Source organism: Plenodomus lingam (assembly GCF_022343315.1).
Source record: "Plenodomus lingam strain CAN1 chromosome Unknown contig_1, whole genome shotgun sequence".
In the NCBI taxonomy this organism is placed as follows: Eukaryota; Fungi; Ascomycota; class Dothideomycetes; order Pleosporales; family Leptosphaeriaceae; genus Plenodomus; species Plenodomus lingam.
The window spans coordinates 1,980,260-2,052,348 of NW_027093927.1; the positions used below are offsets into that span (position 1 = coordinate 1,980,260).

General features: G+C 39.1%; 9 protein-coding genes across 9 annotated transcripts; 6 read left to right on the plus strand and 3 right to left on the minus strand.

The window, feature by feature from the left end:
• Positions 1-22,407: 22,407 nt before the first annotated feature.
• On the minus strand, positions 22,408-31,022 carry IAQ61_000473 (uncharacterized protein; the record flags this gene model as incomplete). Its single annotated transcript, XM_003842865.2, has 4 exons — positions 22,408-23,764; positions 23,932-30,059; positions 30,141-30,880; positions 30,977-31,022. The coding sequence occupies 4 exons, from the start codon at positions 31,020-31,022 to the stop codon at positions 22,408-22,410; spliced, it is 8,271 nt and encodes a 2,756-aa protein (XP_003842913.2).
• A 167-nt stretch (positions 31,023-31,189) lies between these two features.
• On the plus strand, positions 31,190-32,286 carry IAQ61_000474 (uncharacterized protein; the record flags this gene model as incomplete). The annotated part of the gene is made up of 2 exons (XM_066094689.1): positions 31,190-31,208; positions 31,814-32,286. 2 exons carry the CDS (start codon positions 31,190-31,192, stop codon positions 32,284-32,286), a joined length of 492 nt encoding a protein of 163 aa, XP_065955542.1.
• A 21-nt stretch (positions 32,287-32,307) lies between these two features.
• On the plus strand, positions 32,308-33,368 carry IAQ61_000475 (uncharacterized protein; the record flags this gene model as incomplete). Its single annotated transcript, XM_003842862.2, has 2 exons — positions 32,308-32,691; positions 32,770-33,368. The coding sequence occupies 2 exons, from the start codon at positions 32,308-32,310 to the stop codon at positions 33,112-33,114; spliced, it is 729 nt and encodes a 242-aa protein (XP_003842910.2). The 3' UTR covers positions 33,115-33,368.
• An 816-nt stretch (positions 33,369-34,184) lies between these two features.
• IAQ61_000476 (uncharacterized protein) lies at positions 34,185-35,126 on the plus strand (the record flags this gene model as incomplete). The annotated part of the gene is made up of 1 exon (XM_066094690.1): positions 34,185-35,126. One exon carries the CDS (start codon positions 34,185-34,187, stop codon positions 35,124-35,126), a length of 942 nt encoding a protein of 313 aa, XP_065955543.1.
• A 1,697-nt stretch (positions 35,127-36,823) lies between these two features.
• Positions 36,824-37,713, plus strand: IAQ61_000477 (uncharacterized protein; the record flags this gene model as incomplete). The annotated part of the gene is made up of 2 exons (XM_003842857.2): positions 36,824-37,094; positions 37,157-37,713. Coding segments are annotated over 2 exons (828 nt in total), but the record flags the coding sequence as incomplete, so codon positions are not given.
• Positions 37,714-39,069: 1,356 nt separating this feature from the next.
• IAQ61_000478 (uncharacterized protein) lies at positions 39,070-39,675 on the minus strand (the record flags this gene model as incomplete). Its single annotated transcript, XM_066094691.1, has 1 exon — positions 39,070-39,675. One exon carries the CDS (start codon positions 39,673-39,675, stop codon positions 39,070-39,072), a length of 606 nt encoding a protein of 201 aa, XP_065955544.1.
• IAQ61_000479 (uncharacterized protein) lies at positions 39,672-40,899 on the minus strand (the record flags this gene model as incomplete). Its single annotated transcript, XM_003842854.2, has 3 exons — positions 39,672-40,124; positions 40,176-40,686; positions 40,859-40,899. 3 exons carry the CDS (start codon positions 40,897-40,899, stop codon positions 39,672-39,674), a joined length of 1,005 nt encoding a protein of 334 aa, XP_003842902.2.
• A 775-nt stretch (positions 40,900-41,674) lies between these two features.
• Positions 41,675-43,185, plus strand: IAQ61_000480 (uncharacterized protein; the record flags this gene model as incomplete). Its single annotated transcript, XM_003842852.2, has 3 exons — positions 41,675-41,840; positions 41,899-42,585; positions 42,641-43,185. 3 exons carry the CDS (start codon positions 41,675-41,677, stop codon positions 43,183-43,185), a joined length of 1,398 nt encoding a protein of 465 aa, XP_003842900.2.
• Positions 43,186-43,751: 566 nt separating this feature from the next.
• On the plus strand, positions 43,752-44,672 carry IAQ61_000481 (uncharacterized protein; the record flags this gene model as incomplete). The annotated part of the gene is made up of 1 exon (XM_003842849.1): positions 43,752-44,672. The coding sequence occupies one exon, from the start codon at positions 43,752-43,754 to the stop codon at positions 44,670-44,672; it is 921 nt and encodes a 306-aa protein (XP_003842897.1).
• Between the last annotated feature and the right edge of the window lie 27,417 nt (positions 44,673-72,089).

A 72,089-nucleotide genomic window follows, 5' to 3' on the forward strand; every position in this document is an offset into this window, starting at 1 on the left:
GGATCACTAAGGTTAGGAATGATTTGGGAGATGGATCATTGGATTGTATCTACTACGATCGGACTTATATATATAGAGCTTTAGCTACCCTTACTAGAAGGTAAATAATTGGTAAACCTTCCTTACTAGAGCTCCTGCTTTTTGTTAGGCACTTGGTAGTAAGCTAGCAGTTGATTAGATAGTGGGTCATATAGGGGTATTAACTAGGATTAATTAGGATTAATTAGGATCAAGATGCTCTGTAATCTAGTTAATATCCCTCCTATAACACACCCCCTAGGTGTAGGTAGATCTTTTGTTATTGTAGTTGCGCTTGTGGTTAGTAGGTAGTATAGCTAATTAGAGTGTTGTATATCTAAAGGGTTAAATTAGCTTACCCTTTAGATACTAACTAGCGTGCCTTCCTTATTTAGCCTGCGCTTACGCGCGTAGATATTATCTAGATAGAGCTCTGTAACTCTATCTACCTAACTATAATCTTTACTATAGCTTAAGTTATAAGATTATATAACCCTAAAGATCTAAACTATACCTATATCCCTACTAACCTATATCTTAGTTAAAGTTAAAACCTACTACTTACGCTCGCTCTACCTGCGCTGCCCTTATTGCCTCCTACGCAGCTAAAGCTATAGTTACTAAAGCTGCTACTACTAAAGAAGAGCGCGCTACTACTAAGCATAAGGCTATTATAGAGTGTGTAGTAGCTAAGCGTACAGCTACTACTACTATAGCTAAGATCGCGAAGCTAAGGAAAGGCGCTCCTGCTCTAGCTCCTACCACTCTAGCTCTAACTCTAGCTCCTACTCCTCCCTAGACCCTACCCTCTATCCCCGCTCCTGCTCCTGCTCCCTCTCTAGCTCCTAAGGAGACCCTAAGATCCTCCTGTTATAGAGAGCCTAGTATTTGTTATGCTAAAACTTGTCTAAATTATCTACGCTTAGCGCTCTTTAATAAGTCTAATAGCAAGTGCTATAACTCTTCTAGTAGGGGGACTTAGTGCTAGTAGTACTTCTCTAGGTATAGCTATATCCTAATATATATAATCTATACAAGAATTTTTCCTTTATAATACTTTTAGCAAGATCTTATACTAATAAACTAATAGCCCTAAGCTTACCTAACGCTCTGCGCTGTCCTTCCTAGTAAGGAAGCAGGCAGGTAAGAGCTAAGACCTTCTTAAGGATAAGAAGCAAAGGGTCTTAGTGCTCCTTAAGGAGAGCAAGGCTAAACAGCAGGAGCTAGTAAAAGCTGCTGCTGCTACCGCCAAGCTTGCGCGCAAGGCTGCTTCTATAGCTAAGGGCGCCTAGAGCTCCTTATTAGAAGATAAGGACTCTAGCTCCTCTAAGGTTCCCCCTATAGATCCTAGGATAGGGTAACCTAGGCAGCCCCCTATAGACTCTAAGGCACGCTTCGCGCGCGTAATAGAGCTCCTTAGGGAAGCTACCTAGTTAATAATAGAGAGGTAGGCTATAGTTAGTTATTTTTATATTATATATTAATAGATCTTATATACTACCTTACTTTAATTAATGCTATATAATATATACTCTACTATTATATAACTTTAGGTGCTCCCTAAACCTTATAAATTGTTATATAGTTAGGTTTTTAGTAAGCCTATTAGCTAGCATATTACTAGTAGGTAGGTAGGTAATGTAGAAAGATCCCTTTATATGCTCTTGCCTAAGCCACATGTTTTAAATATCTATATAGCGCAGCTTAGTAGTAATCCTTTTATTATTGCCTACTACTAACCTAATAGTTTGTTAATTATCACAATTAATTATCTAGGTAGTATCTAAAGTAAGGTGTATTTTGGTTAAAAAGTGTTTTAACGCTATTGCTTCTTTGCTTACTTGCTTAAGCGTAAGGAGCTCTACCTTAGTAGTTAAAGTGGTGATAGTTAATTGTTAAGCTACCTTCTAAATAATAGGTCCTCTAAAGAGCGTGATTAGGTATCTATATAATAATTGCTAAGTATTAATATTATTAGCAAATAACGCATTACTACATATTATAAGCTTATTAGGATCCCTATTCCTATATTAGATTAATTAGTATTAAGTTTAGTATAGATAGACGATTACTTGATTAACTGTATTAAAGTGTTGTTTAGATAGGTTAGTAAGGTATTAGGAGAGCTAGGAAGCTGCATAGGTAATATTAGGGCGCACTATAATTAAGGTGTAAAGGATTAATCTAACGCGCTCCTGATAGTCCTTGATCTCCTTTTTAGTAGCTTCTCTAGTGCTCTTTTTAATGTCTTTACTTAATAGTAGTGTAGTAGGGAATTTTCCTGTCTCTGCTAGATTAAATTTCTTTGTACTCTTATTAATGTATTTATTATAAACAAGCGTTATTATCTGTCTCTTTCTATCCTAGATTACTCTTACCCCTAGAAACTAGCTCACAGGTCCCTTCTCTTCTATAGTATATCTTTGCTTTAGAGCTTAGATAACCTTGTAAGCTTAGCTTGCGTAGTTTTAGTAATAGAGTGATAGGATATCGTCTATATAGAATATTAATAAGATACTGCAATCTCTGTTAAAGAATAGGCATGGCTCCTCTTTAGAAGCAATAAGCTTATTTTCTTAGAGTGTAGTTAAGAGCTTGTTATACTATAATAATAGTGAGTCTTTTAATCTATATAGAGCTCGTTTAAGCTTAACGCACTTCCTAGGTATTTAATATCCTTTAGGTAGCTTATAGATAACTATAGGGTGTTAATCCCTTAAGGCGTTAAGGAAAGCTCTAACAACATTATATTAATATATCTTAAGGTTAAACTTAGCTCTAATAGCTATTGTAGTCCTAAAGGTTTAAGCTGCTAGGGTAGCTGCGTAGGTTAAATAAATTGAGTTAGTAAGCTGTAGATCTCCTCTTACTACTATCCTTGCTTTGCACTTAATTAGGTAACTATCCTAATTAAGCTTGTATGTAAACACCTATTTAAGTAGGAGTAGATGCACTCCTTTAGTTAGCCTATTAATTTCCTCCTAGGTACTAGCTTTTAGTAGAGTATTAATTTCTTTATATACTGTGTCTCTAAATTGCTGTCCTATTTAGTGGTTATAGAGATCCTTCTATTATTTTAGCTCTTTTTGTAGAGCGTCCTAGTGCGTATTCCTTTTAGAGTTTTTAGGAGATTTGCTCCCTATTGCTGCTGCGATTATAGCGTAGATTATAGCGTTTAGTTTAGGATATACTAAAAGATTGTGCAAGGGATTTCTAATTAGATCTATATCTAATAGATCTATTACTATGTATATCCCTGCACTTATAGAGCCTCCTAGTGGTTTATTAGGGTCCTGTCCCTAAGCTTGCTTACTAACACGCGTTAGTGGCAGTCCTTTAACTCGCGGTTTTCTACTTCTTCTAGGAGCTCTAGGTGCCGCTTATAAGGGATCTGCAGGAGATATAGAATCTAGTCCTAAAGCGGGTAGGTAGGAGCTCTACTTACCACCCCTATAAGAGCTAGATAGGGTGCCCTTACTTATCTCCGTGCTCTTATAGAGTGACCTACTAATAGCACTCTCCCCTCTAGGTCTTTCCTAGGAGCTACCTATTGTGGCGTTAAAGTGAGTTAGATTACTACTATCTTAGGTAGTATAACCCTAATCTATAACCTGCATAGATCCTTTATCTCCTATACTAAAGTTTAGTTCTAGTGTTAGTTTAGGAGTTTAGAGCCCTGTTAGCTTAGGGGACTTTGCATAGATCCTTTGTGCCAAGCTAGCTGTGCTTAGTACCTACGCTAGAGGTGTCTGCTTAGGGGGTTGTAAATCACTAGGCTAGCTAGCCTAATTATCTACCTCCTCTAGCTCTACCCTACCCCCTAGCTCCTGCGCTAGGTTTAGTCCTCCTTGCTTACTAGACTCCTTATATTACTCTGCTGCAATACAAAGCTAATTAAAGATATTAAGCTCTTTATATGCTTCTCCTATATTATAGATCTTATCTTTACTAATAATGTTAACTATCTTTTAAGCCTCTAAGTATTAAAGCTGCTCTAGATCTTTCTCTTTGTAGAAAAGATCCTTATTAAAGGTAACGTTCTGCGTTATAATAATCTAATTAAGCAAGGGGATCTATATCCTGTATATGTTAGATGCTCTATATCCTACTAGATATCTAATATAACCCTAAGGGTTCACCTTAAAAACCCTCTTGTGACGCCTAGCTGCTTAATCTCTATTAAGGGGGTAAGCTTGACAGCTATAGGCGTATATTCCGCTCTAATTAGGGCGGAGATTAGAAGTTACCTCCCTTATCTGCTCTGGTTGCCACTACCTAAAGTATCTAGTAAACTAACAATCTAGCACTTTGTTAGGTAATATTATATCGTGAGTATAGGACAGGCTTATATTGTAGAGCTAAGTCGCTGCTTTAATAATTTTAGGCTAGAGCTTTGTTAGTAGGTTAGCACTAATCCTTATTTTAATTAATTTCGTTATAATCTCCTGCCCTACTCTTTCTGCTCCTCTATTAGGTTTATAGGTATATACAGGTAAGCTCTTAATTTTAATACTATTATTAGCTACCTAGATCTAAAAGCGAGATTTGCTACGCTAGGGGAGCGTTACAATGTTGTTGTCTTGCATAATCTTAACTATGCTAAGCTTGTATTAGTTAAGTATTAAGCTCTTGAAATTTTTAAACACCTATATAATCTTATTAAGGTTTTTAGCTTATAGTAGATAGGTATAAAGCTTTTCTAAGTAGTCGCACTTTAATACTAAGATCTATTACTTGTAAGCTATACCTGTTAGTATGTTAAATAGATCCTATAATACCTAGTAGTATAGACGTAGTAATCTTTCCCTTAGTTATATTAATATAACCTATTAGGCATGTGTAATAGCGCAGTGCTCGCATTTACTCCTAGGAGTTCCTTTAATCCTAACATTTATAGCTAACTTAACTAGAGCTTTAAGCGCCTTAGGTCCTAAATAGCCTAATTATTAGTGCTAAAGCTCCTCACTATCGTGTCTTAGGTGAGTCGTCTAGGATTGCTAGGGTTGTTTAGGCACTATGCTTTAGATTATTTAATAAGGGGTAGAGGGCTTGTATTCTAGGAAAGTTAAGTTAAACTTACGCAGTAACTTGGCTAATACAACGCTCTTTTCTAATAATCTAAACTGCAAGGTGGTATCTAGCCTAAGGAACCAAACTCCTGCTTTAAGCAATTAAGCTTCTAATATAATATTCACATAAAAACCTTCTACTAACACCACGTTAGTGAGCACTAAATCTTCTGTTTTTGGACCTCTTGGTCTATTAAGAGTATTAGGGATTACTCTTGTCCCTCTGCCTAAGATTAGAAAAGCTTAAGTTCCTGCTTTAACCGTCTTATATTTAACTAATCTAAATAAGCTTTCTTCTAGGTAGCTTATATTATTAACTAGGTGCACTGCACCCCTATTGTTAAAGATAGTGCTCTTTAATAGAGCGTAAGCTTTAAAGTCTATAGTTAAATAGATCCTGTTCGTTTTCTCCGCTATTAACATAAGGTTAATTAGTGCCGCCTGGATACTGCCTAGATAGGTAATCATGCTTGCCTTACTACTATAATCTTAATTAATAGGATAGGACTTAATTAGAGCTTTTCTTAACTCTTTAAATTTTAGATTCCTATTAATCTTTTTCTTAATCTCTAATTATTAAGTAGTAGTAAGCTTATTACCTATATTAGTCTAAGCTTTAATAACGTTTTTGCATTTAGGAGGTTTCTATAGGTAGGATCTACTATATAGGTAAGAAGACTCCTTCTTAGGTTAATTAGAAGGTGGAGCTCCTATTATTGCAAATACTCTAGGACCTTTAGAGCTTAATCTTATGTTGTTTTCTTAGAGAAGTAATAAATAGATTTTAGCAACCTGCAGGAGGTTATAAGTTAGCTCTCCTATCACTAACTTTTTAATAATCCTTTAAAACATGTTTTAACCCTAATCTAGTAAGATCCTAGCAGATAGAGCTTTAAGATAATCCTGTACTACAAGCTATCCTTTAATATTAGGAACATTGTATACCTTAGCTCACGTATATAGGATTGTCTACTCCTTCTGCTAGTAATTAGCGTCTTAGCTACTTATCTTCGCCTTAGCAAGATAAGCTTTGTACTGTAATCTCGCCAGTGTTACAGCGCTTAAGTTAGTTAGCGCTAGGTTATTGCGGAGCACTTAGATAAGTGCTTAGAGGGTTACTCTTCCTTAATTAACAAGCTCTATATAGGCTAGGGTAAGGATCCCTTAATCTACTATATTATTAACCTATATAAAGAGGTTCTAGATTACTAATAACTTTAATACCTAATCTAATAAGCAGGCTTGGTACTAAGCTATTTAGAGTTTGTACTGCTTACTTGTTATGTTAGATAGCGCGATATCTGTTAGCATGTTAGGCTTAATAGGTTTATTCTTAAAGTGGTTTTCAGCATCTAGAGCCTTAGGGTCTACCTCTGCCTAGATCCCTTTAGTTAGGGCATAGTATCTAAATTAAATGTACTAGGTGGGCCAGTTAGTTAATCTAGTAAGTAGGATATCCCCCTTTAGGATTTAGTTGCTTATAGTAGAAGAGTAATAAGTAAGCTTCTACTTAAGAAATAGTATAAAGAGTAAAGCTTGCTAGCTTAGTGTCTAAGTTAAACAATACGCTTAAATAGATAGGACGATCTTTAATAAGGTAAAGCGCGAACTAGGCTTATAACTATTAAATTTTGGATTACTAAGGTTAGGAATGATTTAGGAGATAGATTATTAGATTGTATCTACTACGATCGGACTTATATATATAGAGCTTCAGCTACCCTTACTAGAAGGTGAATAATTAGTAAACCTTCCTTACTAGAGCTCCTGCTTTTTGTTAGGCACTTGGCAGTAAGCTGGCAGTCGATCAGATAGTGGGTTATACAGGGGTATTAACCAGGATTGATCGGGATTGATCGGGATTAAGATGCTCCGTGATCTAGTTAATATCCCTCCTGCAACAGTAGTAATATAGACTAGGTAGTTATATAGAGAGGATTATACGCACAATATATAGTTACCTATCTTGCCTACCCCTCCTACCTCCCTAAATAAAGCTAATTAAGTAGTCTAGTAGCCTAAACTAAAGGACCGCGCAAATATTTAGTATATAGACTCTAACTAGGAAAGTAGTAGTTATAATAAGGATCCTATTAGGCGCTATAGAGAATAAATCTTAGCTAGCTTACTGCTCCCCTAGGGGTATTTTGCTATAAAACTTGCTATATTAGATTTAGCTACTTAGTGCTTCTACAAGCGTAGTTATGTTACAATAAACTAACACCTTACTATATTGCTAGTGCTAAGCCCTAACGTACTTAGCTATATTAGGTATATTTTCTTTGCTAGACAGGTTAATAGTTTATACCTGCTAGGCAAGATTAGGTTATAAAGTAGAGATACAAAAGGGGATTGTGTTAGTTAGCACGCCTAGTAGTTAAAAGGTATCTACTTGCTACTAGGCTAGTATAGTAGCTAAGAGGAGGGTAAGCCTTACCCTAAACTAAGTTACCTTTCTTAAATCTAGCAGGTAGGGTTAGTATATGTAGTTAGGAAGCAGTATATAGTAGAACTTATTAATAATAATCTACTCTAGGCTACTAGTGCTACTAAGGCGCTGTGCTATCTTTATAAAGCTAGGTTAAGCAATATATTTAGGCGTAGCTAGGATAATTAATATACTTTAATTATAATATCTATCTACCTATACACTAACCCTAATACTATGCTACTTATATTACTCTATAATATTATATTAAAGGGCAGCTAGGGGCATAATAATAATAGTTTAACTATAGCTAGGAAAATATGCTAGAAGGAGAAAGGTTAAGCTTTTACCACTACTAGTCCTAGTAATAAAGGTAACTACAGTTTCCCTACTTATAATAGCCCTAATTACCTTCTCTTATAGGGGCTAGAAGACTACTTACTTCCTAAAGTTTTCCTGTAGTAGCTATTTATAGTTGTATTAGATGCAGTCTGCTATATCCTTTATTCTAGGTTTAGGCTTTAGCAAGTCTAAGGACTTATCTAGCTTAGTTGCTAGTTAAAATCTAAGGGCAGCGTGCCACTCTTTTAATACCTAGTACTATCTATAGGCCTAATTAAACTGCCTAGTAAATATATGCTAGATATCTAGGGCGTAAATTGTGCGTGCTATTAGTATAGTATATCCTACTTATAACTTGCGTTCTTTATCTTCTACTATATCTACTATTTTATCTACTTCCTCTTTAGATAATTCGCCTAGTATTTAATTAGCGCTGCTAATCCTTTATCCTATAGTAATTAGCAAGTGTTGTATTATACTAAGATTAATCTTCTAGCCTATCTATTATTTAGTTGCCTGTTTAATGCTCTACCTTAGCTATTTAGAAGAAGTGTGTTAGGTGCTACTAGCTTTAGACTAGAGTAGGGAGCTAATAGCACGCGCTAAATAGCTTTCTTAGATACTTAGGTAGGCGTTATATTAAATTAGTATATAGAAAGGGCGTATAAGCTACAAGTACTATATAAAGAGACTACTAATACTTTAAGGTAAAAAGTAGTAGACTACCTTAAGTAATTTATCTCTATTATACCTCTTATAGTACTATAGAACTATAGTAACAAGTCCTTAGTATAAGAAGATATTACGCAGTATACTATTGCTAGGATTCTTATAGTAGATACTAAGCAGTTCTGTGCCTCTAGCTAGTTAACTACTACTATAGTAGAAAAGTCTAGCTAGATATTAAAGAAATTCTTACACTTTCTTATAATACTTAAGCACCTAGCGTAAACTCTATAGGTCTTGTAGTAGTATAGGGAGTCCCTGCTTATATATAGAAAGGAGCTGCTCTAAGATAAACTTTAACTACTTAGTAAGAAGTAGGTTATCTAGTAAGAAGATACTAAATCCTAGGGCCTTAGTATTTAGGTCTTTAATAAGATTATCCTAAAGAATATTAGGTAGTGTACTATACTATGCTACAAAAGCAAGCTTATATAGTAAAGCAGATGCCCTTTTATACTTATTATAGACTATAGATATAAACTTAGAGAGTGTAGTGCGCGTGCCACGTATAGTTATAGTATTGCTACTCTAGTAGACAAAGGTATCTAGGTTCTTACTATAGTAAAAGTAGCTAAGGTACTAGGCTATATTAATTAACTAGTTTATTAGAGTAGGGTACTCTATTATTAGGTAGTTATATACCTATATCTTAAATATGTCTGCAAGAGATTAATGTGCTACCTCTTATAGGTCCTATAAAGGTAACTTTTAGTCCTTGTGTGCTTATAGTTATTCCTAGAATAATAGTATAGCCTCTTTGTGGCTAATAGCGCTATCTATACTAGTAGCTTATAATACTTTTAGGTTACTAGTAAACTACTCTCTAAACTTTTAGATACTAGCTAGGCAAATTATCTTCTTTAGAGTAGTAATATTAGTCGCAAAGTTATATCCTTCCTAGAAACGCTTAGCTTATAGAGAGATTATTATAAAAGCTATAGCTACTATAAGGGCAAGCTTAAAGTTGTCCTCTATGCTAGTCTACTTAATAAGGGAGAGAAAGAAGGTGTAGCAAAGCTATTTAAGTGGCTCTAGGTAGGTCTAGTTATAGAATACGTTTACCTCTAAGGGATAGGTGTCCTAATCTAAGTAATACACAACTTGATTCTAAGTATCTTATTAGGGTAGGGATAGTTATAGTTAGGTAGGTGCCTCTAGTTTCTACATATACACCTAGTAGAAGAAGATAAAGATCTTTTATAATAGTAGTGCATCCTAAAGGGAGAGGGCTTAATAGGTCTTAAGAGGATATAATAGGATATTATATATATCCTCTTATATTACCTAGATCTAGGTATATTAAGAAGTTTTTATAGTTAAATTTTGCTATATATATACTATACTTTTAATAGTAGAGTAGAGATAGTATAGGGTAAGGTCTTATAGTGCTATTAGGGTTTATATATATTAGAGACCTTTATTCTAAGTTATAGGTAAAACCTCTAGGAACTAGGTGTAGGTAAGCTATAGGTTAGTCTATATAGCATCCCCTTAAGGTATAGTATTAATACAATCCTTCTACTCCTTTTAGGCCTAATAGGTTGCGCTTTCTAGTTGCGCTTAGAGCTACTCTAATAGGCCTAGAGATGTATTTCTAGATATATAGGCAGTGTCTTCCTCTAGGGTGTCTTATAGCTAGTGCGTAGTAGGTAATAGTTATATTTACTTATTAGTAGGTGTAGAGGGAGCTAGGGTGCTAGTTATCTAAGAAGGGATTACTTTAAAAAAGTAGTTTGTATTTAGGCCACTAGCCTTACCTAAAGTCCTAGTAAAGTATTGCTAGCTAAAACCTAACTACACAAGGTTAGTAATATCCTCTAGAGTATTAGAATACTTAGCTTTAGGTAGATTGTGTGCTTTGCGTATATACTCCCTTATAGTCTTATAGGCACTTTTCTTAGTATAGATATACCTATAAGATTTATAGATTATATATGCATATAATTTAAGAAAGGCAATTTTATTAAGAGGGCTACTATCTAGTTTAGAGAACTAGAAGTTAGCATAGGCTAACTTAAGTTAGGTAGTCTTGTATAGCTTGTCTACTTCTACTTAAAGCTAGATATAGTCCTTAGGTGTAATATCTTAACTATAATATTTGTTAAAGTATTTTTTAATATAGCTAGGTAGGATAATAGTTCTATATAAAGTGTAGATAAGGATCTTATAGACTTTATTTAGGTTAAGATAGTAGGAGAGCAAGGATATAGTAGAGGATATTTTAGAATATAGAAATAATAGAGATATAATAGGTGGTATTAAGGGAGATAATACTGCAAAACTGTAGCTAGAATAAGGAGTGTGTGGTGTAAGGATTCCCCTTACTAGGTAGATTTCTACATACCTGCGTTAGCAAATTGTTAGCACTAACTAACCTTAGTATAATAATTTAGCCACGCGTCACGCTAGTAACCCTACTAGCTACTCCTAACTACTTAACCTATATATAAGACAGCTTTATAGCACTTTTCCTAGACACTACTACCTATACTATAACCTAAGGGACTCTAGGATTGTCTCTAGTAGAGATTAAGGGCAACACTAACCTTTCTTACCTAGTCTATAGTGTGTTTAACAAGGTAGACTAGGATAAACTAAAATTCTACTTTATTACCTATATAGTAGAGCCTATCTAAGCATTTATTATATATAACCTAGACGCTGCACTAAAATAGATATATTAATATATTAGTAAGGACTAGCTTTTATAACTTGTTAATAATATCTATAAGGAAGCTATTAGTGTAGTACTAGATTCCTTTAATAAAAACGCCGTAAAACGCACCTATACCTATAAAGAACCTATAGCTTGCTAAGTTAATAAGTAACTTAAGGAGAAGTTTAACATTACTATATTAGAGGCTATTATAAATATATAGGACTTTATTAAAGCTAAGTAAGAATATATTATATATAATTCTACTAAGTAATAATACTAAGTGTTTGCAAAGTTATTACGTGGTATTAGTATAAAGGAAGTTGCTAAAATAATACACTAGGCAAGTATAGTAGCTATAGTTAACTATTTGTAGAATTAGCGCGTTATCTTAGATACCTAGCAAGAACTTTATTAAGAGGGCAAGAGGCTCTTTGCAAATATAGGGGTGCAGGTGCTAAGGCTAATAGATGCTAGTATAATAGAATGTGCCATAGGCAATAAAAGTATGCTAGTAACCTAGCTTACCTAGACATGTGGCGCAGGGTAGGGAATAAGCCTTGCACTTATAGGAATTAAGGTTGCGAGCTTTTATTAGCTATTAGCTATAGTAAAGTAGAGTAAAATAGCTAATATCTTAGGAGATATATAGCACTAGTAGGTAATAGTAGCACTATATAAGGAGTATAAACGTTTAGAAGGCCTCTTATAGTAGAGAGTAAAGTTAATAGGTTAGTAAGGGAGGGGCCTTGCTATAGTAGCAAGAGAGTAGTTATTTAGTAAGGTCTATTAGGACAAGAATAGCAACACTATATTAGTGCAGGATAATCTAACAAGCTATTAATCCTAGTCCTAGTACCTAGAATATAGCAAATAATAGAAAATGTTAAAGGATAGGTTTAGGGTTAGGATTTTTGCCCTTCTACTAAGAGGTAGCGTACTAAACTCTTTTGTAGAAAGAAGACCCCTATAGGTCTTGCAAGAATAGATTAAAATAATTACGTAATATAACAAGAGGGTTAAAGATATAGCTAAGGCAATTAAACTATTATTACTAAGCTATCTGCAAGAAGAATAGCTACTAGGGGAGCTATTATTAGAAATAGTAGATAGTAGAGAACTTAGAGAGTATAACTTGCTAGATTTGCTTCTACCTATAGTAGACATGTAGAGAAACTTTAAGGTAGTATTAGATAATATAGACGTTCCTAACTCTTAGTTAGTAGCCTCCTAGCTATTAATATAACATAGGGACATAGCAAGGTACCTATTAGTAAACTATACTAATCTATATAACTAATACTTAATTTTATTGTAAAGTAAGCTTAGCTAGCTAATAGCAGGAAATTACTTAGCTAGAAAGTCCCTAGTTTACCTAATATAATAGCGCAAGTAGCAAATGCCCTATAGCTAACTAGTCTATTCTAGGTTACCTTAGAGCGTAGAAATGCCTAGTAGGTTATTGTTATGGACTAGCCTTAAGGGAGAATGCAATGAGCGTTAATAATAGTATTTAGTATCTTAAAGGAGAGGTAAGCCCTTAGCGCCTTTTTATAGGTGTGCAATATGTTCACTTAGTAGTAGTGTTAGACTTAGTCCGTCTTGTATTAGACTTAGGCTTAGGCATAAGCCTAAGTCCTTTACATACCCCTAACCTCCCCTATAAACCATTATAAAATCATCTTTCTAGGGGTCTAGGGTCATGTCTTTATACCCTATAATCTATTTTAGGCTTTATTTCTATATATTCTTAGGTTTTGTTGTTATATCTTTGTGTTCCTTCCTAATCTATAACAGGCCCGTATATTAAGTAGTACGCGCGCGTGGCGTCTATACGCTTATTTTAGCACCCTACTATAAAAGTTCTAATATAGCTATCCTACCCTACTATAAATTTCCTAAACTTACTTTGTTATATAACAGATTTTCCCCACTAATTAGCCCTTTCTCTAATCTTTTTCTATTAATCCTGCCTATCTAGTTCCTATTATATCTTTGTCTGCAGCTGCTAGTGCTAGTAGTAGGGATCTACTATAAGGTAGTTAGACCCTACGCTAGGCCTACTAAGATAAGGTGCGTACTTCTAGTGTTCTCCCTATATTTCCTGCACTAACTTTTGCTTAGCACACGCCTCCCTAAACACGGCTACTTAGCGGCTTTATTATTTCTAGTAACTTAGATAATAAGGAGTATAATAGTAGCTTTGTAAAGCCACTTCCCTATAATTAGTGTATTAACTAGCTTTATCTCTTTAGCAAGTGTAACTATTAGAAAGGTAGTAGTAAGTTCCCCTTAATTTTTATTTTCTCTATAGCAAGTTCTAACTGTGTCTAGGGCGCTTATACAAGTCCTACTATTGTAGCTATAAGACCTGTACTTAATTAGAAGCTATCCTTACTAATAATCCTAATATTTGCTAAGCCCTTTATAACTAGCTTTAGTTTTATTATAGTTACTAGGAGGATTGCCTCTATATTATAAAGAAGGGGACCCTTAGTACCTTTATAGGGAAACCTACTAAAGGCACCTATTCCTAGTTTATACTATAGTTCTACTAGCTCTACTATTATTTTAAGGATCTTATGTTAAGGGCTTAAACTAATAACGCTATTACTCTACTTACCCCTACTGCCCACTTGCGCGCCTATAATTAGTATTAGCTTAGTGCTATTATTCTATCTACTACTAGTGCTCTAGTATTTCTACTTTAGTCTACTATTACGCCTTTATATAGTAGTTATAGCAATAATAATATTATATAGCTTGCTACCACTACTAGTGTTACCTTCTAGCGTATTAACTAGCGTATAAACAAGACCTAGGCCTAAACTAACCTTTATATTAATAAGCTTAAGAGCGCTGCTAAGCGCACTACCTGCGGTATTAAGACCCTTATTATTAGTATTAATTTTCCCTTGTTCCCTTTGTATCTATTCTAATATTTGCTTCCTTTAGGCCTAGGGTGCTACGCGTTAGCTAGCTATTAAAGCACTACCCTCCTCCTGCCGCTGCTACTACTACTATTTATACTTGTTAACTAAGTTATCCTCTACCCGCGCCACGCGCAAGCGCCACCGCTATTACTAAGAGACGTAGAGGCGTTAGAATAATATAAACAATAGTTTAGGGGGGGCTAGAGGGGGGTTAGTTATAGATAGTAATAGTATAGACACTGCTACCTAATTATTAGCTATATTATAAAACTTTAGTAGTAGGGCACTTACTTAGAGTGTTGTTAGGATAAATAAAAAGATATCTCTAATACCTTTCTACTTCTTAATTATAACAAAGGTCTAAGTTATTATTCTAGTTTCCTTTTGCCCTTACCTCCTAGCTTTTATACGTATTAGGCTATTATTATGCGTAGCATCCCTATACTATTCCTTAAACCTATCTAGAGCCTTAGTATCCTACACTACCTCTAGCAGGTGCTATATTAGATTAATATACCCCTTCTATTTTACTAGGACTTAATACTTTCCTTTTCCTCTTGTATTCTTTATATAAAGGATCTCTTCTACTTCCTATTTATCTAGCGTTATATCTTTATTTTCTAGAGTAACTATTAGACCTAGTTATAAGTCCTAAAGCCTCTAGCTTAGTAGCGGGTTATTAGTAGCTCTCTCTAGCAGATCTACATGTATAGTCTTATACAAGTTCCCTAGTAAATCTAATACTACTATAAGTAGAGTAGGGACTTCTATTACTCTATACTTTACCTATAGCTAGTTAAACTTTTTGCTTAGTTAGTTTATCTTTATATTACGTATTATAAACTAAACTATATTACCTTTTAGGAACTTTTTAGCTAGGCGTTAGGACTAGTTTATTGCTTCCTGTTATTATTGCTATTAGAATGCGATAGTAGCTTGCGCTAGCTCTACACCCCTCTATAGGTATAACAAGAACGCTACAGCCTCTCTATAAGGATTTATAGGCTTTACTAGTAGTAATATTATCTTTTATAGCGTGTCTATAGTATACCTATTTAAAAGTAGATTTAGGCTAATACTAGTTATGCTAGAGTCCCTATTATTAAGTGCAAGTTAGCAGGCTAGCAGGTAGTTAGGCTAGTTAGTCTACTTAAAGCATACTATTATACGCAGCACCACCTGCACCTCTTAGTTTGCCCGCTCTATCCTGCCGTCTATCTAGGGGTGATATGCAGTGGACAGTAACTAGTTTATCTTTATTATCTAGCATAACGTTATCTAGAAGGATCCTAACTAGTTAGAGCCTTAGTTAGTAATAATAGAGGATAGGAAGCCCTAGAACTGCTACTAGTTGTCCTAGAAGATCCTTGCACAATAATTAGCTACTATAGAGACTGTTACTTTAAGCTAAACATATTTAGATAATCTATTAGTAATAACTAATAGGAACTAAGGTTTGCTATTATCTTTTATAGGTAGGTTAACTATAAAATCTATAGATATTTAGGACTAGTATTATAACGTAACTAGTATAGGTTATAATAGACCTTATTAGCGCTTCTAGGAGATATAAGCACTATAATAATAGTAGTTCTAAATATACTATATAATGTCTCCTAATATTCTATCCTAATAATAGTCGCGGTATAGTATTTAAAATATTATATTCTTTCCTAGATATCCTACTAAACCTAATTTATGTGCTTACTATATAATAGTAGTTATAAGGGGTTCCTATATTAGTAACTAAATAACGCCCCTCTAAAGCAAAGTGCCGTGTACGCTAATTATATAGTCCCTAATCTGTTGCTTTGTGTTAGCAGAAACTAGGAAAGACCTAGCGCCTTTCTAAACCGTATTAAGACGCACTTAGTATGTCTTATCTTCTAATACTGCTTTGTCCTATAGTATCTATATATACAAGTTAGCAAAAGGGCTAGCGCCCTTTAGTAACTTAGACACCTCCTCTACTTCTAACACTGTAACCTAAATTAATTTAGGGCGTATTACTAACTATAGTATTGCTTTAGAGGAGTTTAAGTCTTATAGTTACCTACTTAAGGTATTAGGTTATCCTATAAGATAGCTAGGTCTATACTATAGGATGTACTAATATTTTAAAAGTTCCTCTACCTAGCAGCACTATTACTTGCTTAAGCTTTAAAGGCTAGTAAAGTACTCTAGGTTTTTATAGTCTATAAATATTGTAAATAGTTTGTAAACGCTCTATAACTCTACTAACTAGCTTTTAAGACACTTAATAATAGCTAGCAATTCCTTATTATATATAGTGTAGTTTTATCTCTCTAGCGTTAGTACTACAGAGTAGTAAGCAACTAGGCGCTAGACGCCCCTAACTTTTTGCAACAAGCAACCCCTAAGAGCGCATCCTAAATAGTCTGCTTCTAATAATATTTCTTTAGCTAGGTCCTATTACGTTAGTACTAGTCTAGATATAAATGCCTTTTTTAGTGCATTAAATACACTCTATTCTTCCTCTCCCTATTAGAATAGGGTGTCCTTCCTAGTTAGTTAGTTTTAAGGCGCTGCTACTTTAGAAAACTTTGTAATAAAATTATAGTAGAAGTTAGCAAAACCTAGAAAACTCCTTACCTCTCTTATATTCCTAGGGGGTTCCTATTCCTATACTGCCCTAAGCTTTTTAGGGTTAGGTCTAAGTAATTTGCCCGCCTTAACAATATAGCCTAGGTAGCGTACCTCCTTAATACTAAACGCACACTTCTCTAAGTCTAGGTATAGTCCTACTTCTTTTAATAGTGTAAGTACACGCTTTACTTTTTCTATATAGTTAAACTAGTCTCCTCCTAAATAAATTAGGATATTATTAAGGTAGGCTATTATATACAATCTAAGTAACTCTATAAGCGTAGTATTAATATATTATTAGAAAGTAGATAGTGCACTACTAAGACTAAACAGATATACTAACTATTTATACAACCTAAACTAGGTATAGAAAGCTATTAAGGACTTATAACCTTCTACTATTCTAACTTTATAAAAGGCGGCGCGAATATCTACTTTTATAAACTAATTTACGCTAGATAGTGTGCGCAAAGTTTCCTTAATAAGTAGTAGTAGGTATTAGTCTAATATTATTATACTATTAAGCATCTAGTAATCTACACAAAGGCGCTAACTGCCTAATAGCTTCTTTACTAGTAATACTAGAGCTCTAGCTATAGAAGAGCTTGCTTAGATCTAGCCCTTGTCTATTAATCTAGTAAGTTATGTTCTTAGTTCTAGCAATTAATTACAAGATATAGGGTACAGGGGACCCTATAGGGGGTTAGGCTAGGTTCTATCTAGGAGAGTTATTAACTAAACATAGTAATCTATACTACCCTAATAGGGTAGCAAACTACTTGCTAACTTTTTATTTAACAGGTCCCTAAACTCTTATAGTTCTAGTAGTAACTTTGTCTTTCTAGTTTTATACTTAGGCTTATAGGGAACTATGCTATTAGTAATATAGATAGTATATATATTAATAGGACTTCCCTTATTAACACTTCCTAGATATTTTATTAGGCGCAAGTTATATATTACCTATAAAATATCTAGTATATTTATTGCAAAAATTTATACCTATATATCTTTCTATTAGGGTCCTTAATTTAGCAACCCTGCTATAACTAAACCTAAGATAATAGAGATATAGGTAGGATATAGGCGTCTCCTGCTCTCCTATACTACTATATTTCCCGCCTTCCTAATTATTAATTTACCTTGTAGAATATCTATAACAACGCCCTCTCTACATAGCTATAGTCTGCCTAGTATTAGTTAATAGGAGAGACTAGGTACTACATAGGCTAAAAGCTAAGACTACTAACTATCTAAATTATAGTCTAATGCCACTAACTATAAAATTCTTATACCCTTAGTAATTCCCTAGGTATGTTATAAGGGTTGCGGGGGAATATCTATAAAGTTCCTACTAATCTATCTTACTAACTTTTCCTTAACTACACTAAAACACTAGCACCCTAAATTAACTATTGCTTGCACGTTCTCTACTCTACCTAGGAGGAGGGGAATAAAGAAAGGAGGATTATTTAACCTAGCCTTAATATCTAGGGGACACTTAATAGCCTCTGCTATTAATAATTCCTCTATTACAGTGTCCTCCTTATACCCCTAACTTAGCCTAAAGTTAGGGGCGGCTAGTTTCCTAAATTAGAGCCGCTTGCTAATACTGTAACTATCTTAACACCTACTAGTTGCAGTAATAGGGTATTAGGGCATACACGCACAAAATAACCGCCCTATCTACACTAGGTGCAGACCTTTGCTAGTTTCTATATATTAAACAGGTCCTGTAGGATCTAGTTAGGACGTAATATTAGTAGTTTAGTAGGTGCACTTAATAAGGCTACTACTTCTACTATATTTATATTGCTATCCTAATCTAAGTTAAACTTCTACTAGGGTTCCTTAGACTTACTAGCCTAAAGAAAACCTAGTTCTAGAGAGGCTATTTTAATATCTACTATAATTATCTTGTATTCCTCTATAGCTGCGTTATAGTTTATCCTAGAGACTCCCCTATTAAGGGAAACTAAGCGTATATAACTATTAAGAGATTGCTAAAGTTATAAAAGCTTCTATTTATTATCCTAGTATAAACCTCCTAACTATATAAGGAGCTATATAAAATTTATAAAGAACTCTATAAAAGGCTAATTTTAGCCCTAATATAAGTGTTCTAACGTGACTTAGGCGTGCTCCTGCCTATAATAGTTGCTATAATAGAACGCTAGGTAGTTAAGAAACCTGCTTATATCCTAACGCTTGCGTGCACTATCCTTAAAGTATAGTGCTATAGCGCGCTAGACTATAGGCAATAACTAGGACTAAATATATATAAACCTTGCCTCCTTATCCCTAATAAAGACCTTGTCTACACGTAGTTTAAACTCTATAGTTATTTACTAGGAGGAGAAGTTTGCCTTAGTGCTATTATATAGCAAGCTAACTAGGAAGGGTTTATAATATAAGGCAGGAGAGGGCGGAGGTAGCATGTTATTAAACCTAGCGGGCTTAAAGGAGGGTTAGGATAGGATCTAATTACGTATTTCTTTATTCTGTTAACGTAGTATAGCTATTATAGCAGAGTCTTAAGCCTATTATTCTATTAATCTATAGACCTATTATATTAGCCTTTCTACTATATTAGGTTACACCTAGTTATTCTAAATATCTAGCGCGTCTATCTCTTATTACTATTATAGTATATTTAGAAGAAGATACTAAAATATTATAGACTAGCCTTAAGGGAGAATGTAATAAGCGTTAATAATAGTATTTAGTATCTTAAAGGAGAGGTAAGCCCTTAGCGCCTTTTTATAGGTGTGTAATGTGTTCGCTTAGTAGTGGTGTTAGACTTAGTCCGTCTTGTGTTAGACCTAGGCTTAGGCATAAGCCTAAGTCCTTCACAGTTATTAGTCCTCTTATACCTAGTATTTTAGGCGTAGTATAGGTAGAAAATTCCTAAGGATCCCTATAATTGCTAGCTTTACCTATTATAGTTGCTAGCACTTACTATACTACTATTGTCCCCTATTAACACTATTATAGTATTTGTATATCTACAATTTTGCGCCTCTTCTATAATTTCTAGCTACTTAAGGGATTAAATAGACGTTACTAAATTACTATAAGTATAGGAAACTATAGTGTTAATAGCTACTATATAGCTTTCCCTAGTTTTAATAACTAAGTTTGCGTCTAGGTTTTAGTATTCCTTGCTAAGCTAGCTTTTGCTATCTAGCGTACTTTTACTATCTAGCGTCCTTTTACTAGTTTTAGCAGCAAAGTTTGTTTAAAAGTTTTAATATTCCTTACTAAGCTAGCTTTTGCTATCTAGCATACTTTTGCTATCTAGCGTCCTTTTACTAGTTTTAGTAGCAAAGTTTATGTAAAAGTTTTAATATTCCTTGCTAAGCTAGCTTTTGCTGTCTAGCGTACTTTTGCTATCTAGCGTCCTTTTGCTAGTTTTGGCAGCAAAGTTTGTGCAAAAGTTTTAATGTTCCTTGCTAAGCTAGCTTTTGCTGTCTAGCGTCCTAACGCACAAGCTAATTTTTTCGTACTTTAATAGCAAAAGTTCGCAAACTAATATCGTTAGGCGTCTCCCGCTCTCTTACACTACTATATTTCCTACCTCCCTAATTATTAATTTGCCTTATAGAATGTCTATAATAACGCCCTCTTTATATAGCTATAGTCCGCTAAGTATTAATTAATAGGAAAGACTAGGTACTATATAAGCTAAAAGCTAGGACCACTAACTATCTAAATTATAGTTTAAGGCTACTAACTATAAAATCCTTATACTCTTAGTAATTCCCTAGGCATATTGCAAGGGTTGCAGGGGAATATTAATAAAGTTCCTACTAATCTATCTTACTAACTTTTCCTTAACTACACTAAAACACTAGCACCCTAAATTAACTATTACCTGCACGTTCTCTACTCTACCTAGGAAGAGGGGAATAAAGAAAGAAGGATTATTTAACCCTACCTTAATATCTAGGGGATACTTAATAGCCTCTACTATTAATAATTCCTCTACTATAGTGTCCTTCTTATACCCCTAACTTAGCCTAAGGTTAGGGGCACCTAGTTTCCTAAATTAGGGCTACTTATTAATACTATAACTATCTTAACACCTACTAGTTATAATAATAGGGTATTAGGATATACCTATATAAATAACTGCCCTATCTATACTAGGTATAGACCTTTACTAGTTTTTGTGTATTAAATAGGTTCTATAGAATCTAGTTAGGACGTAATATTAGTAGTTTAGTAGGTGCACTTAATAAGGCTGCTACTTCTACTATAATTATATTACTATCCTAATCTAGGGTAGACTTCTACTAGGGCTCCTTAGACTTACTAGCCTAGAGAAAGCCTAGTTCTAGGGAGGCTATTTTAATATCTACTACAATTATCTTATATTCTTCTATAGCTATATTATAGTTTATCCTAGAGACTCCCCTATTAAGGGAAACTAAGTATATATAGCTATTAAGTAATTAGCGTAGTAATAATAGCTTTTATTTATTATTCTAGTATAGACCTCCTAACTATATAAAAAGCTATATAAAGTTTATAAAGAACTCTATAAAAGGCTAATTTTAGCCCTAATATAGGTGTTCTAATATAACTTAGGCGCGCTTCTACCTATAATAGTTACTATAATAGAATACTAAGTAATTAAGAAACCTGCTTATATCCTAATACTTATATATACTATCCTTAAAGTATAGTGCTATAGCACGCTAAACTATAGGTAATAACTAGGACTAAATATATATAAACCTTACCTCCTTATCCCTAATAAAGGCCTTATCTACACGTAGTTTAAATTCTATAGTTATTTATAAGGAGGAGAAGTTTAACTTTATACTATTATATAGTAAGCTAATTAGAAAGGGTTTATAATATAAGGTAGAGGGGGGTAGAGATAGTAGGTTATTAAATCTAGCAGGCTTAGAGGGGGGTTAGGATAGAATCTAACTGCGTATTTCCTTATTTTACTAGCGTAGTATAGCTATTATAGCAGAGTCTTAAGCCTATTATTCTATTAATCCTTAGACCTACTATATTAGCCTTTCTACTATATTAGGTTACACCTAATTATTCTAAATATCTAGCGCGTCTATCTCTATTACTATTATAGTATATTTAGAAGAAGATACTAAAATATTATAGACTAGCCTTAAGGGAGAATATAATAAGCGTTAATAATAGTATTTAGTATCTTAAAGGAGAGGTAAGCCCTCTACGCCTTTTTATAGGTGTGTAGCGTGTTCGCTTAGTAGTAGTGTTAGACTCTGTCTATCTTTATGTTAGGCCTAGGCTTAGGCATAAGCCCAAGCCCTTTACATATAAAAGGATAAGAAGAATATGCCTATCCTAATTATAGGCGAGCTGCTCTCTATATACATTAGTGAGTCAGGCCTTTGTTAGGGCTAACTTGGCATGGAACAATAGGCGCACAATTCTGCCCTATTGTTACAAGTCTATAACATATATCACATTCATTCTCATGAATGACCTAGATGAAGAATTCTCCAACCCAGCAATTAATGACTTTTCATTACGAGAGAACTTCACAAGGGAACATGAAAACTAGATGCAAAGACACAAGTATACCACCTTCTGTATCACCGACCCCACCACCCAAAATAAACCGCGTTTCGATACCTAATCAAGAAATCCCATTCCCCTCCATCCTTCTACAAACCTCCTAATCAACGCATCCTCCACACCCAAAACCCCACTTAACGTCGCGGAATGGCCTCTCGCGCCCCTCGTCCCCATCAACAACCCCCCACAACTCATTCTCACAAAATGCTCCTCCAGAAAATCCACCAGCAAGTACGCGGGATTCCTCCCCTCGGCCCGATTATCCTCGACAATCTTCCAATCCCTCACCCGTCCCACCCACTCCTCAAACGGGATAATCCCGCTCCCATCCCCCGCAATGCCCAAAGCATCCGCCAGCACGGACAACATGTGCGACCAGGGTTGGCGCACGGGATTCTCCACATGGTAGATTGGACGTAGTTTAACGTCCCCATGTTGCATGCAGATATCCAGCACCGTGCCCGCGACATCATCGGCGGTCGTCCAGCCCGCCGTGCCGGGGAGATTCGGCAGTGCGCCCAGCGTCTGCGATGACTTGACAAGAAAGGAAACATGTTCCATGGGATTCCAGTGACCGTTGCGCGCACTACCTGCTATTTGGCCGAGGCGCAGGGCCGCGGCTCGGAAACGGGTTGGGTGAAGATGGAGCGTGGCGTCAAGCATGCGCTCGCAGATGTATTTTGCCTCACCATAGCCTGTGGGAAGGACACTGGCAATGGGCACGCGGGATTCGGGGACGATAGGAGAGTGAGTGTGAAGTGGATGGTAGCCGATAGTTGCAATGGAGGAGATGAAGAGGAAGGTTAGTGGAGGGGATGGGGGAGGGCGCTGCAGCGAGATGGCACGTGCGAAATGTAGGAGGTGCGACATTATTTGGAGTTGCGGATTGAATCGCTTCAGGGTCCATTTAGAGTGCATCAACCAGGCGTTGTGGATGATGTGGGTTCCGTGGTTGAGGAGGGAGGCGTAGATGTTGGTGGGAAGGCCAAGCGTAGAGGGCTCCGAGAGGTCGGCTGCGTACACTTGTAGTTTTACCAGAGACGTTGGAGATAACTCGATTCCCTTTTTACGGAGGGCATTCAGCTGTCGTTCAAACGCGTCTTGTTTGCTTCGACGGTTGAGACATATGACGCGTTCCACCTCTGGTTGAATTGCTGCTTCTGCGACCAAGTGCGCGCCTAGACCACCAGTGCCGCCTGTGATTATGATCCATTTACCTCGTGATCTGTCATTTGGTGATTCTGTACTCCAGGAGACGTGCTTCTGAGAGAAGTCTCCAAAATCTTTTGTCAAGTCGTGGACATATTTTGTGACGACTTCTTCTCGCTCTGCACAGCTTGTCGAGTTGCCTGTCTTGAATCGGTAGTCTATGGCAGTCGGATTTTGAACTGAATGGCCAAAATTAAAGCCTGACCTAGAAAATAGTCAAAATTTGAAGAAATAGAGACGGCAGGGGAGTTGTATCCCGAGACAATTGTGCAGCGACGGCTTTTTGTACATATGACTGGTCCAGTGTATTCTCAAAGATGAGGTGTACTGCAATGAGATCTATTTTAACCTGTGAGACTTAAGTGCACCTACAAATTCGTCGAATCAGCTGCAGCCAATATCAACTTCTCAATCTCAGTCTCTGGCCTCATGCCCTCGGTCCAATCCACGCGACCGTATCCCACGGCTTGCAAGTCCGTCTCCCATCTTGACTCGTGCGTCAAAGCATGCCGACGACCATCATCAAACAACCACCAGCCTTCAAAGAGACCAAAGATTATATCAACCCAATAGGGAGTCCTAGTCATCTCGCACATGAGAAGAAATCCGTCAGAACGGAGAAATTTGCGTACATTCTTTGTACTCTCGCGGATAGAAGACGTCGCATGAATGGCATTACTTGCAAGCACAAAGTGTTGGGAGTTGACCAAATCCTCTTCCGGTGCTTTATTAATGTTGTGGACTCGGAATCTCATCCAGGGATACAATTTTCCCCACTTCTTGCGCGCTGCGCCTACGAAAGATGGCGCCAAGTCGGTGAAGGTATATTCGATCGGCATCTGCAACTGCGCTAGTAAAGGTACGACTTTTTTGGTAGTTCCCCCGGTGCCAGCTCCCATCTCCAAGATACGTAGGGGTCTATTGCCTTGGATAGCTCGAAGCTTTTGGGCCATTCGTGTGAAGAAGTCCTCCATTTGTGTGTAGAGCACCCGATTCAACGGCCACTCGCCGTAGAAAGTACTGACGAGCTTGCGACCCTCAGCGGTACCAAAGATAAGCTTCACGCCCGACGTCTCACCCGACAGCACTTGTTGTAAGTGTTTGCCCGCATAATACGTTAACTCATCGGCAGAATGCTGATCTGGGAACCGTTGGCGAAGATCTTCATAAACGTTTGCACTGCTTCTTTGCCACAATGGAATCGCAGTACGGGTGATGATATCGCCATCTATCTTGATGATCTGTGTTTCCGACTCCAGCATATCATATAGATAGTCCACAAAGGATGCGTGGTCCTTGTCATGGGCTATGCGTGAGAGTCGTTCGCCCGGCCGAGCATGTCGAAGGCCAGCTCCCAGTCCGTCAAATGCCTCGAGTGTCAAGGACACTGCAAGTTCATTCTGTAGAGGTAAGGCGTCAGAGACGTAATGTTCTTGACCCATGTTCAGCACGTGCTCATCTGTGAGCTCCTTCATCTCGTTAAAGGCTTCTAGGACAATGCTTTGTGGCATTTTAAGCTCGTGTGGATCAATGGCTTGATATTCGTCCGTATCCACATCTGACCGAGGTGCCGGCGTTGTTACATTGGTAGGGACTCTAGCCATATTGGAAGAAGACGCGATGCTGGGCACATCATTATCTAAGGAGGAGCTGTCGTTCGCATCGAAATCCGTTCCTATTACTCCAGTCACGACTTTCATCAGGTCACGCATGGTGACTACGACTAGAACCTCGTGCTCCGGGAGTGTCACCTGTAGAGCTGCTTCAATCTCATGCACCATCTGCATGCCGGCTAGCGAATCGATACCCAGGTCTGCGAGTTCGCAATTGTCGTCAATCTTAGTGACTTCCACCCCCGACAGATCTGCGATGACGGCTTTTACTCTCTCTCTAAGGTCATCTTGAAGAGTATGGTCGGCTAGCTGGGGTGGTTGGCTTTCATCAGAGGGTCTAGGTTCCCGCGGCGATAGCACTGGGATCTGCGCGTGGGCGGAGGGCAGGTTGAGGCTCTTTGGAACACTGGGAGGAATCGGTGCATGGATAGGGCTAAGTACAGCTGAATTTGCAGCTGGACCTTTCAGCCATCCAGGCTCAGTCAAGCGGGTGAGCATCTTTTGCATGGATTGCTTGGGTATTTTGACGTATGTGATGCCGAGAATGACCTCTACCAAGGCACCGACTTTAGCATCAAAAACAAAGACATCAGTTACAGAGAGCTTGTCGGACGGACGATGATGTGTTGCAAAGACGTGATACTCCGTAGACGCTTCGGTCATTGATCCTGGTGTACGTGTTGGACGGGGTGAGCGGATCCATTGATCGATACTGTTCGCAAGATATACGTCGCTCTGAGATCGATCCGTCATGCAGTTTACCCACAGACCGCCTAGCTGGCAGAATGTATCAGCGAGGTGGGCGTCAAACCAAGCTGTCCGTTCACGTGTTGGCTTCTTACGGACAACATGACCTGCTGAGTCATGCCCTTTTGCGACCATCTTTTGCAGTCCGCGGTACTCTTCGCCATATTCAACAATCTCGGAGAAGATGCGGTATATGTTTCGGTTGGTGAGTATCTCGTCGACTTCGGCGCTCTGCAGAAGATTGACCGCACGATGGTGACCAAAAAGCCGCTCGAAATGAACGATCTGACGACGTATTGTCGCATCGCTTCCATGGCCGAACACAATTTTTCCAGTCGTATGTATGGTGCGCGACTGATGATGACTCTCGGTACTGAAAACCTCGAACTGCCACTCAAGTGATCCTGCTGTGTCATTGTCGATCTCAATCCATGTCTTGCGCGACGAGTTCGCGCAAACGGGAGATCGGTACTGGACGTCTTGCATCTGCGGCTCATGCTGGTCCCGGAGTTGAGGTCGGATTGTACCAATAGCTTCAATCACAAAAGATATTTGTATGGTAGCAGGACATATGGGCGCCGTCTGTATGGTCAGGTGTCCGGAGAGAAGAGAGTTGTATTCCTCACTTGTCGTGTTGATGAGAAATTGGGCCCGCTTCTGGGCTGAACCATCTAGGAAGCCAAAGAATATCAACAGTCCTTCCGGTTGCTTGTCATTGTCATTTTTGGAGTCGAGGTCTTTTGATTCCGCAAGTTCTTTAGGGAAGGACTTTAAATCCATCCAGTGTCGCGCGTTTGGGTCAAACTGGTATGGTGGTAGAAGTAGAGGCTCCATAAGTGTATGGTATCGCCGCTGTCTTGCGTTGTGCGCCCAGTGCTGGACGGTCATACCAGCCTTCCAGAGGGACATTGTGGTCTCAGTCAACTTATTCCAACCATCATAAGTATTGGCTATATTGAGTCCATGAAATGTGCTGGATCCCTTTGTAATTGAACCGTCCAACGCCCGTGAAGCCATGGCCGTGATGGTAGAGTTTGTGCCTGCTTCGAGAAAGAGGTGATGAGAAAGGGGATTACGGTGTATTATACGTTCTAGAGCGTGGTGAAAGTAGACAGGTTCGCGCATGTGATGTGCAATTGATTTTGTTGACCAATTTGGCTCAGCCGTGCTTAGAGCTCGTTCCAGAGGGATCACAGGCTTGCGAAAAACCAAGTCTTCGCAACTGTTTTCAAGGAGGGGAAGAATTGGCTCTACGAGCACAGAGTGGAATGCGTTTGTTACGTTCAGTCTTCGACTTTTGATGGTTCTGCTGGGTTGGGCATGAAGCCGAACATCGACCGCATCGATAGCATGGGTGGGACCAGCAATGGTAAAGCTTCGCGGTCCATTAAAGCACGCAATACTCACAGGTGCGCCCGAAAGGTTGCTGTTGACTTCAGACAGAAGTGTCTGCACGACACCAAGATCGCCTTGGACGGCCATCATGGCTCCTTGGTCAGGACCCCAGGAATCTCGTACGATGGCAGCTCGACGGGCAATCATCTTGACAGTATCCTCCAGAGACAGTACGCCTGCTGTACAGAGTGCAGTGAGCTCGCCAAAGCTATGACCGACCAATACTGTTGGGCGGATGCCCGAATCCATCCAGGCTTGGGCACAGGCGTACTGCAGAGCAAAGAGCATCGTCTGAAGTTGGACAGTATCAGCTACACGGTCACGTTGGAATATGGCCGGGAATATAGACTCGTATCCTAGCGAGCGGATGACAGTGTCAACATGGTCGAGGTGTCTACGCACTAGGCCAACGCTGTTGTAGACATCGGGGTCAAGGCCAATGTGAGTCGATAGTTGACCGCCAAAACAGAGGACAATCGTCTGGTCCAACGCAGCGCTTTTGACAGAGGTAGCAGGCGTGATGCCATGGCCCTTGTCGCACGCGGCCAATTGCTGATCCAGCTCGGTGAGATTGGCAGCGGTGAAGGTGATGCATTGTTCCAAAGTACGGTCACTCTGACGGGCAAGATGGTAAGATAGGCTGGCAAGGGAGGGAGAGGAAGAGACAGAAGGAGAAGCAGATGGGTTGGTGAAGCGTGCAAGGAAGCGTCTCAAGGCCTGGGCGCGACGACCAAGGCTGCTTGCGTCCAACCCACTGAGCCAAAACGGGTACCGCCTCCGGTGAGGGTCTGATGGAGGCGCCGTAGCCGTAGCCGTAGCCGTAGCCGTAGCCGTAGCCGTAGCCGTAGCCGTAGCCGGCACAGGAGCGCGGCCAACGGTGTCCAAGGCCGGTGCCTGCATCACAACCAGAGACGCATTGGATCCCGAGGCGCCGTAATTGTTGACGAGGGCGACGCGAAAGTCGGCCGCCCATGGCTGTGCACGGCGCGGCACGAACATGTGGTCACTGGGCTGTGCATGGAGCGCCGGATGGAGGGTGTCGAAGCTCGCCTGTGGCGGCAGGACGCGCTTGTTGAGCATGAGCAGCACCTTGACCAGGCTGATGATGCCAGACGTGCACTCGAGATGGCCGACGAGCCCCTTGGTGGAGCTCACCATGAGCGGAGGCTCGGGCGGGCGGTTCGGCCCGGCCAAGACCTGCCGGATGCTGGCCCACTCGGCCGGATCGCCGACCGCGGTGCCGGTGCCGTGTGCTTCGACGACGGAGATGCAGGCCGGCGTGACGTGTGCTTTGGCGGCGACGGTGGCGAAGAGGGCCGACAGCGAAGGTGTGTTGGGCACGAAGAGCGGCGTGCCGTTCTGGTTCTGCTGCACGGCCGTGGCCCCGATGACGCCCAGCACCGGGTCCCCGTCCGCCATCGCCTGGCTCAGCTTCTTCAACAGGACCGCCCCGACGCCCTCGCCGCGACAGTAGCCATCCGCGGCGGCATCGAAGGGCCTGCACTGCCCCGTCCGGCTGAGGAAGGAGCCGGCGGCCAAGTTTTGGAACCAGGCGGCCGTCGTCATGACGTGCGTGCCGCCCGCCAGCGCCGCGTTGCATTCACCCGCCAGGAGTGCGTTGCATGCCTGATGCACGGCCACCAGCGAGGAGCTGCACGCCGTGTCGATGGTGAGTGCTGGCCCCGTCCAGGCCAGGAAATGGGCCAGCCTGCCGGCCACAAAGCCCTGCAGGTTGCCGGTCGCCGTGAAGGCGTTGGCAGCGTGGCAGGCGGCATTGGACGCGTAGTCTCCCACGCACACGCCCACAAAGCAGCCAATGTTGGCGTCGCGCTCGCTGGGCGGGCGTGCAAAGTAGCCTGCCTGCTCGGCGGCTTGGTAGGCCACTTGCAGCAGCTGTCGCTGTTGGGGATCCATGGCCGCGCTCTCCCGCGCGCTCTTCTTGAAGAAGCGGTGGTCGAATTGGTCATGGCCCTGCAAGAGGTTGGCAAACCATTTGCGTTGCCCGTGGCTGCCCTGTCCGCCTGTCGTGCGAAAGGGGGTGTCGTCAAAGGAAAAGCGGGCGGACGTGGTGATGTCGCGGTGCTGCGACTGGCCCTTGACCAGAAGCTCCCAGAACTCGTCCACGTCGTCCGCCCCGGCTGTCTTGCAGGCCATGCCCACCACCGCGATGTCCGTCTCCCTCCACATTCGCTCTGGCCGGGAGGCCTTGGCTCGGGACGGCCGTCGTTGGGCTTGGTCACGTGCTTGGTCACGTGCTTGGTCACGTGCTTGGCCACGCCGCATGTGCCCATCCACCGCCTGTACCACCCGCACACGCGGCTGTGTCGCCACCGACAAGGGCACACTGCGCTCAGACCCAAAGGAGAGAATGCGGGTGATGGAGTCGCAGTCGTCGTCGTCGTCGACATGGCCAAGCGCGGCCGTCACTCTATCGAACCAAGGCGCAGGCTCGACGAGGATCTGTTGGAGAGCGTCGACGTGGGACCTTGCTACCCACTGTACCCGTCCCGGTCGCGCGCCCTGGCCACGGCCTTCCTTCACTCCCTCCTCGCCCGCTTCCCCTCTGAACTGGAATTCGGCGTGGGCTTCACAAAACGCCACGAGCTCGTCCAGAACGGCCGAGTGGCGGGCGGCCGAGTGGAAAGCCCCGTAGAGGCCGATGACGGTCGCACTCAGGCCTGCGGCTGCGAGTCTAGGGACCAGACTGGGCAGCGAAGCAACTGGCGTCGTGATTGTCCGCCGACACTCGTCATAGTATACCGACACGTACGTCTGTTGGCAATGGTCAGCATAGAACCGTCAGCAAGGGTGGAGGGGAGAGCTTACCTCTTCATAGTCCACCAAGATGCCTTGCAGCTCTTCCTCTCCCTGCTTCCCGCTCCAGGCAACACTGAGAGATCGCCATCGTCCCCCTCCAAGTGCTGCGTCCTGGCTGTCGACGACAAGGCCAATCAGCAACCCCAATCGTACGGCCGCTGCACCATTTTGCTGGAATTCAGCCCAGCTACGCGCAGTGGAGACGGCGATTGCACTCAGGATCCCAGTGCAGAGACCCAGACTTTGTGTGTCCCTGTTGCTTCTTGGCCAGTCATCCCGCCTGCTACCTCTTTGCACGCCTATCTCACGGGCGAAACTGGCGTATTGGCTGAGCTGATCGATGACGACAAGAGGTATCAAGACGCTATTGGGAAGTGGCAAGGCCATGTCCAGAGGCCGGCCACCCATAACGGCTCCATGAAGGTCCGCTAGCTGCTCGCGGGCCACATGGCTAGACTCATGAAGCGAGGCTACTTCCAAGAGGATAGATTCTAGAGTTTGGGGGAGCTGGCGAACCACGTCGACAAGCCAGGCATGTTTGTCATCTTCGAGGACGGCGCTGCGTACCTGCGCGAATGCTGCGGCATCAAACGAGAGGGAGAGGGAGCCGAAAAGGTGGATACATCGTTCTGGCCGCCTCCGAGGTAGGTTGCTATCGTCTTCTGCCATTTCTAGCTCGTGGCATGCATGTTCGGGATGGTTGGCAATCGCTTCAGATGAACGTGACTCGACGGTACCGTACAAGTATCCTGTTGCAGCTCAGCGGACACAAATCGCAATGTAACGTTTGCGACTTTTGTTTGCACCACAGCCGGCCTTTGAATAGTAAATGCTCCGTCAAAGACCACGTAGGTCTGGGTGCCTGATCTCGCTGTTAACTTGCTCTAACATTCTCGGCAGACTTGCGGTCAACCCACTCAAAGCAAATCGAATAATTCGCGCTTGCAATTTTCACTTTTCTTTTTCTTTACTTTTTTCTTAAACACGGTTATTATTACATGCTTTAAAATCTCATTTGCCAAGAGCAGATGGCAAGCAATATGCAGTGCAACCAGCTCATGGTGAAGATGTTGGATGGTAGTACATCCACGTGAATTATCGTCGAGAAATATCCCGGCTGACATATTCAACCAGTGCTGTCACGTCGTTGCCACGATGATTACTCTCACCACTTATCATATAGCAGCCCCATTATTTATTGGGCTCTAGTTCACTATCACGATCGAACATTGGCGTCAAGACATTTGTGGACTTCGAATTTCGAACCTAACACTAGGTACTGTGACCGATAATCAGATCCTGGTTCTCCACATCTGATTCCCCTTGGCTATCCATGCCTTTCCCCACTCATCTGGTCCACAAATTGCTATCGTTGCTGGTGGCATCGTTGGAGTGATGCTTACCCTCGGCTTACTTCGCCAGATCATCTCGGTGCGCTTGTTCGAGCAATCGTCTGGGTTTCGCGAGGTTGGCGCAGGGATCGCCTTCTCGGCATGCGCACGTCAATGCAGTGCGTACTCTGCTTTCCTAATACCTATCATTGTACAAACAACTCATCATATCCTCCTCCTCCTCCCTCAGACTTGTCCGTTTTTAAGATTTTTCACTAGCCTCGAACGATTTCGCGTTGCTGACATGAATAAGAGCTGATACGATCAAGCAGTGGAGTTGATAGACCCGAGCATTATTGAAGCCCTTAAACGCTGTGGAGCCGTGTCCGTATCTGATAGTTAAGGCGGCTGATGAAGATGATCACCTGCGCTGGATAGATGGGTACAACCAGCACTGCGCTGGAGATCCTACCTACCAAAAGCCGCTAGCTGAGATTGGTGGTAGTGGTGTTCATGGTTGCCGACGCGATCAACTTCTGGAGGAACTCGCAAAATATATTCCACCGGGGTTGATCGCGTTCAACAAGCGCTTGGACGAGTTACAGCAGGAGAGCGACGGGAAAGTATTCCTCGGCTTTGTCGACGGCTCAACATTCGAGTTCGATGCCGGTATGACACTGAAAGATATCCACATGCTGGTTCGCCTAGTTGTTGGAGCTGACAAGATACAGTCATCGGTTGCGACGGCAGCAAATCGCACGTTCGTCAATGCCTCTTGGGTGCCAGCCACCCCGCCTCATTCCCACAGTACACACATAAAGTAGCATACCAGAGGCCTGATACCCATGGATCGTGCCATTGAAGTCCTTGGCAGATGGAAGGCGAACAATTTCCACCACCATGTTGGCCCCGGAGCACATCTAACACATTATCCAGTCGCCAACCACACCGCCCTTAACGTTGTCGTCTTTCTTTCTGATCCCAGCCCCTGGCCTGACGCTAGGACAATGGTTGCCAAGGGCACACGTCTTGAAGTAGAAAAGGCGCTGCAAGGATGGCATCCCACTGTTCTCGGCGTCGTTAGTCTTCTGCCCGACGAGCTTTCCAAATGGGCGCTTTTTGACCAGGGAGAATATCCGCTGCCATGCTACAATAAAGGAAGCGTGTGTCTGGCTGGCGATGCTGCTCATGCAAGTAGTCCGCATCACGGAGCTGGTGCATGCCTTGGCGTAAGTACCCTATCTCCCATCTGCCCAACTACCGCGAGGTGGGCCAATCTGGTCGCTGAATCAATGTGCCAACTATAGGTCGAAGATGCGCTCTGTCTCACCACCCTGCTCTCGCAGATCCGCACCACTCTCGAGCGCCCTGATTACGCCACCAAAGCCAAAGGACCGTCCATGAGGCAGCTTCTCGCAACCGCATTTGAGTCTTTTGACTCAATCCGGCGCACACGCACACAATGGCTTGTAAATCGCAGCAATCGCGTTTGCGACCTCTATCACCAACAGGAGTGGGGTGGTCCGATGCGTCAAGTCAAAGCGGAGACTTGTTTTGAAGGAATCCGGGATCGGTCGTACAAGATTTGGCATTTTGATGTCGAGGATATGGTCGGCCAGAGTAAGAGGGCGTTTGAAATGAAGGTTTTTTGAAGCTTGTTAGTAGATGAAGGTTTATTGGATTGTGATTTTTTTTATTGTAGGTTGGGTGGCTATGGTTTAGGATGAATGGATACTCGATATGTTATACCCGAAATGGGGTGGCATTATATGTGCTTTCACATGGGATTTAGATACGAATGAGATACCGAGGTACGTTGAAGTTGAATGAATACCCGGGGCTTCTACTTTAGATAGTCTTGTCTATATGCAAATACCTAACGGATGCGCATAGCATTCACTCAGATTCCAACCACTTTGTGCCTGACATGGAGCGAAGCCAACTTCACAACCTTTCACTCAGCTTTGATCGACATCAGTGTCGCACGTGGCATTGCAGGGAAGCCCTTTTAGGCTTAGTGAAGGTGATTTCATCAAGTGGTCACGGACTCACGGTGATTAAATGGCCAAACAGCAGGGATAGAGGAACAAGTCCCCGGTTATGCTCGATGTAGTGCGGTTAGCTAAGGCAATATCCGAAAGCGATGTACTTTTAGCGTCCAAGGTTATAATGAATGGAAAAGAGATTTCTCACTTGATCTACATTAATCAATGCGAGACTTTGTGACTAGAAAACGGAACCATGGGAATGATGATGGGCTTACAGGTATGCGCCGCAGTGGTTCAGGCACCATGCTCGCATAGTACTTGAGTGAGCAATGAGAAGCGGAATCTTACCTAAGCTTCGGTCTGTTTTAAGAAGAAATAATCGCAATGGAGTTATGGTAAGTAAGCCCTGCTGCCAGTACATGTAGGCTACTAATCATGACCAGGCCCGTGCCTACTGTGGCCAACACGCAAAAACAGATTCAAGAGGTCTGATTGATGCATACATACATTTGCATCTTGTTTTTTTATTGACTACCACATGTACCGGTATTTGTCAGAGTCTTTTCCACCCAGATCGTTTCTTCAAGGTGATTCTTGCATTTCTTAGTAGTCATCAGCCTGTTCATCACTGAATACGCGTATTGCATCAATTATTCACATTACTTCCAACACGAAGGCAAGCATCTCACATTATATTTTTCTCGACGCCCATCCCCACAAATCCTCGAATCAATATGTCACACAAAATGCCGCGTCCCTCATCAGCCGACGTCCACGAACACCATACCGCTCACCAAACCACCCACATCCCCATCTACCCCTTCCCGTCCCCCTCTCTCGACCACGACCCATCCCCATCGCCCCCAAGCGCCCATACCGACCAGCCCGATGGTGGCTCAACGGCCTGGCTCCAAGTCCTTGGCGCATGGATACTCTTCTTCCACACCTGGGGCGCCATGAACACCTTCGGCGTCTTCCAAGCCTACTACGAAAGTGGCATTCTCTTCCAGCGCTCATCGTCGGACATTGCATGGATTGGCTCGATCCAGACATTCTGCCTGCAGAGCATGGGGCTGGTCGCGGGCCCGATTTACGATCGCGGCGGGTTCAGGGCGTTGATTGGGGTGGGGAGTCTGGGGATTGTGGTGAGGTACGTGGTGTTGAGTTTTGTGAGTCAAACTGGACTTTTGTGGAGGAAATATCTTTTGCTGATACGATTCTTTGATGATTTACTGTCGGGAGTTTTGGCAGGTCTTGTTGGCGCAGGGCTTCCTTATTGGTGTGGCAGAGGGATGTTTGTTCACGCCCATGATATCGATTTTACCGACGTATTCCAACACAAGACTGGGACTGGCTACTGGAATTGCGTCTTCGGGATCTTCGATGGGGGTCGTGGTGTATCCTATTGTGATAAAGGCGCTCATGTACAAGATTGGGTTTTCCTGGACGACGCGGGTGTTGGGCTTGATGGCGATGAGCATGCTTATAATTCCAGTAGTGGTGATGAGGGAGCGGCGCAAACCTGCAGCCAGATTACGTCGGGATCTGATCGACAGATCTGCGTTTACAGACGTACCGTTTGTTATTTTCGTACTTGCGACGATGATTGGGTTTATTGGTTTGACGGTCGCCCTATTCTATCTTTCGCTGTCTGTGCTGGTGAATCACCTCGCTGATGAGGATCTGAGCTTTAATGTACTCTCGCTGTACAATGCTGCGTCTGTTTTTAGTCGCATTGCACCGAACATCCTGTCGGACAGGGTGGGACAATTCAATGTTATCACGCCGTGTGCGCTCGTCACCGGGATACTCTTGTTCTGTTTGGCGTCTCTTCGTCCCGGGAATGTTGGCGCAGTGATAAGTCTCACTATCTTGTGGGGTTTCTTTGGCGGCGTGTTTGTGGCTATTCCTGGTGCCTGCTTTCCGCGTCTAACCAAGGGTAAGAGTAGGCTTGGTACGCGTGTTGGGATGGGATTCAGTGTGATCGGCTTTGGTATGCTCATTGGAGGTCCTGGTGCTGGGCGGATACTGGATCCCAGTGCGAACTCGGACGCAGAGCTGGATTTTGTGAGCCTATGGATGTTTGGAGGTGTGGTGACTGTAGTTTCTGGGTTTTTGTATCTTCTTGTTCGACTTCTATTGACTGGGCGGAAACTTATGGTCAAGGCATGATTGCAGGCTTCTCTGGGACACGATCTTTCGCAAAAAAAGCATTTCTTTAATCAAGTTCCTTCGCAGTGGATTCATAACTCTTGCATTTTCAAAGCAACACAATTTCCACGGCCTTTTACTCTCCATGGTACATCGGGAAATCTATTGAAATCTAAAGAAACATATCAACATTGCAATGAATTGCTAGCATCATTGTCCATATCCATATGATCCAAAAACACCTGGGCCTATCCTACTTTCACAACCCCATCCTCACTGCGCACAAGAACGGGATAAGAGTAGCATGTTCCATATCCCAAACCCCAAAAGCGACAAACGGGTCTTCGCTCAAGTACCGGTAAGTGCGGAGTTCAACTTCATTTTCGACTTTCCACACCATAATGCTACCCTTTTGAACCAAGACGTTGGAACCAGCATCTTTCGATTGCGCAATCATTGGTCATGATAAGACTATTCGAGCTGCTATTATATGCGTCTTGTTGTGAGCAGTGTGTGCTGATGCGTTGCCTTGGCGAGCGAGCACAGCTTCACGAGTGTCGAGGTCGGGGATCTGAACTAGCCAGTTATGTTCGAAGGCCATTGGGAGGACGACTGTGTGAAAAAATTGTGGAATTAAATGAAGATGAATCGTGGGAGGCGCGATGAGGCTGAGATGGTGTCTTGGGATTTCAAAGTTCTGAACAGCATGGGCTGGTGCGACAGATGCAATGTGAGCGCAGATAACGATACGAGATGCCGGTGAATGAGATGGTGGCCATACCTGTACACCAGTTGGGCAGATCTGCATCTCAATGCTGTTTCTGAGGACAATAAACCGAACCATATTTATCATAATAGGTATGGTAGCGCTGTCCTTCGTTAACGGAACATTTACGGAGCATTTCCAGCTATCATCAAATGGGAAATGTGACTTCAGGCTAGATTTCCGGTACGCATTTTGACTACTTGGTATGCACTAGGTTATATGTCTTGTACAGTAATGTTGCATATTCCATTACTTTGTATCCACACAAATGCTTCCCTTTATGGCCAAGAGGCCTTTGATACCGTTATAAATAGATAAAACCATCTAAACCAACTATCCACAACTTTTTCAGCGCCCAAATCTCCACCATGAGCCTCGTTGAACATAAATGCGTTGTCCTGATCACGGGCGCCAACACCGGTCTGGGTAAGAAGGCTGTTCGTAAAGACGTCAAGGAACCTGGCTCAGCATTGTAATCCATCGATAGGCTTCGAGACTGCCAAAGCCCTCTTTGCACGCCCTGAATCATACCACATTCTCATCGGCTATCGTGGTCGAATCAGCCGCGCAGAGGATGCAATAGCAAAACTGCGAAAACTCTCTCCCGAAAGTGGCAGCAGTGCGCAGCCACTGCTGATCGATATCTCATCGGATGAATCTCTCGCTGCGGCTCACGCGCAGGTGCAAGAAGAAATTGGGTTTATTGATGTCTTGGTAGACAATGCTGGTGCGTCTACTTTTGTTTCAGGCATGTTTCAGTCTTTCTTGTCGAGTAGTTGCTCTGACGAGGGCTCACTGCCACACCAGGCGCCGATTTAGACACGGCTGTGTCCGCTGGACGTTTAACAAAGCGCGAGGCTTGGAATCAGACCTGGGATGTTAATGTTACGGGCACACAGCTCTTCACTGAGACATTTGTCCCGCTTTTGCTGGCCTCGAAGATCATGTCACCGCGCCTACTCTTCTTCACTAGCGGTTTGTCCTCTATTACTGAGCACGCAAGCGGTTCCAGTCCGCGGTATGCACTTGCACCGGCCGGGTGGCCCAAGTCGGAGACATTTTTTCTGGCCTATCGCTCGAGCAAGTGTGGGCTCAATATGGTTGCAGCAGAATGGGCGCGGGTCTTGCGCAACGATGGAGTCAAGGTTTTCGACATCTCGCCGGGATTTTTGAACACCGGATTGGGCGATGATAGGAACTCAGCAGAACGGAGGGACAAGGGGGCTTTGGGTGCGATCAATCCGGCTATTGGAGGTGAATATTGTGCCGACGTTGTTGAAGGTAAACTGGATGAGCAGGTCTGGCCTATCAAGGCACTGAGAAGGACTATGGTGCAACCCTGGTAAGGATATCGGGGCCCTTTAATCTTTGAAGCTATGAATTCCTATCATATATGACATCTTACGATCTCCAACTAGACATCATGCCAATTCCTGTTAAAATCAAACCATTCACGACGTAACATAGTATACTCCTTGAGACAACCTAAGCCAAATACCGCATTCTTTAATCAGTCGACAAAAAGAAAACTCGAACATAATTTTACATGACAAGTTACATTCATGGCGTTTTTCGTGCGCAGAAATATTCGCCGTTACCAGTATTTTACGAAAAGAAAAATCACCGACAGGACAACGACTTCAAAATGCCCAGCCGGACTAACAATCTTGCTTGGAAGTGTGCGTATGGAAACGGGAACACCCAAAACTTGTCTCTTGCTATTCAAGTAGTTGTGCTATTCTGTTTCTTTCAAGAAACTGACCACTTTGGCTGCTGCAATGTCAAAGCTCCTACGGCAGCGCAGACTTTAAGGAGCAAGGTTGACATTCTTAGAGAAGCAAGCAAGCCAGCAACATAATTATACCCTACCATACCACCACGCACTGTACCTAACTTCATCCCAAGTCATCCATCATGATCACCAGCAGATCCCCACCCTTAATTCCCACAATCGACATATCGCCCCTACTCTCCACCACCGCACCGTCCTCCGTGCGCCAAGCCGTCATAACCCGCATGAGCGACGCCGCCCACACCTACGGCTTCTTTAACTTGACCGGACATGGCATCCCACAGTCCCGCCTCGCAGAAGCACTCATCCTGAATCAAATGTTCTTTGCGCTGTCCGAGGCCAGCAAAATGGAAGTTGCGATTGAGAAAAGTGTGGGACGGGCATTTAGGGGGTACGAGAGACCGGGGATACAGACGCACCAGGAGGGAGTGTTGCCGGATAGTAAGGAGGTAAGTTGGATGCATCTTCTGGGCTGTTCGTTGTACTACGAGGGACCTTGCACATGGTATCGTATGTATCTGCTGACCATCCAAGACATTCATGGTGGGCCGCGAGGTCGGACCCGACGATCCAGACTGCGGTTCCTTCTCCACAGGACCGAATCTCTGGCCGGAGGATTTGCAGGCAGAGCGGTTCCGTGAACGCGTCATGCAGTACCAAACACAGATGGTGCAGCTCGTGAGGAAGATACTAGACATCCTGGCGCTGGGGCTACCAAAGCAGTGGGCATGCTCGCCAGACGTGTTCGAGCCGCTGCTCAAGCAACCGTCTATTCCGATGCGGTTTCTACATTATGCACCTGTTGAGACGCAGGACGAACGGCAGCTTGGCGGTGAGTTGACGACCGATTACTTATCCCTTGTATCGTTGTGAATGGTACCTGGATACATTCTTTTGATGAAGACATCGCTCATACAAAACACACCCCACAGTCGCCGACCACACTGACTTCGGCTTGGTCTCCATACTCCTGCAAGAAGCCAAAACCACTGGTCTTCAAGTCTTCAACCCTCCATCCGCCACTTGGGTCCCTGTTCCCGCCATCCCCGACGGCTTCGTCATCAACATGGGCGACATGATGGAAAAGTACACGGGAGGGTATTATCGCAGTGCACGCCATCGCGTCATCACTAGCCGAGATCAGCATCGACATAGCGTTGCTTTCTTCTTGAATGGGAACTTGAGGTTTACTGCGAAGGCTTTGGATGGGTCGGGGGTTCAGACGTTGGTCAGAGAGCAGATTCAGCAGAGGTTGATTGAGACGATGGGCGAGACAGGTAAGTTGTTGAGACGAGAGCTTGTACAGGGCTAGTTGGTTACTGCAATGTAATTGAGTAGGGTTATCGATTACATGGTGACCATCCCATGCATCGGCCAAGCAAGCGTCGCCAACAATCAATGTGGCTGTATCCCGAATGTATGAGTGTATCGCGGTCGACTTGATAGCGCAAAATGGGGTATTAAAATTCGAGAAAATGGAATACCTAAACAAGGAAAAGGTTGATGAAAGCCTCATGATGGATTGACCATTTTGCCCATTTCCAGGCCAACATCCTCGGTCCTCATTCTCTCACCATCAGGTCCTCTCCTGCCCCCTGAGACAAGACCCCAGACCGCAACCGCAGCAACGAGGCCTGCCATGATAGCAAGAGGAATCATGAGCAGACGCTCCATGATTTCAATGTGGCATTGGCTGCCGTAGGCGTCGCTGACGACGGCGGCGCCGCGGACATCTTTCAGTTCGCATGTCCAGGTCTCAAGGTCGAAGCGGCCGACGTTGTAGCGGAAGAAGTTCTCGGAGGAGTCTGTGTCGTTCATACGCGAGGCGACAAAATTGACGTAGCCATCGCGGAAGCGCGAACTTTTCTGGTGTGTAACCCATACCGAGACAAGAGAGAACAGGATGAGGATGCTATTGGTAATATGGAGAAACATGGCGTTCCGGCGGAAGGCGTAGGCTTGTATCTAGTCACCTGTCAGCGCGTCCTGTATAGAATCAACAAGGTTCGGACGCACTCTCTTGCCATTTTTCCAGTCTAAACCTAGAAATATCAAGTGTGCTGCGCTGATGAAGATGCTGAGTACAGCCGCAATCAGGGCCATCTTTGCAGGGGCCTGTTGTAACCTTCGTGGTAATGCCGCCATGATGACCTCGACACCAGGTGCGTCATCTCTTTCTGTGGTCTCAAAGATGAAGCCTTGAGATTGATTGTCCTCAACAAAGCTATAACTGCGAGCTTCCAGAGCGACGACTGGTATGGCAATGAAGAAGAGTAGTGTGAGTGATGCGAGGTAGAAAACCCTCGCCAGTCGATGATGAGGGCAGGAGGTTGTGTTGATTGGTTTGTTGAATACGGGGTTGACTTTTGTGCTCGAATTGTCTCTGTGTAAATGCAATAATGATGAGATTTTACTTGTGACTGGTGGGACATTGAAGGTCACCCGCGTCATGGTGTTGATGAAGTCTTGGTGTATCTTGAAAGCGTGAGTTTTCTGGATTGAAAACAATGGCTTCGAAGCTAGTAGACTGTGATGATAATGTTTTTTAGACTGAACGTGGACACGTAGAGACGCTTAGAGAGAGCAAGAAGGAAAGCTTCGAAGGACGCCAGGTAGGGAAGGCATCCCTAGAGCGTTAGATATGGACTGGTAGTGGCCAGGGCTTGCGAATGACGACTATAACCACTGTAAATACTCACATTTGCATACATATGATAGCTTTTAAGAGATAATTGTCCATGCTATTGCGCCTGCAAAGGGCTGTCCCCTGTCCATGCTCGAGTATTGCTTGGACGGTGCAGCGATGGTCCGAATCCTTCTAGATGGCGCATCATGCAATCGATGGTAGACATGCGTCTGTCTTTACCGGTGATTGGTCGTGGCATAAGGCTGAGACAAACATGGTGAGAGCTTGCAACGCGCACGTGCCTTGTAGCACATGTTCTCGCACGTATCGACGATGACCTTTTAGTAGGTACTAAGAAAAGATGCTTGTGGCTGCGTGAAATTTCCAACCATTACAGTGGTCTGTTTGGATGGCTAAATGCTGAAGATGTCGACAAAATTCATTGATGGTTGCTTGCTACCGGTAGTTGACGCGGTACGGGTCCCCTTTGAGGGCTTCATGGTTGTGGGTGGAACATTGAAGCTCTGCGCTCTTCCAGTTGGCAATCGGTAGGTTTCTCGAGGTTGGTTTCGAGGTTATCATCTCAGGTACAGCCGTTGCAGGCGGGTCTGGAGATGGTTACGATTCGAACAGGGAGTTGTTGGGGTTGGGATGAAGATGCGGTGAGTGAAAGGGTTGAGAGTTGAAAGCCTGAGGTTGTGAATGTCAGGGCCAGGGTCCGAGCACCAGGCTAGTACGCAACCGGTGAATACGGCAAATACGGCAAATACGGCACGCTATACGGCGGGCACGATGCGACGCGTCTCTCGACTATGCGCCGACATTCGCTACAACCACCCGTAATCTTAACAACACCAGACCACGACAAACACACCAACCAAGTCAAGTCATGGCTTTTCCAGCCTTCAACAAGCAACCGAAGCAAGCTGCTGCGCCCGTCATTCCACTTCAACCGCCGGCTCGAACCGCAGAACCTGTTGCCCACCACCCAGAGGAAATCAATCTCGCATTCGCCAGCAACGCGGAATTGCGAAAGCGCGTGCATGATGCCATAGGCATGTGAACACCTGCCGCCAGAAACGTCCAGAGGATGATTTTAACAAAGAATTTCAGACGAATATCCTGCCCAGACCACATTGTTTCGGGACATCTCGACCTTCATTCTCAATCAGCAGTCCCAGCCCGCCCAGGAACAGGAACGGGTGGCCAAGAAGCGCAAGCTCGAGGAAGCCAGCAGCGCAAGCAATGGTGCACCTGCAGCATCTACACCCGGCGACGCCAGCCTACTACTCAATGCATCCACCAAAGCGTGGCGGACGTACCCTGCCGTTAGCTTCGCCATCCCACAGCGCAAGAAGCTTACCCTCGAGCTGCTCGACGACAAGGACGGCGGGGGTATACGAGCAATCGGCGCAAATGGCACGGTCGAGTTTTCCATTGCGTGGAAAGGCGTGGACCAAGTCTTCTGCCTGCCCATTCCGGAGAAGGCCAAGAGGCAACATCATTTCATTGTGATACCTGTCAACGGTGATGGCGTCACACCGCTACCAGAGAGCGTCGTCGTAGCCCCCGAGCCTATCGTGTGGACATTCGAGGAGGCAACGGGCAAGAACATAGTCGAGGGCGAGGATCCTGGGCCTGCGCCCATGGCCGAGGCGATACATCATTGCTTGATACAGGCTGGAACTGGCAAAGAAGTCGTTTTTCCAAGTGCAGTCGAGTTTGCCAGTGCAACACCCGAGAGCCACAGGAAGGCCGACAAGGCATTCCACGTCAAGGCGCATAGAGGGAGCAAGGAAGGTGCGTACAATCCCACACATGACACCTCTAGTGAATGCGCTGACCAAACTTCCAGGCTACCTGTTCTTCACCGCTGTCGGTATCCTCTACGGCTTCAAAAAGCCCCTCGCCTTCTTCGACTTTGCCTCCGTGAACAGCATATCCTACACCGCCGTCCTCCGTAACACCTTCAACCTTGTCATCACGACACCAACACAGGAAGTTGAATTCGGCATGCTCGACCAAGCAGATTTCGCCGGCATCAACGAATATGTGCAACGACATGGGTTGCAGGATGCGAGTCTGGCTGATGCTCGTCGGGCAAAAAAGCTCAATGTCAACAAGAGTGCCAGGAAAGAAGGTGGTGTCGATGGCGCGACTGAGGCAGGTGCAGAGGAAGAGAGTGAATTGCAAAAGGCGGAAAGGGAACTACAGGATCAGGAAGATGACGAGGAAGAGGATGACGATTTTGACCCTGGGAGTGAGGGCGAGAGTGAGGGTGAAGGATCAGGCAGCGAGGATGACGACGAGGGAGGGGGTTATGACGAAGGTGATACGAACGGGATTGCAGACGAACATGGAGATGGTGAGGAAGATGATGAAGATGAGATGCAGCACTGATCGAAGGCCTTTGAAACGTACTTTGTACACGTGCTTGTTACATGTGGATGTCGGACGTCAACTTATCACGCAAACCCATCTCTCATGACGATATCATCGTAGGATCTGCCAACTCTCTACAATCTACCATGTATAAATTACGACGACTATCCATGTTCAAATGACCGTTCACAATTGTACATCTTCCGTCAGGAGCAAAGTGAGGCGCAACTTCTTATCGTTTGCGGCGACGGCGCATAGTATGGCGCTGATGACTGGAGATTAAAAGTGAATTTGCACGTGGAACTAGTCCTATGTCAAGAAGCTGCGAGCGAACCAAGCACTCAGTCAACAGAATCACAACGATTGCAACTCCCTCCTATCACCACCTTGGGCCATCCCAGCTACTGACTTGCACACCCTATCGCCCTCACTTGTCGTCATACTCCTCACATCCTCTCCCTATTTCTACGTACGTTCATCTTCCCTACGTCAAAACTCACACTCAGAAAGGAATCGCCCTCTATACCTTCTGCGAACTTACCTGGGCACCTTTCCATCTACTCGCAGCTGGTCCGTTAGCTCACATGCCCAACGCAATCTTCTTTACAGCATGCCTTCTTGCGATTTGTCTACCTATCCTAAGCGTACAAGTCCCTCGCACAACTCTCTACACACGCTATGTCCGCTCAAGACATATCTTAGAACCACGATCCCCGGAACGTGAAAACAGCGCCACAACCGCAACGACATCACGCACCAAAACCGACACGGACACAGAAATCAATACTACGATCACAGAATCAAAGTCAAAACAACACGTGCCAGACCAGCACCGCGATAAGTACCGGGCCTACATCAAATACCAGACCTCGAACTCAACCTCGATCTCGCCACCCGAGTTCCTACGACGGGGCCCCTCCTCCACGCCCCATATCTACGCCTCAGTCCCGACCCAGACACCCTCGCAAAGCCTTGACGGTACGCATACTGGAGCCGCATCAGCAGGACGCGAAGAAGGCGACGTAAGCCCGAGTCGCAAGAAGCCATGGGATCCGCCGTTTCCAAGGCGAGAAAGTGTCAAGGTGGGGAGTTGGCGGGTTCTTCCCCCTGCACCGGTGACACAAGGACAGCGCGAGAGCGGCGACATGAGTGTTCAAGAAGATGATGGTGTTGATGGGAAGTTTGATACGGAGACTGCAGACGAGGATACGAGGATGTTGAAGGCGAGTAGCGCAGATGATAAGGGTGTAGGGCAAATGAGAGGCCTGGGCCCCGATCACGCTGCCAACCAGGCGAAGAAGGCAAAGAGTAAGACGAAGGCTATGACCGTGGTATGGACCACAGCCGCGGTTATGGCGATGATTCTGTTTCTCCTGGCGTTTGCGGTGCTAGTTGCACACTGTCTGGCCTGGTTCTTGGTGTATAAGACCGAGGCAAGGTTGGGAGAGGCGAGGAGGGGAATCATGACGCGTGGGGACATGAGATTGTGTCTGTGTGCTGCCTGAGGCGTGATCGGTCGTGTGAGGGCGTTTGTTGGTCTGGGTGTAGCGGTGCCTGGGTAAATGAGAGGATCGTTTTAGCAATGCGAAGGAATGTGTGGTGTTGAAGGACGCCAACCGTCGCAAGACGTTTGAGCCCGTGAATTTAATTATTGTTGCAGGAGGGATATCAACCGGATCACGGAGCATCTTGATCCGATCAACCCTGATCAATACCCCTGTATGACCCACTATCTGATCGACTGCCAGCTCACTACCAAGTGCCTAACAAAAAGCAGGAGCTCTAGTAAGGAAGGTTTACTAATTATTCACCTTCTAGTAAGGGTAGCTGAAGCTCTATATATATAAGTACGATCGTAGTAGATACAATCTAATAATCCATCTCCCAAATCATTCCTGACCTCAGTGATCCAAATTTCCACAATTATCAATGGGACGATAATCAATCTCAAGCCTACTACCGAGGCTGCGCGCGTAACGCACGCGTTCGCGTAATGCACGGCATTTTACTAGGAGTCCTCACCAAAACTATAAATTAGAATAATACAAATATCTTTATAACTATACCCCTTATAATTAAGGTTTCTATAAATAAATTATACTTTATTTAGCTCTCTTTAATTTAAATTAGAAGGAATAGTAAAAAGTTCTTTATATTCTTAGTTATATTTAGCTTTAAAAACTCTACCTAAAATTTAGAAAACGTAAATCTAGTAGCTTTAAATAATAGAGAATTAAAATAATAAAAAAGTAAACTTAAAGCTCTTCTAATATATAGTAAAAAAATTAAAACTTTTAATTTAATATTACTAAAGATAGTATTATCTTAAAAGTATATTTAAAAATCCCGCTAAGAAAAAAAAGCTAACATTTTATCTAGTAGACTTATAAGAAATTTTCTAATACTAAAGTTACTTTAAACTATACAGTTCTAATACTAATTTTCTTTCTTTAAGAATTTACAGTAACTATTATAAATTAATCCTACTAATAAAAAAAATAAATTTCTTTAATAAATATTATTGTTGCATAAGGGATAACAATTAGATTATAGAGTATCTTAATCTAATTAATCCTAATTAATCCTAGTTAATCCTAATTGTTGCAGGAGGGATAACAACCAGATCACGGAGCATCTTGATCCAATCAATCCTAATTAATCCTACTTAATACCCCTATATAACCCACTATCTAATTAACTACTAGCTTACTACTAACTACCTAATATAAGTAGGAGCTCTAGTAAGGAAGGTTTACTAATTATACACTATCTAGTAAGGGTAGCTAAAGGTCTATATATATAAGTCTAATTATAGTAGAGATAATCTAATAATCTATCTCCTAAATTATTCCTAACCTTAGTAATCTAAATTTCTATAGTTATAAGCCTAGTTCGCGCTTTACCTTATTAAGGATTGTCCTATCTATTTAAGTATACTACTTAACTTAATTACTAAGCTAGCAAGCTCTATTATTCTATACTATTTCTTAAGTAGAAGCTTACCTATTACTCTTCTACTATAAGTAACTAAATCCTAAAGGGGGATATCCTACTTACTAGATTATCTAATTGGCCTACCTAGTATATTTAATTTAGATACCATGCCCTAACTAAAGGGATCTAGGTAGAGGTAGACCCTAATACTCTAGATACTAAAAACCACTTTAAGAATAGACCTATTAAGCCTAGCATGCTAATAGGTATTATAGTATCTAACACAACAAGCGAGTAGTATAAGCTATAAATAGCCTAGTACTAAGCTTGCACTAACTAATTTAAGCGCTGCAAAACTAGCAAGATTGTAGTATAAAGCTTATCTTGCTAAGGCAAAGATAAGTAGCTAAGACGCTAATTACTAGTAGAAGGAGTGGGCAATCCTATACGCGTAAGCTAAGGTATATAACGTTCCTAATATTAAAGGATAGCTTATAGTATAGGACTATCTTAGAGCTCTATATATTATAGGAAAGTTATTTCCTAGCAGGAAACGACTCTAAAGAGGACTGTGCGCTACTAGCGTCTTGCAGGAAATAACTATGCAAGGAAAATTAAAACCTAAAACCTATTTCATGCGACCCCTACTACCTAAAACCTATTTCCTGCAACCCCTACCTAAAACCTATTTCCTGCAAACCTAGACCTAAAACCTATTTCCTGCAAACCTAGACCTAAAACCTGTTTCCTGCAAACCTAGACCTAAAACCTATTTCCTGCAAACCTAGACCTAAAACCTATTTCCTACAAACCTAGACCTAGAACCTATCTTCTATAACCCCTACCACCTATTTCCTTATAAAAGTCCTACCTTTAGTAAAGAATTCTTCTTACACAGACTATTATTTAAGGGTGTAGCATTTATTAAAATTATTTCTATTACTAATAGAGTAATATAGAGGTCTTAATATAGATAGAGGGTTTACTTAAGGGTAATTGTAATAACTTAGGTAGGTAGGGCATCTAAAAGGTATCCTATACAACTTAAAGGTATATACGAGTGCGCGTCTATATAGAAAAGGATAAGATTCCTACACCTATAGGTCTTGTATAAAAGGATAAGAAGAACATGCCTATCCTAACTATAGGTGAGCTGTTCTCTATATATATTAGTAAGTTAGGCCTTTATTAGGCCTAACTTAGTATAAAATAATAGGCAGGTAATTCTACCTTATTATTATACTACCCCCTCCTATAGAGAAAGGATAGTCCCTATCCTTAGGATTAGGTTTAGATCCCTTATTAAAGAAAAACTCTTATAAAATAAATCTACCTTTACCTCTACCTTTACCTTTACTTCTTGTTCCTAGGGCACAGACCCCTATCCTTAGCCTACCTATAACTAGCCCTCTACCTACTAACTTTCTTATTCCTATATCCCTAATTTTTTAATTATTTAACCTAATCTATCTAAAATCTAGTAAGTATTTAATCTATATAATTAAGCAGTTACTAATCTAAATTAGACCCTTTAGCTATACTAGTACTAGTACTACTAGGAGTCCTTCCTATTACTTATTACGCTCTCTATATAAGGGCAGTTAGGGCTCTAGCTAGGGGCAAGTTTAATAATTATAATTTTAAGTTAAAGAATTCTAAGAAGTGCTAGTACTATATCTCCTAGAATAAGTATTATAATCTAGTAAGTATCTAAGTCTAATAGGGTTCCTTTACTAATTCTAGTAGATTCCTTCTTTTATTAGCCTAGAGTATTCTACCCTTAGGGGTGCTCTAGATAAGTACTATAGCCTAGTAGCAAACCCTGCTAAAGGGGATAAGGATAAGGATACTATAGTTACTTATTAGAAGGATATTAAGTAGTTTAAGGCTACTATTTAAGAAGCTACCTAAAACCTAGCTAAGTGTATTACTATTACTAATACTTAGACTAAGGGTATAGAAGCTACTAAGATCCTTATAGCTATATATTATACTACTATATCTAATTTATATTAGCTTTAGAATAGTATTTATAAGATAGTCTTAGTAGTTAGGGGCTTAATAAAGGCTATTAATAAACTTAAGGAGGAATTAGCACTAAATTAGGAGGCAACCTTCCTAGTATAGGCTAAGATAAAGGTGTTCTATAAGAAGGAGTCTAAATTAGTCCTAGCTCCTACCTCTACTCCTGTACCTGCTCTAAACCCTGCTACACTAGTTATCTAGAAGCTAGCAAAGAAGCCTAGTCTAGGTACTATCTTAGCTAATATAGAGTCTAAACTAGGTTCTAATAGAGAGATAGACATAGATTAAAGAGGTTTCCTAGGCGTAGTGTCCTAGGAACCTTAAGGGTTCTAGGTTAGTTCTAAATAGGATATAATAATAAATAGTAATAAGAATAATAGTAATAGATAGTAGTTAATAGTATAATATATAGCTAAATAGGATATAAATTAGTTCTAATATTAGGTATAATTATTATAAAGTAATATTAGATCTTCTTTACCTTTTTCCTAGGCTTAAATCTATTTTAGTAAGCTGTGTAAGGGACCTAGCTAATTTAGATACTATTAGTAGAATACCTATAATTTATAGGGAGTACCTATAAAGTTAGAGGTAGGATACTAAATAGTATTAGAATTATATCTAACCTACTTAACCTTATATTTTAGCTTAGATTAATATAATTTGCTAGCTAGGATTTCTTCTACCTCTTATTCCTCTACACCTTATATAGGGGTACTAGGGGGTTTTAGAGCCTCTTATCTAGGTAATAGGTCTTAGGGATCTTTGTATAGTATATTAGGAGAGAAAATATTATAGATCTTAGAACTAGGTAGTAATTAGAGGTAATACGCGTTTCCTACTTATTCTAATACCTTAAAGGGACCTTCCTATTATTTAGATAGTTTTTAGCTAGGTTATAAAATAGCAAGATTAGTAGTAGATAGATAAATATAGTTACTAACCTTCTAGTTAACTAGATAGTAATAGCAATTAGTAGAGGAGCGTATTTAGTCTTAAGCTCTTTCTATATTTTCTTTAGTAATCCTCTAGGTGTTATATATCTAAGTAGTAAGGGATAAGGCGTCCTTATAGTTTAGTTTCTCTAGTATAGTAGATAGGGTCTTTTCTAGTTTCTAATACTAACTTTACTTTAGTAAGGAACTAAAGAGGAGCTAATATAGAGCTATACTAATAGATAAATATAGAAGAGTACTTTAGGCATAGTCTATTATAGGTAGTAGGTTGCTCTAGTTATCTTAGTAATAGGATACAAAAGGCCTTAGTCTCTAATTAATATACTTATTTATAATCTTAGTTTGTCTATTAGTTTATTATAGTAGGTAGTAGAGAGCTTAACTTTAGTGCCTATAATCTAATAGAACTTAGACTAGAAACTAGATATAAACTAAGGGCCTTAATTAGAAATAATAGTATCTAGAGTATATCTAAATTAGTACACCTACTAAATAAATAAGGTAGCTATACCTTAGGCGTCTATAGTTTTGTGGCAAGGGATAGTAATAGCTTGCTTTAATAGGCGATTAATAATAACTATAATCTAATTATAACTCTATTAATCCTAGGGAAAGTCCTTAAAATTAATGCACAGGTGCTGCATTAGTAGACTAGGGATAGGAAGGGGGTGTAACATGCCTAGGAGTTAGTATTATCTTAGATACCCTCTCCTGCACAGGATACAATTCTAAATATAGCGTTTATAGGTAGTCTCTATACCCTTCTAGTAGTAATATTAGGCTAGAATCTAATAGGTATTAGTAGCTAATAGGTAGGTAGTAGACACTTAATTATAAGCCTTACAAATTGGTCTAGTATATAGGACTAATCTAGCAGGCACGCAAAGTTAATCCTAGTAGAGAAGGAGTCTATTTTCTATCTAATAGTACTTAGGCAACTCTAATCTTTCTATTAGGAATAAGGACCTATTTTCTTAGAGAAGAGTTTTAATAAGTTCTAGGGATCTAAAAGTTATAGGGTTCTAAACTGCTATAATTAAAGTAAGGATTAGTAAGGAACGCTTAGCTAGGTAGTCTTGCGCTAAGTTAGAGTTAATTTAGGGGTGTAACCTATCTAGGGTAATTATTACTTGTAAGTAATTATCCCTTTAAGTAGTCTTAAGGTTAATTATATCCTGTTCCCTTCTACTTAGGATATTAGCTTGGGCGTTATAAGATCTAGGAGTATACTTAATTTAGAAGTTAAAGGGACTTATAACCTCTAGCTATCTAGCTTACCTAGCACTAAGGACTTTAGTAGATATAAAGTACTCTAGTGCTTAGTAGTCTGTGTATACTCTAATAAGGTGCTAAGTACTTATTAGGTTAGCACGCTATTTCTTAAAGGCGCAGATTATTATAAATAATTCTTTGTTATAGATTTCCTAGTTAAGTTTAGAACTAGTAAGGGTCTAACTAAAGAAGGATATAGGGTACTATTTCCTATTAGGATGCTCCTGTAAGAGGATAGCTATAATAACTGTTATGGACTAGCCTTAAGGGAGAATGCAATAAGCGTTAATAATAGTATTTAGTATCTTAAAGGAGAGGTAAGCCCTCTAAGCCTTTTTATAGGTGTGCAATATATTCGCTTAGTAGTAGTGTTAGACTTAGTCTATCTTGTGTTAGACCTAGGCTTAGGCATAAGCCTAAGCCCTTTATATACCCCTAACCTTCCCCTATAAACTATTGTAAAGTTATCTTTCTAGGGGTCTAGGGTTATATCTTTGTCCCTATAATCTGTTTTAGGCTTTATTTCTATATATTCTTAGGTTTTATTATTATATCTTTATATTCCTTCCTAATTTGTAACAGGCCTATATATTAAGTAGTACACGCGCGTAGCGTCTATACTCTTATTTTAGTACCCTACTATAAAAGTTCTAATATAGCTGTCCCCCCCTACTATAAATTTCCTAAACTTACTTTGTTATATAATAGATTTTCCCTACTAATAAGCCCTCTCTCTACCCTTTCTATATTAATCCTGCCTATCTAGCCTCTATTATATCCTTATCTACTGCTACTAGTACTAGTAGTAGGGATCTACTATAAGGCAGTTAGATCCTACGCTAGGCCTACTAAGATAAGGTGCGTACTTCTAATATTCTCCCTATGTTTCCTACACTAACTTTTGCTTAGCACACGTCTCCCTAAATATAGTTACTTAGTAGCTTTATTATTTCTAGTAACTTAGATAATAAGGAATATAATAGTAGCTTTATAAAGCCGCTTCCCTATAATTAGTGTATTAACTAGCTTTATCTTTTTAGCAAGTATAACTATTAGGAAGGTAGTAGTAAGTTCCCCTTAATTTTTGTTTTCTTTATAGCAAGTTCTAACTATATCTAGGGCGCTTATATAAGTCCTGCTATTGTGGCTATAAGACTTATACTTAGTTAGAAGCTATCCTTACTAATAATCCTAATATTTGCTAAGCCCTCTATAACTAGCTTTAGTTTTATTATAGTTACTAGGAGGATCGCCTTTATATTATAAAGAAGGGGACCCTTAGCACTTTTATAGGGAAACCTACTAAAGGCACCTATTCCTAGTTTATACTATAGTTCTACTAGCTCTACTATTATTTTAAGGATCTTATATTAAGGGCTTAAACTAATAACACTATTACTCTGCTTGCCCCTACTACCTACTTGCGCGCCTATAATTAGTATTAGCTTAGTACTATTATTCTATCTACTACTAGTGCTCTAGTATTTCTACTTTAGTCTACTATTATTCCTTTACGTAGTAGTTATAGCAATAATAATATTATATAGCTTACTACTACTACTAGTATTACCTTCTAGTGTATTAACTAGCGTATAAATAAGACCTAGGCCTAAACTAACCTTTGTATTAATAAGCTTAAGAGTGCTACTAAGCGTACTACCTATAGTATTAAGACTCTTATTATTAGTATTAATTTTGCTTTATTCCCTTTATATATATTCTAATATTTACTTTCTTTAGGCCTAGGGTGCTACGCGTTAGTAAACTATTAAAGCACTACCCTCCTCCTACTACTACTACTACTACTACTTATACTTATTAACTAAGTTGTCCCCTACCCACGCTGCGTGTAAGCGTTACTACTATTGCTAAGAGACGTAGAGGCGTTAGAATAATATAAATAATAGTTTAGGGGGGGTTAGAAGGGGGTTAGTTATAGATAGTAATAGTATAGATACTACTACCTAATTATTAGCTATATTATAAAACTTTAGTAGTAAGGCACTTGCTTAGAGTGTTATAAGGATAAATAATAGATATCTTTAATACCTTTCTACTTCTTAATTATAATAAAGGTCTAAGTTATTATTCTAGTTTCCTTTTACCCTTACTTCCTAGCTTTTATATGTATTAGGCTATTATTATACGTAGTATCCCTATACTATTCCTTAAACCTATCTAAAGCCTTAGTATCCTATACTACCTCTAGTAGGTGCTATGTTAGATTAATATACCCCTTCTATTTTACTAGGACTTACTACTTCCCTTTTCCCCTTATATTCTTTATACAAAGGATCTCTTCTACTTCCTATTTATCTAGCGTTATATCTTTATTTTCTAGAGTAACTATTAGACCTAGTTATAAGTCCTAAAGCTTCTAGCTTAGTAGTAGGTTATTAGTAGCTCTCTCTAGTAGATCTATATATATAGTCTTATACAAGCTCCCTAGTAAGTCTAATACTACTATAAGTAGAGGAGGAACTTATATTACTTTATACTTTACCTATAGCTAGTTAAACCTTTTACTTAGTTAGTTTATCTTTATATTACGTATTATAAACTAAACTATATTACCTTTTAGGAACTTTTTAGCTAGGCGTTAGGACTAGTTTATTACTTCCTATTATTATTACTATTAGAATATAATAGTAGCTTACACTAGCTCTACACCCCTCTATAGGTGCAATAAGAACGCTATAGCCTCTCTATAAGGATTCTTAGGCTTTACTAGTAGTAATATTATCTTTTATAGCTTATCTATAGTATACTTATTTAAAAGTAGATTTAGGCTAATACTAGTTATACTAGAGTCCCTATTATTAAGTGCAAGTTAGCAGGCTAGTAGGTAGTTAGGCTAGTTAGTCTGCTTAAAGCATACTATTATGCGCAGCACTACCTGCACTTCTTAGTTTGCCTGCTCTATCCTACTGTCTGTCTAGGGGTGGTATATAGTAGACAGTAACTAGTTTATCTTTATTATCTAGTATAATATTATCTAGAAAGATCCTAAATAGTCTAAGCCTTAGTTAGTAATAATAGAGGATAGGAAGCCCTAGAACTACTACTAGTTGTCCTAAAAGATCCTTGCATAATAATTAGCTACTATAGACACTGTTACTTTAAGCTAAATATATTTAGATAATCTATTAGTAATAACTAATAGGAACTAAGGTTTGCTATTATCTTTTATAGGTAGGTTAACTATAAAATCTATAGATATTTAGGACTAGTATTATAACGCAACTAGTATAGGTTATAATAGACCCTATTAGCGCTTCTAGGAGATATAAGCACTATAATAATAGTAGTTCTAAACATACTACGTAATATCTCCTAATATTCTATCCTAATAATAGTTGTGGCGTAGTATTTAAAATATTATATTCTTTCCTAGATATCCTACTAAACCTAATTTATATAGTTGCTATATAATAGTAGTTATAAGGGGTTCCTATATTAGTAACTAAATAACGCCCCTCTAAAGCAAAGTGCCGTGTACGCTAATTATATAGTCCCTAATCTGTTGCTTTGTGTTAGCTAAAACTAGGAAAGACCTAGCGCCTTTCTAAACTATATTAAGACGTACTTACTATATCTTATCTTCTAGTACTGCATTATCCTATAGTATCTATATATATAGGTTAGCAAAGAGGCTAGCGCCCTTTAGTAACTTAGACGCCTCCTTTACTTCTAACACTGCAACCTAAATTAATTTAGGGCGTATTACTAATAATAGTATTACTTTAGAGAGTTTAAATCTTATAGTTGCCTACTTAAGGTATTAGGTTATCCTATAAGATAGCTAGGTCTATACTATAGGATATACTAATATTTTAAAAGTTCCTCTACCTAGTAGCACTATTACTTACTTAAGCTTTAAAGGCTAGTAAAGTACTCTAAGTTTTTATAGTCTATAAATATTGTAAATAGCTTATAAACGCTCTATAACTCTACTAACTAACTTTTAAGACACTTAATAATAGCTAGCAATTCCTTGTTATATATAGTGTAGTTTTGTCTCTCTAGCGTTAGTACTATAGAGTAGTAAGTGACTAGGTACTAGACGCCCCTAACTTTTTATAATAAGCAACCCCTAAGAGCGTATCCTAAATAGTCTACTTCTAATAATATTTCTTTAGCTAGGTTGTATTATATTAATACTAGTCTTAATATAAACACCTTTTTTAGCGCATTAAATATACTTTATTCTTCCTCTCCCTATTAGAATAGGGTGTTCTTCCTAGTTAGTTAGTTTAAAGGTGCTACTACTTTAGAAAACTTTATAATAAAATTATAGTAGAAGTTAGCAAAACCTAGAAAACTTCTTACCTCTCTTATATTCCTAGGGGATTCCTATTCCTCTACTACCCTAAGCTTTTTAGGGTTAGGTCTAAGTAATTTGCCTACCTTAATAATATAGCCTAGGTAGCGTACCTTCTTAACACTAAAAGCACATTTCTCTAAGTCTAGGTGTAGTCCTACTTCTTTTAATAGTATAAGTATACGCTTTACTTTTTCTATATAGTTAAACTAGTCTCCTCCTAAATAAATTAGGATATTATTAAGGTAGGCTATTGCATATAATCTAAGTAACTCTGCAAGCGTAGTATTAATATATTGTTAGAAAGTAGATAGCGCACTACTAAGACTAAATAGATATACTAACTATTTATACAACCTAAACTAGGTGTAGAAAGCTATTAAGGACTTATAACCTTCTACTATTCTAACTTTATAAAAGGTAGCGCAAATATCTACTTTTATAAACTAATTTACGCTAGATAGTATACGTAAAGTTTCCTTAATAAGTAGTAGTAGGTATTAGTCTAAGGTTATTATGCTATTAAGTATCTAGTAATCTATATAAAGGCGCTAACTACCTAATAGCTTCTTTACTAGTAATACTAGAGCTTTAGCTATAGAAGAGCTTGCTTAGATCTAGCCCTTGTCTATTAATCTAGTAAGTTGTGTTCTTAGTTCTAGTAATTAATCACGCGATATAGGGTATAGGGGACCCTATAGGGGGTTAGGCTAGGTTCTATCTAGGAGAGTTATTAACTAAATATAGTAATCTATACTACCTTAATAAGGTAGTAAACTACTTACTAACTCTTTGTTAAACAGGTCCTTAAACTCTTATTATTCTAGTAGTAACTTTATCTTTCTAGTTTTATACTTAGGTTTATAGGGAACTGTATTACTAGTAATATAGATAGTGTGTATATTAATAGGACTTCCCTTATTAATACTTCCTAGATATTTTATTAGGCGTAAGTTATATATTACCTATAAAATATCTAGTATATTTATTACAAAAATTTATACCTATATATCTTCCTATTAGGATCCTTAATTTAGCAACCCTGCTATAACTAAACCTAAGATAATAGAGATATAGGTAGAATACAGGCGTCTCCTGCTCTTTTATACTACTATATTTCCTACCTTCCTAATTATTAATTTACCTTATAGAATATCTATAATAACGCCCTCTCTACAAAGGTATAGTCTACCTAGTATTAGTTAATAGGAAACACTAGGTACTATATAAGCTAAAAGCTAAGACTACTAACTATCTAAATTATAGTCTAATACTACTAACTATAAAATTCTTATACCCTTAGTAATTCCCTAGGTATATTATAAGGGTTATAGGGGAATATTAATAAAGTTCCTACTAATCTATCTTGCTAACTTTTCCTTAACTACACTAAAACACTAGCACCCTAAATTAACTATTACTTACACGTTCTCTACTCTACCTAGGAGGAGGGGAATAAAGAAGGGAGGATTATTTAACCTAGCCTTAATATCTAGGGGACACTTAATAGCCTCTACTATTAATAATTCCTCTATTATAGTGTCCTCCTTATACCCCTAACTTAGCCTAGGGTTAGGGGCAGCTAGTTTTCTAAATTAGGGCCGCTTACTAATACTGCAACTATCTTAAAACCTACTAGTTATAGTAATAGGGTATTAGGACATGCATGTATAAAATAACTACCCTATCTCCACTAGGTATAGACCTTTGCTAGTTTCTATATATTAAACAGGTCCTATAGGATCTAGTTAGGACGTAATATTAGTAGTTTAGTAGGTGTACTTAATAAGGCTACTACTTTTACTATATTTATATTACTATCCTAATCTAAGGTAGACTTCTACTAGGGTTCCTTAGACTTACTAGCCTAAAGAAAACCTAGTTCTAGAGAGGCTATTTTAATATCTACTACAATTATCTTATATTCCTCTATAGCTAGATTATAGTTTGTCCAAGAGACTCCCCTATTAAGGGAAACTAAGCGCATATAACTATTAAGAGATCGCTAAAGTTCTAAAAGCTTCTATTTATTATCCTAGTATAAACCTGCTAACTATATAAGAAGCTATATAAAATTTACAAAGAACTCTATAAAAGGCTAATTTTAGCCCTAATATAAGTATTCTAATATAACTTAGGCGCGCTTCTACCTATAATAGTTACTATAATAGAACGCTAGGTAGTTATAAAACCTACTTATATCCTAACGCTTGCGTGCACTATCCTTAAAGTATAGTGCTATAGCACGCTAGACTATAGGTAATAGCTAGGACTAAATATATATAAACCTTGCCTCCTTATCCCTAATAAAGACCTTGTCTGCACGCAGTTTAAATTCTATAGTTATTTACTAGAAGGAAAAGTTTGCCTTAGTGCTATTATATAGTAAGCTAACTAGGAAGGGTTTATATTATAAGGTAGAAGGCGGCAGAGGTAGCAGATTATTAAACCTAGCAGGCTTAGAGGAGGGTTAGGATAGAATCTAATTGCATATTTCCTTATTCTATTAACGTAGTATAGCTATTATAGTAGAGTCTTAAGCCTATTATTCTATTAATCTATAGACCTACTATATTAGCCTTTCTACTATATTAGGTTGCACCTAATTATTCTAAATATCTAGCGCGTCTATCTCTTATTACTATTATAGTATATTTAGAAGAAGATACTAAAATATTATAGACAAGCCTTAAGGGAGAATACAATAAGTGTTAATAATAGTATTTAGTATCTTAAAGGAGAGGTAAGCCCTCCACGCCTTTTTATAGGTGTCTAGTGTGTTCGCTTAGTAGTGGTGTTAGACTTGGTCCGTCTTGTGTTAGACCTAGGCTTAGGCATAAGCCTAAGCCCTTCACACTCTAGCTCTACCCTACCCCCTAGCTCCTACGCTAGGTTTAGTCCTCCTTACTTACTAGACTCCTTATATTGCTCTACTACAATATAAAGCTAATTAAAGATATTAAGCTCTTTATATACTTCACCTGTATTACAGATCTTATCTTTGCTAATAACATTAACTATCTTTTAAGCCTCTAACTATTAAAGCTGCTCTAGATCTTTCTCTTTATAGAAAAGATCCTTATTAAAGGTAACGTTCTGCGTTGTAATAATCTAATTAAGTAAAGGGATCTATATCCTATATATATTAGATGCTCTATATCCTACTAGATATCTAATATAACTCTAAGGGTTTACCTTAAAAACCCTCTTGTAACGCCTAGCTACTTAATCTCTATTAATGGGGTAAGCCTAATAGCTATAGGCGTATATTCTGCTCTAATTAGGGCAGAGATTAGTAGTTGCCTCCCTTATCTGCTCTAGTTGCCACCACCTAAAGTATCTAGTAAACTAATATTCTAGCACTTTATTAGGTAATATTATATTGTAAGCATAGGACAGGCTTATATTATAGAGCTAAGTCGCTGCTTTAATAATTTTAGGCTAGAGCTTTATTAGTAGGTTAGCACTAATCCTTATTTTAATTATTTTTGTTATAATCTCCTACCCTACTCTTTCTACTCCTCTATTAGGTTTATAGGTATATACAGGTAAGCTCTTAATCTTAATACTATTATAAGCTGCCTAGATCTAAAAGCGAGATTTGCTATACTATAGGAGCGTTGCAACGTTATTATCTTATATAATCTTAATTATTCTAAGCTTATATTAGTTAAGTATTAAGCTCTTAAAATTTTTAAACACCTGCATAATCTTATTAAGGTTTTTAGCTTATAGTAGATAAGTATAAAGCTTTCCTAAGTAGTCGCACTTTAATACTAAGATCTATTACTTGTAAGCTATACCTATTAGCATGTTAAATAGATCCTATAATACCTAGTAGTATAGACGTGGTAATCTTTCCCTTAGTTATCTTAATATAACCTGTTAGGCATGTGTAATAGCGTAGTGCTTGTATTTGCTCCTAGGAGTTCCTTTAATCCTAACGTTTATTACTAACTTAACTAGAGCTTTAAGCGCCTTAGGTCCTAAATAGCCTAATTATTAGTGCTAAAGCTCCTTACTATCGTGTCTTAGGTAAGTTATCTAGGATTATTAGGGTTGTTTAGGCACTATGCTTTAGATTATTTAATAAGGGGTAGAGAGCTTATATTCTAGGAAAGTTAAGTTAAACTTACGCAGTAACTTAGCTAATACAACGCTCCTTCCTAATAATCTAAACTATAAGGTGGCATCTAGCCTAAGGAACTAAACTCCTGCTTTAAGTAATTAAGCTTCTAATATAATATTCACATAAAAACCTTCTACTAACACTATATTAGTGAGCACTAAATCTTCTGTTTTTAGACCTCTTAGTCTATTAAGAGCATTAGGGATCACTCTAGTCCCTCTGCCTAAGATTAAAAAAGCTTGAGTTCCTGCTTTAACTATCTTATATTTAACTAATCTAAACAAGCTTTCTTCTAGGTAGCTTATATTATTAACTAGGTGTACTACACCCCTATTGTTAAAGATAGTGCTCTTTAATAGAGCGTAAGCTTTAAAGTCTATAGTTAAATAGATCCTGTTCATTTTCTCTGCTATTAATATAGGGTTAATTAGTGCCGCCTAGATACTGCCTAGATAGGTAATCGCGCTTGCCTTACTACTATAATCTTAATTAATAGGATAGGACTTGATTAGAGCTTTTCTTAACTCTTTGAAATTTTGATTCCTATTAATCTTTTTCTTAATCTCTAATTATTAAGTAGTAGTAAGCTTGTTACCTGTATTAGTCTAAGCTTTAATAACGTTTTTATATTTAGGAGGTTTCTATAGGTAGGATCTACTATATAGGTATAAAGACTCCTTCTTAGGTTAATTAGAAGGAGGAGCTCCTATTATTACAAACACTCTAGGACCTTTAAAGCTTAATCTTATGTTGTTCTCTTAGAGAAGTAATAAATAGATCTTAGTAACCTGCAGGAGGTTATAAGTTAGCTCTCCTATTACTAACTTTTTAATAATCCTTTGAAACATAGTTTAACCCTAATCTAGTAAGATCCTAGTAGATAGAGCTTTAAGATAATCCTATACTACAAGCTATCCTTTTATATTAGGAAGGTTATATACCTTAGCTTACGTATATAGGATTATCTACTCCTTCTACTAGTAATTAGCGTCTTAGCTACTTATCTTTGCCTTAGTAAGATAAGCTTTATACTGCGATCTTGCTAGTGTTACAGCGCTTAAATTAGTTAGCGCTAGGTTGTTGCAGAGCACTTAGATAAGTGCTTAGAGGGTTACTCTTCCTTAATTAACAAGCTCTATATAGGCTAGGCTAAGGATCCCTTAATCTACTATATTATTAACCTATGTAAAAAGGTTTTAGATTACTAATAACTTTAATACCTAATCTAATAAGCAAGCTTAGTACTAGGCTATTTAGAGTTTGTACTGCTCGCTTGTTATGTTAGATAGCGCGATACCTGTTAGCATGTTAGTCTTAATAGGTTTATTCTTAAAGTAGTTTTTAGCATCCTAAGTATTAGGGTCTACCTCTACCTAGATCCCTTTAGTTAGGGCATGGTATCTAAATTAAATATACTAGGTAGGCTAGTTAGTTAATATAGTAAGTAGGATATCCCCCTTTAGGATTTAGTTGCTTATAGTAGAAGAGTAATAAGTAAGCTTCTACTTAAGAAATAGTATAAAAGAAAAAGTAAAGCTTGCTAGCTTAGTGTCTAAGTTAAATAATACGCTTAAATAGATAGGACAATCTTTATAAAGGTAAAGCGCGAACCAGGCTTATAACTATAGAAATCTAGATTACTAAGGTTAGGAATAATTTAGGAGATAGATTATTAGATTTTATCTACTACAATCGTACTTATATATATAGAGCTTTAGCTACCCTTACTAGAAGGTGAATAATTAGTAAACCTTCCTTACTAGAGCTCCTGCTTTTTATTAGGCACTTGGTAGTAAGCTGGGAGTTAATTAGATAGTGGGTCATACAGGGGTATTGATTAGGATTAATTGGATCAAGATGCTCCGTGATCTAGTTGATATCCCTCCTACAACAGTAAGGTCTATTAGGACAAGAATAGCAACACTATATTAGTGCAGGACAATCTAATAAGCTATTAATCCTAGTCCTAGTACCTAGAATATAGCAAATAATAGAAAATGTTAAAGGATAGGTTTAGGGTTAGGATTTTTGCCCTTCTACTAAGAGGTAGCGTACTAAACTCTTTTGTAGAAAGAAGACCCCTATAGGTCTTGCAAGAATAGATTAAAATAATTACGCGATGTAATAAGAGGGTTAAAGATATAGCTAAGGTAATTAAACTATTATTACTAAGCTATCTGCAAGAAGAATAGCTACTAGGGGAACTATTATTAGAAATAGTAGATAGTAGAGAACTTAGAGAGTATAACTTGCTAGATTTACTTCTACCTGTAGTAGACACGTAGATAAACTTTAAGGTAGTATTAGATAATATAGACGTTCCTAACTCATAGTTAGTAGCCTCCTAGCTATTAATATAACGTAGGGATATAGCAAAGCACCTATTAGCAAACTATGCCATTCTATGTAACTAATACTTAATTTTGTTGTAAAGTAAGCTTAGCTAGCTAATAGCAGGAAATTACTTAGCTAGAAAGTCCCTAGTTTACCTAATATAACAGCGCAAGTAGCAAATGCGCTATAGCTAACTAGTCTATTCTAGGTTACCTTAGAGCATAGAAATACCTAGTAGGTTGTTAGTCCTCTTATGCCTAGTATTTTAGGTGTAGTATAGGTAGAAAATTCCTAAGGATCCCTATAATTGCTAGCTTTGCCTATTATAGTTGCTAGCACTTACTATACTACTATTATCCCCTATTAACACTATTGTAGTGTTTGCAAGGCTTATAATTTTACGCCTCTTCTATAATTTCTAGCTACTTAAGGGATTAAATAGACGTTACTAAATTGCTATAAGTATAGGAAACTATACTGTTAATAGCTACTATATAGCTTTCCCTAGTTTTAACAACTAAGTTTGCGTCTAGGTTTTAGTATTCCTTACTAAGCTAGCTTTTACTATCTAGCGTACTTTTGCTATCTAGCATCCTTTTGCTAGTTTTAGTAGCAAAGTTCGTGCAAAAGTTTTAATGTTCCTCGCTAAGCTAGCTTTTGCTATCTAGCGTACTTTTGCTATCTAGCGTCCTTTTGCTAGTTTTGGCGGCAAAGTTTGTTTAAAAGTTTTGATGTTCCTTACTAAGCTAGCTTTTGCTGTCTAGCGTCCTAACGCACAAGCCAATTTTTTGGTACTTTAATAGCAAAAGTTCGCAAACCAATATCCTTAGGTAAACGTAATCTTAGGTATAGATAGTATACTATTGCGTGCTAGTCTAGTTATATATAGCTAGGTTACTAATAATTTTAATCCTACTAAGGCTTTAATTACTAGAGATCTATACTACGCCTTAGTTTAGATATATCGCAACACAAACTGCTAGAAGTTAATTAAGGTAATTAATAATATCTATAATAACCTAGTAACTAAAGCTAAAGAAAGAGATAGTAATAGTTAAGGCACACAGGGTTGCAGCTAGTTAGTTATTCTAGCAATAGTACCTAAAGAGAGTAAGGTAGTAAATATAGGTAGGCGTAAAAGGAAATATAGCATAAAAGAAAAAAGTATAAAGTAAGTAAATAAGGCCCTAGTTAAAAAGATAAACCTTGTATTAGTCTAAACCATTGCTAGCAAATAGGATTAAGAGTCTATAAAGGTAGAGGTAACCCTTATAAATAAGTAGCAACGTTATTAGAATTTTGTAAGGAGCCTCCTAGGTGTAGGGGTTAATATTATAGCCTAGATAATATTAAATATAGAGGAGGTTAGGTCTAGAGAGGCCTTTCTAGATTAGTAGGTAATTATTAATAGGTAGAAGAGGTAGTAGTATAAGGCAAAGAAGTAGTTTAAATAAGTAATAATAGCCTATATAACCCTAGCAGCGCACGTATTCTAGATAGATAATTTAGGTCCTAATCTAATAAACTTATAACTTATCTACTCTTAGTAGGAGGGATATAACGTAGTAGACAAAATAGGGCTTACTATACTATAGTAGGAGATATTCTAGTACTATCTTATAGACGTATAAAAGAGCAGGATTAAGAGCTTTATAGAGGTAATACAGCAAAGATAGAAGCTAGACATCCTCTATAAGGAATATCTTTCTCTTAAGAAGATAATTTGTAGCATAGCCTATAGCATAGGTATAAGGGGTGTAGGATATAGATCTATAGTAAAGGACTACCTCTTTAAGGTTATATACGCGTCTAATAATAGTTATATACTTAATAAGAGAGAGAACCTAGAACTATATAAGCTATTTAGGGGTTTACTAGATTAGGGTAAGAAGTAGAACACTATAAAGAAATACTTTAGTATAGTTAGGATCTTTAGGCTTCTTCTAAAGAGTATTAGAGTAAACATCTAGTTTAAACAGGTAACCTAGATATAAGTTACGTAGTAGTTAGAGATAGTAGTAGAGTATAATAAGGATATAATATCTCTAGCGTAATATATTAAGCTACTTTTTATAGTATTTATTAAGGAGTGTCTACTACTATAAGAGTTTCTCTTCTTAGAGCAGGTTAATTAGTATCTAGGGGAGCAACTACTACTAATACTTAATAGGTATATGTATATTAAGATAATTTACTCTAAAGCTATTAATTATATAGTTACTAGGGCACCCCCCCTATAATAAGGAGAGTAGAGGAGGTGTAAGTTAATAAAGATAAGGCCCTTAAATTAACTATTAAGGGGGCGTTTAGGGCTAAGACTGCCTTAGAGATAGGTACAATATATACTAGCATTACTATCCTATAGTTAAGTATATAGATAGTAGTTATTATTAATATATATAATTAGTTATGCAAGTATAGGTATAGTAAGGTATAGGAGGGGGATATTTTAGTAAGGGCAATAGGGTGTATTTATAATATAGCTACTAACCCTATTACTATAACAATAAGGCAGAATTGCCTGCCTATTATTCTATGCCAGGTTAGGCCTAATAAAGGCCCGACTTACTAATGTATATAGAGAACAGCTCGCCTATAGTTAGGATAGGTATATTCTTCTTGTCCTTTTATACAAGACCTATAGGTGTAGGAATCTTATCCTTTTCTATATAGACGCGCACTCCTATATACCTTTTAGATGCCCTACCTACCTAAGTTATTATATTATAGGAAGAACATTATCCTAGCTAGTAATAGCATTTAAGAATATCGCACTTGTTGTTATTTTAAGCTACTAATTTAGTTCTAGTAGCTATCTAACCCTGCAACTCTACAGTTAGAATAGCTATTAGAACTTCTAACAACTAAAGCCTATAGGCTTAGACTTCTAGACCTATAGGTGGTGCTAGATTACCTTTAGAAAAATCGCGTTAGATTGCGTTAAGGTAGAGACCTAAAGACTACTAAAAGCCTAGAGGAATTAGAGGCAAACCTAATATCCTTCTACAACTAAACCCCCCTAAAAAGAAAAGATTTGTTATTCTTATTAACTACAAAATATTAGATAAAGGCAAAGGAAGGGCATCTAGTTTAGCTACTTTTAAAAGCCTATTTACTAATAGAAAGAAATTAGATAAGGAAGACTTAATTAACAACGCCCTCCTAGAAGGACCCGCTTCCTATCTGTCTCTTAAGGTACCTTATGCTCCTAGGAAATCTTAAAGCAACACCTCCCTTAAAGATAAATATATATTAACCCTATCTAAAAAGTAGAGGTTAGAGGAATAAGTTAAGTAACTTACTAATTAGTTATATAACACCTCCCTCTATAAGGAGATATAGGGTACTACCTAACTAGTCTAGTCTTTAGCTTCTATATTAAACCCTATAGTATATACTATAAAAGCTAAGAGATAATCTAAAAAGATGCTAAATATCTCTATACTTAGTAATAGTGCTAATCCTACTTTTAGATAATAGCAAGCATCTATTTAGGATAGGCTAGAGATTAACGCTAATTACTACCCCTCTTCTAGAGCTTAGATAGCGTTAGTCTAGGGACACTGCTTAGGACTAGCAAGAGAATACTTAGAGCCACGTTACCTATCTAACTCTCTAAGTCTTTAGTTCTAAAAAGCTAAGGAAATAATTACCCTCCTTTAAACCTACTTTATTATAGGAAATAAGATAGCTAAGAGTTAGACTGTATTTAACTGCCTATATATAACTAATATAGAGATATTCCCTGCTTTTAAATTATAATTCTAGAGTATTGCTATTAGAGGAGAAGTACCCTAATTAGAGTAGTATTACTACCTCTAGATAAAGATTACACCTTCCCTAAGGATACTAAACCTTGCTTTCTAATAGAATTAGCACAATAATTTTAAGACTATAGTAGATTATCTTACTACTTTTAATATAGAACGCTACCTATACCCTACCTTATCTACTCCTACCTAGACTACTCTATTATCTAGAAAAGGACTAACCCCCTTCTAATACTCTAGAAACTAGTCCTATTTAGATGCTAATTAGAAACCCTATAATAGACCTTTAATAGCTAAACCTTATATGCCCTACTTATAATAATAAGGCACTACCCCTTAAAATAATTAACCCCTATCTGCTACGCTAGCTACTCCTAGCGCTACTACAACAGGAACCCTAGGAACTTGCTATAATTATAGAAAGCCTAGGCACTTCTCTAGTAACTACCCTAAACCCCCTAGGATTTAGGCTATAGATGTAGAATAGGTTATTAAGAATTCTAAGGAAGAAGAAACCACTAAATTAACTAATTTAGATAGCTATTAGACAGGAAACAACAACGCCTAGAAGGATCCTCCTTCCTAGGCCTAACTTAATATAACCTATTAAACCTTGCCTTAACTAAATTATTTATTAGTTCCTATTTGCTTGCACGTATAACCCTATACCTTAATAGATCTAGTATTCGCCTAAACGCTTTAGTAGATACTAGGGCCTAAGGTTACTTATTCCTTAATTTAAAAATTACTTATAATATCTCTTCTACACTTAGAGTACCTGTCTAAAAGCTACTATACAAGCTTACTATTAAAGGGTTCTAGAATTAGATTACCTCCCTAGTTACCTACTATATTCAGCTTTATATAATAGTTAGTAGCTAAAAGGTTTATAACTACCCCTTTATAATAGTAGACTTAGGTTCTTAGGAGTATATTATTAGACAACACTAGTTAAAATAGTTGTAAATCCTAATTAATACAGATAAATCTTAACTAATCTAGCTAGAGAAATATCCTCTAACCTACAACCCCGCACCTCCTATTCTAGTATAACTCTACTAGCAAGTGCTATCTACTCTAGTTACCTATAATATCTTGTAAAGGGACGCCCTTTAGGATTAAAAGGAGAACTAGAACTAAAATAGTCCTAGTTTAATTAACAGGATACGTAGTATACTTAAAATTCTAGCTACTTATAGGGCTGCTACTAAACCTATTATACTACCTACCCTAGTCTAATCACTAACTATTACCCTACCTGCAAAATTTTAAATTACTATTATTTCTACTAATACTTTCTATTTTAATATAAAAAAATCTTCTAATAAATTCTTTACTACTAGCCTATATAAGATTAAGCGTAGGATTTAAACCCTATCTAAATAGAATACTCTTAACTATAGCTTATTAGATTAGAAGCTCCTATCTAACTATAACTCCTATTAGGACGTCTTAAATAAGGCTAAGGCTAACAAACTTCTAATCTACTAGCCTTATAACTATAAGATAGTCCTAGAGGAACCCCTTCTAAACTACTAGAGTCCCCTCTATTGTTAAAATGCGGAGGAACTCTAGGCTACTAAGGAATATATACAAGAGCACCTATAGAAAGGTTTTATTAAGACTAGTTAGAGCCTATTTGCCTCTCCTATCCTATATATTAAGAAGCTAAATAGAGGCATTAGGATCTATATAGATTACTATAAGCTTAATAGCTTAACGCGAAAGGACGTGTATCTAATACCCTGCATAGACAATCTTTTGTCCTAGCTAGCTAAAGCAAAAATCTTTATAAAATTAGATATTTATGCTGCCTTTAATAAGATCTAAATAGACCCTAACTTAGAGTAGTATACTACTTTCTATATAAGGTATAGTACCTATAAATGCAAAGTCCTACTATTTAGGCTATATAACAGACCTGTAACCTATTAGCGCTATATAAATAATATACTAATAGATTATTTAGATAAATTCTACATCGCCTATCTAGATAATATCCTTATCTACTCTAAGGACCTTGCTACTTATAAGGACTATGTTTAAAAAGTCCTTAAGCGTCTTTATTCTGCTAGATTACAGGCTAATATTAAGAAAAGCAAATTCTATACAACCTATACCTATTACCTTAGATATATCCTTACTAATAAAGGCTTAGAGGTAGATCCTAATAAAGTTAAAGTACTCTAAAACTAGTCCGCTCCTAAGACAATAACTAGAGTAAAGTCCTTCCTAGGATTTACTAGATTCTACTAGCAATTTGTGGAAAACTTCTCTAAGACAGCTAAGCCCTTAACGACTCTCTAGAGCCCTGCTACCCTATTTGTATAGACTTTAGAATGTTAACAAGCCTTTAACTAGCTTAGGAATGCGCTGCTAGCAATCCTAAGCTTAGCTCACTTCTATCCTAAGTATCCTCTAAAACTAGAGATAGACGCCTCTAATAGAGTTATTGTGAATGGCTTGGGCTTATGCCTAAGCCTAGGTCTAACACAAGACAGACTAAGTCTAACACTACTACTAAGCGAACACATTGCACACCTATAAAAAGGCTTAGAGGGCTTACCTCTCCTTTAAGATACTAAATACTATTATTAACGCTTATTGTATTCTCCCTTAAGGCTAGTCTATAATATTTTAGTATCTTCTTCTAAATATACTATAATAGTAATAAGAGATAGACGCGCTAGATGTTTAGAATAATTAGGTGTAACCTAATATAGTAGAAAGGCTAATATAATAGGTCTATAGATTAATAGATATTGCAGGAGGGATATTAACTAGATCACGGAGCATCTTGATCCAATTAACCCTGATTAATACCCCTGTATGACCCACTATCTAATCAACTGCTAGCTCACTGCTAAGTGCCTAATAAAAAGCAGGAGCTCTAGTAAGGAAGGTTTACTAATTATTCACCTTCTAGTAAGGGTAGCTAAAGCTCTATATATATAAGTACGATTGTAGTAGATAAAATCTAATAATCTATCTCCTAAATTATTCCTAACCTTAGTAATCTAGATTTCTATAGTTATAAGCCTGGTTCGCGCTTTACCTTTATAAAGATTGTCCTATCTATTTAAGCGTATTATTTAACTTAGACACTAAGCTAGCAAGCTTTACTTTTTCTTTTATACTATTTCTTAAGTAGAAGCTTACTTATTACTCTTCCACTATAAGCGACTAAATCCTAAAGGGGGATATCCTACTTACTAGATTAACTAACTAGCCTACCTGGTACATTTAATTTAGATACTATACCCTAACTAAAGGGATCTAGGCAGAGGTAGACCCTAAGGCTTAGGATGCTAAAAACCACTTTAAGAATAAACCTATTAAGCCTAACATGCTAATAGATATTACGCTATCTAATATAACAAGCGAGTAGTACAAACTCTAAATAGCTTAGTACTAAGCCTGCTTATTAAATTAGGTATTAAAGTTATTAGTAATCTAAAACCTTTTTATATAGGTTAATAATATAGTAGATTAAGGGATCCTTACCCTAGCCTATATAGAGCTTGTTAATTAAGGAAGAGTAACCCTCTAAGCACTTATCTAAGTGCTCTGCAACAACCTAGCGCTAACTAATTTAAGCGCTGTAACACTAGCAAGATCGCAGTACAAAGCTTATCTTACTAAGGCAAAGATAAGTAGCTAAGACGCTAATTACTAGTAGAAGGAGTAGATAATCCTGTATGCGCGAGTAAAGGTATACAACATTCCTAATATTAAAGGATAGCTTATAGTATAGGATTATCTTAAAGCTCTATCTACTAGGATCTTACTAGATTAGGGTTAAACTATGTTTTAAAGGATTATTAAAAAGTTAGTAATAGGAGAGCTAACTTATAACCTCCCGCAGGTTACTAAGATCTATTTATTACTTCTCTAAGAGAATAATATAAGATTAAGCTCTAAAGGTCCTAGAGTGTTTGCAATAATAGGAGCTCCTCCTTCTAATTAACCTAAGAAGGAGTCTTTATACCTATATAGTAGATCCTACCTATAGAAACCTCCTAAATGCAAAAATATTATTAAAGCTTAGACTAATACAGGTAACAAGCTTACTACTACTTAATAATTAGAGATTAAGAAAAAGATTAATAGGAATCTAAAATTCAAAGAGTTAAGAAAAGCTCTAATTAAGTCCTATCCTATTAATTAAGATTATAGTAGTAAGGCAAGCGCGATCACCTATCTAGGTAGTATCTAGGCGGCACTAATTAACCCTATATTAATAGCGGAGAAAATAAACAGGATCTATTTAACTATAGACTTTAAAGCTTACGCTCTATTAAAGAGCACTATCTTTAATAATAGGGGTGCAATACACCTAGTTAATAATATAAGCTACCTAGAAGAAAGCTTGTTTAGATTAGTTAAATATAAGATAGTTAAAGCAGGAACTTAAGCTTTTCTAATCTTAGGTAGAGGGACTAGAGTAATCCCTAATACTTTTAATAGACTAAGAGGTCTAAAAATAGAAGATTTAGTGCTTACTAACGTGGTGTTAGTAGAAGGTTTTTATGTGAATATTATATTAGAAGCTTAATTACTTAAAGCAGGAGTTTAGTTCCTTAGGCTAGATGCCACCTTATAGTTTAGATTATTAGGAAGGAGCGTTGTATTAGCTAAGTTACTGCGTAAGTTTAACTTAACTTTCCTAGAATATAAGCTCTCTACCCCTTATTAAATAATCTAAAGCATAGTGCCTAAACAACCCTAATAATCCTAGATAACTTACCTAAGACACGATAGTAAGGAGCTTTAGCACTAATAATTAGGCTATTTAGGACCTAAGGCGCTTAAAGCTCTAGTTAAGTTAGTAATAAACGTTAGGATTAAAGGAACTCCTAGGAGCAAATACAAGCACTACGCTATTACACATGCCTAACAGGTTATATTAAGATAACTAAGGGAAAGATTACCACGTCTATACTACTAGGTATTATAGGATCTATTTAATATGCTAATAGGTATAGCTTACAAGCAATAGATCTTAGTATTAAAGTGCAACTACTTAGGAAAGCTTTATACTTATCTACTGTAAGCTAAAAACCTTAATAAGATTATGCAGGTGTTTAAAAATTTTAAGAGCTTAATACTTAACTAATATAAGCTTAGTATAGTTAAGATTATGCAAGATAATAATGTTGCAACGCTCCTATAGTATAGCAAATCTTGCTTTTAGATCTAGGCAGCTTATAATAGTATTAAGATTAAGAGCTTACCTGTATATACCTATAAACCTAATAGAGGAGTAGAAAGAGTAGGGTAGGAGATTATAACAAAAATAATTAAAATAAGGATTAGTACTAACCTACTAATAAAGCTCTAGCCTAAAATTATTAAAGCAGCGACTTGGCTCTATAATATAAGCCTGTCCTATGCTTACAATATAATATTACCTAATAAAGTGCTAGAATATTAGTTTACTAGATACTTTAGGTGGTGGCAACTAGAGTAGATAAGGGAGGCAACTACTAATCTCTGCCCTAATTAGAGCAGAATATACGCCTATAGCTATTAGGCTTACCTTATTAATAGAGATTAAGTAGCTAGGCGTTACAAGAGGGTTTTTAAGGTAAACCCTTAGAGTTATATTAGATATCTAGTAGGATATAGAGCATCTAATATATATAGGATATAGATCCCTTTACTTAATTAGATTATTACAACGCAGAACGTTACCTTTAATAAGGATCTTTTCTATAAAGAGAAAGATCTAGAGCAGCTTTAATAGTTAGAGGCTTAAAAGATAGTTAACATTATTAGCAAAGATAAGATCTATAATACAGGTAAAGCATATAAAGAGCTTAATATCTTTAATTAGCTTTGTATTGCAGTAGAGCAATATAAGGAGTCTAGTAAGTAAGGAGGACTAAACCTAGCGCAGGAGCTAGGGGGTAGGGTAGAGCTAGAGGAGGTAGATAATTAGGCTAGCTAGCCTAGTAATTTACAACCCCCTAAGCAGACACCTCTAGCGTAGGTACTAAGCACGGCTAGCTTGGCATAAAGGATCTATACAAAGTCCCCTAAGCTAATAGGGCTCTAAACTCCTAAACTAACACTAGAACTAAACTTTAGTACAGGAAATAAAGGATCTATACAGGTTATAGATTAAGGTCTTACTACCTAAGATAGTAGTAATCTAACTTACTTTAACGCTATAATAGGTAGCTCCTAGGAAAGACCTAGAGGGGAGAGTGCTATTAGTAGGTCACTCTATAAGAGCACAGAGATAGGTAAGGGCACCCTATCTAGCTCTTATAGGGGTGGTAAGCAGAGCTCCTACCTACCTGCTTTAGGACTAGATTCTATATCTCCTACAGATCCCTTATAAGCGGCACCTAGAGCTCCTAGAAGAAGTAGAAAACTACAAGTTAAAGGACTGCCACTAACGCGTGTTAGTAAGCAAGCTTAGGGACAGGACCCTAATAAACTACTAGGAGGCTCTATAAGTGCAGGGATATATATAGTAATAGATCTATTAGATATAGATCTAATTAGAAATCCCTTATATAATCTTTTAGTATATCCTAAACTAAACGCTATAATCTACGCTATAATCGCAGTAGTAATAGGGAGCAAATCTCCTAAAAACCCTAAAAGAAATACGCACTAGGACGCTCTAAAAAAAGAGTTAAAATAATAGAAGGATCTCTATAACTACTAAATAGGATAGCAATTTAGAGACGTAGCATATAAAGAAATTAATACTCTACTAAAAGCTAGTACCTAGGAGGAGATTAATAGGCTAGCTAAGGGAGAGCGTCTACTCCTAGTTAAATAGGTGTTTATATACAAGCTTAATTAGGATAGTTACCTAATTAAGTGTAAAGCAAGGATAGTAGTAAGAGGAGATCTATAGCTTACTAACTTAATTTATTTAACCTACGCAGCTACCCTAGCAGCTTGAACCTTTAGGACTATAATAGCTATTAGAGCTAAGTTTAACCTTAAGATATATTAATATAACGTTGTTAGAGCTTTCCTTAACACCTTAAGGGATTAACACCCTATAGTTATCTGTGAGCTACCTAAAGGATATTAAATACCTAGGAAGTGCGTTAAGCTTAAACAAGCTTTATATAGACTAAAAGACTTACTATTATTATAGTATAATAAGCTCTTAACTACACTCTAAGAAAATAAGCTTATTACTTCTAAAGAGGAGC